A 72,089-nucleotide genomic window follows, 5' to 3' on the forward strand; every position below is an offset into this window, starting at 1 on the left:
TTGCCGATGATTCACACTAAAGTTAATAATAATAATAATCGTATGGCCTCAGCTGCCGTGTGCAGACATTTCAATTTGACGCCATCTGGCTGTCTGCTCGTCAATTTCGACGTTCCGTTTTACTCTAGGCCCCCACTAGGTGGCAGACCAAGTAAACCGAAACTCTCTTGGGCGTCTATGGCTGAGATTTAATGAATTTTGTCGGGTAAACACCAAATGTGTCACCAGAGATCTTTTACATGCCGACATCGTACGGCATGGAGTGTCGAATGGACTTTTTTCCGCCCTTCAAAAATCCGACTACCTCTGCCGGGTTCGAACCCGCTATCTTGGGATCCCGAGGCCGACACTCTACCGCTGATCCACAGAGGCAGCTAAGTTGATTTTAATTTTTTAAACGTAATTAATATATTTTGATAAAATATATCGGAATTGTTGAAACAATTGCATATTTTTTAATATTTACTTTCCACAACTTTCATCTTCATGAGAATAAAGTTTATTATTCCCAAAGTTACTAGAACGAACAACTTGTTTTCAGACTGTTGTACATTGATTTCATGAACAATAACAATAACAGGCTTTATATTCATTGAACGGGAGAAAAAGTAATTTACATAAAATTCCTTTTTGATTAAAGACAATTCTGAACGGAATTCTAAAACAATAGACCAAGAGTTTTTCGTTGTACTTCATTGTGTAGGTTATTCTCTGCGTGCCTCCTACTTGTTAACTCTTAAATGTACAGCACTCAAAGGAGAATGAACGCACGATACATCTTCTTCTGGTACCAGTATTTATTTATTTATTTATTTATTTATTTATTTATTTATTTATTTATTTATTTATTTATTCTGGCACCAATACATGTTTGAAAAAGAACACAGAATAGCTCACAAGTTCTTTGAAAAAATAATTGAATTGTTGGTTTCGTAAAAGAAATACGAATCTACTCAAGAATATGGGCTTTTTAATGCTGCTGGGAGGAAATTAAATATTATATTTTCCATACAAATGGTTCTGTATTATTGACACCGAGAATTTTATAATCGTAGTAACAATTTTGGCTTGAATTACTCTCCACTCTCTACGATTGCCACCTTTCGACAAAATTTCTGGGGATTGTTTCTTTATTACCCGAAAGCAATCTTCTTGCTCGTATGTTCCTGAAGCTCTCATTCTTATTTTTAACGACTGCACATTTTGTTGAACGTTTAAGGCTCAGGAATAAACTCACTTATAACGTTATTAACAGTGAGCGCTACATTTTTTAGGATTTTAACCATTGTATCTTGTAAAGTGAGCTCAATTATATATATATATTACAATTGAATCAGAGGTTCTCTTGTTCGGCGCATAAAATTTGAACATGAACAATCTGATATTTAGGTTAATTAGTATCACCATAATTTACAGGTAGTGATAAATATGACCATTAAGAGTTTGTTGCAATTGCTGCAGACCAACTTCTCAATGCAATGTCTTTATGTTAATATGAAATACTGCTATACGGACCGAGTTTACGTTGTATAATTAGTGAAGGAATGAAAAACTGACAGATTGCTGTTCATGATATCCAAGAATAGCAAATAATAATTATTATAAAAATAATAATCCTGAGAAGAAACCTGGGGTACAGTGTATTAAAACACAAATGCAATGACTAGATAACCAAAGATGAAAGTAGCTCCTACATCCGACTACATGCAACTCTACAGAAAAACTGACTTCGGCATTTCCATCGATTGGAAAGGTCCATTATTCCAAGGCAAATATTTCAATATCATTCATAGGTTTAATTTAGATAACCGGGAAAGAAAGCAAAAGACCGTAACGGGCCACTAGGGCTAATACTGGACATGATGGTGATGGCAATGATGATGATGATGATTATGATGGTGACAAATGTATGACATTAAGGACCGCGTGTAGGCAATTTCATTTGGTCATATCTTCTTCACACACAGTTATTATTCGTAGTTATAACTTATTAAATATTTCTCTTTTAATAAACCGCCATTTAAGTACTTATTATGTTGGATCCTTTGCAGTGTAAAGTTCTGAAATTAAAATGTGTGTGTCCCAAACTCAACCTTTGAAATTTATATGAAATAGCCTCGTATCAACACGATTCTAAAATGATTCAAATACCCAGAATGTAAAACCTCTAAGTGGTTTCTACCGGTATATCATATATTAATTTAAAATGTATCTAGCAACAAAATATACAGTTGGAAAATATCACTCCTATACGAATGTTACCTTCGAATCACTCATATGTCATGGGATAATAATAATAAACTCTTGTAAAGTCACATAAACTATTGAAATTAGCATTAATTTATAAAATGGTTCGTAAGTAACTTACTACTTTCCTGTGTGCAACACTGTGTTCCAAGAAACGCCAAAATAGAATAACTGCACCAAGAAACCTGGTGACTAAAGTTGAATATTTCCGTTATTAATTAAGGGAAAATGTTAAAATTACAATAAAATACTGTCACTATTAACATGATATAACTCCCACAGTATCCTCCTGCGTAATTTCTCATGATAGTTTATTTTATCATCTAGTCATTCAAAAGGAAAATCACGCATGTTTTAAGGCGTAGCGTTTCGTTAGTATAAGGTATGATTCACGTTTTATAAAATCACGTTATCGGTTTATACCCAGTAACTGTGAAGAAGTCATCGAGTAAGAAAGAATCAGCAGATAAATTTCACTCTAGGAGTGAGTTACCGGTATTATGAATGTCAATGACGACTTCACACACAGTTGTTATTAGTGGTACGAGGGCAGATCAGAAAATAAGTTGCACTTCCCAGTTATGGCCATTTATTTCACCACCTATACAACAGCAACACGACTATAACGACATACACTGTAACGTTACTTTTGCACATAGTTTCCAAGAGACTCCAAATATTTCTGCGAACGCACAACCAACTTGTCTATGCCGGATGCATAGAAATTTCCTCCAGCGTTCTGCAACCACTCGGAGACAGCGGCCTTCACCTCCTCATCGGTCTGGAAACGTCGACCACCGAGCTCCGTTTTGAGCTTAACAGATGAAAGTCACATGACGCTAGGTCGGGACTGTAGGGTGGATATTGCCAGACCTCCCACTTAAAACGCTGCAGCAGTTCTCTCGATTGGCGGGCCTTGTGAGGTGTTGCGTTATCGTGCAACAAAATCACACCGGCGCTCAATTTCCCCCGGCGCTTCTCTTTAATTGTTTTACGCAACCGGTGCAACGTTTGACAATACGACGCCGCGTTAATCGTCGTTCCTTTCGGCATGAATTCCACGTGCAGCAAACCCTCCATGTCAAAGAACACTGTCGCCATAACCTTACCGGCTGAAGGTTGAACCTTGGCCTTCTTTCGTTGCACCCTTAGTTTCGGGGGTGAAGTGGTGGACCCACGTTTCGTCGCCTGTGACGATTCGCAGCAAAAACGCGTTGTCGTCTGCGGCATAACGTTGCAAAAATGCCATGGAGAATTGGAAACGTTGCCCTTTGTGCTCATCGGCGATATGACGTGGGACCCATCTTTGACACAGCGTACGATATCCAAGGTCCTCGTGAACAACGGCGAACACACTGCCATACGACATGTTCAGCTGCGTCGCGATTTCTCTCAGTTTAATGCGTCGGTTCTGTCTAATGATCGCATTCACACTGTTGACCTTTGCACGGGTCCTGGATGTTGCGGGCCTGCCTTCGCGATGGTTGTCCGTGATATCCGTGCGTCCGGCTTCGAATTGCTGACACCACTTTACGATACCTTGCCGGGAAATGGCCCGCTCCCCATACACAGCACTAATTTCACGATGAATGTTCGTGCAATTCTTCCTTTTGGCCCATAGGAATCGGATTGTCGCATGCACCTCATATTGGGATTAAACGTCCAGTTGACGTGCCATAGCATTTGGCCGCTATTCACACAATACTAGACGAGACACCACAGCGACCTGCCTAACAGACGTGTGGGCAGTGTCTGTCCCTTTCTCCGCTGTGCTCACGTTTGATACACACAGCGCGCTGCTGCGGCGCGTTAGTGCAACTACCCTTTTGATCCAGCTACGTAATAATTAAAGGTTTATTTTAATAAATCGCCATTTAAATACCTATTATGCAGTATCATTTGAAGTGTAAACTTTTGACAATAATCTTTGTGTGTAATCTTTGTGTGGAAAAATGTCATGAAATTTCAACCTTCCAAATCTACAGTAAATAGTTTCGTATCAGTATGATACTAAAATATTTCAAATAAGCAGAATTAAATACATCAAACTGGTCTCCATATCACAGAACTGAACCTATTATTCATGAATTAAATCTTACCTGGCTCAAAAGGAAACACGCGGTGCAAGAAGTTCATTATCCATTGACATCTATCCTCTTCCTGTCATTAATTAGTAAGGAGGATAGTCTTTTGTTGGTAGGATAATATAACGATGAGCATAAGACTTCACACAACCTAAAAATATGTTTGACTCCCGCCAAAAATGGTCAGTACTACAGTGATGGAAGTTGTATTAACAAATGTCGTGTTATTCTGTAGGAACAAACGTTCTGCGAGGGCGCTTTAGATGCTCTTCGTGAAGCTCGTGTTAACAGTTTCTCTGAATAGCGCATGTGATATGACATGCACGATACTTGTCAAGCATGTGATCCATTCACGATAGGCATGACTAGGAAACGCACGAGACATCAGTATGAATCACCGAAGGAGTTCATGAGAAGCCGTATTATCGAGTGAGGACGGCGAAGCACGCCAATAGTGAATGATGGTGTGCTACTCTATCTTGCTGAACTGTGCACTCCTTTATCAGAATGCAATGAAGCATCTGAACTTCATCCCTGTCATTATCATATGCCAAATCGTGGTATTTTACCTGCCGACACTGCCTCATCAATAACTGGTGTTACACTTTCTTCAATACTAAATCCCTACTGACCCACCCCATGCCAGGTGTATAATGCAAGAATATTGAGGAGGGTGTACATTTTTACCGTGAAAAAGTGTTAAAATATACGTTTAATAAATAATCATATGGTTAATACACAAATATTTACAAATCAAACTACGAGATCAAAACGGTATAAGCAAGTAGAGAAAGACCTCACCGAATTAGGATCACCAAATCTTCAGGATAGGTATATAATCAGGAAAAATGCTCATAAAAGGGGATTTGAGAAAGACGAGAAGAAACCAACACCGTGTACTTGGTCGGAGGGACATAAATCACAGAAATCTATGAAAATTAAGAACTATTGGGCAAGGAGAAAAACTCAACAATGTTAATTCCGCGTGGTGCTAAGTGACCCTTTGGCGCATAATAATAATAATAATAATAATAATAATAATAATAATAATAATAATAATAATAATGGTTTTACGTCTAACTAACTACTTTTTCGGTTTTCTAAGCCGCCGAGATGCTGAACACTGTGCCACAGGAATTATTTTACTTGCCAGTAAATATACCGACACGGGGATGACGTATGTGAGCAACTCTTCAAATACCAACGGACTAAGCCAAGATCGAACCTGCCAACTTGGGCTTAGAAAGGCAGTGCCTTAACCGTCAGAGCCACTCACGCTGTTTACTGTTTTTTGTTTCTGTTAGTCAATTATTGATTCTTTTGACAGACACAAAATATAGAAATACTCTTGAATTACTGAAAAATACGGTTTTACTATAGCACGAGGTTGGCTAAAATAGCCAGAAAAAAATATAAATTAATTTCAGTTTCGTGGTCGCCACCACACACTAATAGAGTAGCACACATAAATTTTACACAAGTACTTAGATGGTTACTTTTGCCAATGAAGTGTTCCATCTTCATGATGTTTCTTTGGATTCCCTTGTAGTTGTCTTTCCTGATCGCTGATGCTTCTCGTGAATCTTCCGGTTTCGCTGAGGTGGTCAGTGACCAATGTATTAACACTTCTGCTTTTAAAATACTGTGTAATTCTTCAATACTACTTCTCACTCTCATTCGCACCTCAAGATATCGCATCATCATTGTCGTTACTGTATTCAAGTTGAATTCCCCTTCACTATCACACATCTTATTCAACTTTCTTCCGAACGTAGAACATACTTGCCTCGTATGATTTAATGCTACAGAATTTTACACCAGGAGCTAGTACATAACTTGATCAAATCTACTAGTACATAAGCCTGTTTCGACTGTCAAAAATTACTGAGTGAAAAGTTATTCATGAAGTGGCATACTTGAAATGTGGAAAGGGTTAAGAAATGCACTACATCAGTAATATCACTTTTTACAAAGTCATTATTAATGCAGGGCCTGTCTTATTTGATCACCAGTTCTATCAAAACTTTAGAATCTGTTCAATGAGGGCGTTTTCGTTTGTCGGGCACAATATTGCTACTTTTCAAAAATTACAATTATCACTTGACCGCAGATGAAAACAAAATAAATCTTGTACCATGAAATCTGGTTTAGTGGAATCCCTATAACGTCATTTTTGGTCTAGTTATACGTTGCCGGGTTTTAGAAAACATTCTCAAAAATTTCGTTTGGTTTAAACAGAATTTTGGATTCGGTTCAGAGGGTCCCGGGTTCTATTGCCGGTCATGTCGGGGATTTTAATTGCGCCTGATTAATTCTTCTGGCTCGGGGACTGAGTGCATGCGTTTGCCCCAACACTTTCCTCTTCATATTCAGACAACACACCACATCAACAACCATCACAGAAACATGAAATACTGATTACATTCCTCCATATAGGGTTGGAGTCGGGAACGGCACCCGGCCGTAAAACAGGGAAAAATCCATATGCGCTACTCAGTTCGAACTCGCGACCCCACAGGTGTGGAAGAATCGCTATAAAATGAAGAAAGAGGAGGAGAATAAGAATATTGTCGGAAGTCTCCACCAATGTGCCTTCATGTATATCCCGACGAATTTCTAAAGAAAATGGCAGATGTGGTAAAAGCAAAAGCGAAAACTCCATAATCGAACATGTTAAGCTGACGATCAACACGGCGATCAACAACAGGAACAGGATTCGGAAATATCCTAGATTTAAAATCCTGTTCTTCTAGTAGCAAATTGCTTCAGTACGGCCAATCTCATTCTGTTACACAAACCAGCTTTATAATTTTGATTGTAAAGAAAAATTACGACGCATGCGAATTTTTATTCTTATTCGTGAGGTGGTATGCCTGAAGGATAGATAGAAAGGGAGAGTTAGGAAATTGAACAGGTTAGTGTACTATACTGTGCTTAATCTATCGTAAACATTCATATTGAAACTATCATGATGTACCCATATCTGGTGAGTTACATCATCAATGTTTTTGACTCATTTCCAACCAATTATGTGTATAAGTGGAAGTATAGTCGGTTGAACACTGTCCAAAGCTGCACTGAAAAAAATACTTTTGCTGTCTAAAATTGGTTTTTATGGACTCAATATCATGAAACAAATTACGTGGTCTCCCGATTTATTATCACCAGATTCTAATTCGTTCATTAAATATGTCGCTCTATAGTACGAATAAATATAGATTGTTTCTACTACGCAGCCAGTTAAACGCATAGGACAAAGTATATATTGAGTATTTAATGAACGTTTTTGTTTTTGATATCGCTCCCTAAATGCAAAAAATTCAAATCAGGCAGTTTGACTCGGTTCAATCATATGACAGTAAATGATGTTTGCAACGTACAACATGCTCGTCAGACTTTGCTGAATCATAGGCAATTTATTGAGGAAGAACGAAGCATGCAAAATTCTTGCTCAACAGAATCATATACCGGGCGTCGAAACACATGCATCCACGATCCATACTCAACGGTAGGAGTTCCACCTCATGGTTATATATGGAGGTAATATAGTTGCAATTCGCTAGAATTGTGAAGATAATTCATTGTGTTCACAAAAACATGGAATGTTTCGCTAAACCGTTCAAATATTATGGTCATCTTTGCATTGTTCCTGTAACTTATATCGGGAGCCAGTTGCAGACTTCCAAACGTTCCTGTTTTCTCAATTTCTATGTGAAAGGTAATAAAACTCAGGATGCCGATAGTTCATGCTGATAGATGTAGTTGTGCATGTCGCCATAGCGAAAATGAGAAAATCACTTCCTTGAAAGAAACCTATTTTTCTTTAAAATGTAAAAAAGCCGGAGTCGTGAGAGGTCCATCGTATTCATCGTATTGTCTTGTAAAGGAGAGATGAAAACCAATGTCTGGTGTAACTTTCAATTGTTGAAACGTGAAATATCGCTGTGAAAGAAGGACGGAATGGGAACGGAGTGTACAATTTTGTACGCCGACATACTTGTATATCATATGTCAAATGCGGTGAGGTTTTTTCTTTTTTTGCTAGGGGCTTTACGTCGCACCGACACAGATAGGTTTTATGGCGACGATGGGATAGGAAAGGCCTAGGAGTTGGAAGGAAGCGGCCGTGGCCTTAATTAAGGTACAGCCCCAGCATTTGCCTGCTGTGAAAATGGGAAACCACGGAAAACCATTTTCAGGGCTGCCGATAGTGGGATTCGAACCTACTATCTCCCGGATGCAAGCTCACAGCTGCGCGCCTCTACGCGCACGGCCAACTCGCCCGGTACGCTGCGAGTTTTATTATATAGAGTATTTTCTTAATTTTCTCGTTTCCTATGCCAGTCGGGTGAACGGTGCAATGACCACACCAATATTAAAGTCTTTTGCGCACACAGTGATGAGTCAGTGTCCTCTGTAGTCAGAGAGAAATAATTATAGTAGTAGTAGTTGTACGTCACTTTGAAAACTCACCGTTTAGACTAGTTTCGGCTAAAATGGCTAGTTTTTGTAGCCCTGCAGACCTGCATATGGAGGTAATATGGAGTCACCTTCTCTGCACGTCAAATCGCCGCCACAAATCTTCCTGCCCTGATAGAGGCCGTTACACTTTAGCTTAAAAATAAATAAATTGGAAAGCTCAGAAATGTGTATGATCATATGTGAAACTTGTATTCAAAGATTCAAGTACTACGGTCATATATTATCATATATTGGATCCGTGCGGAATATTCCATCAACAACACAGCCTGAGTACGCTTTGCTCGCACTGTTCCTTCCACGACATTCATAAAACTTTCTCATTGGCCAAATACTTGTTGCCTGAACGGTTAGCGTACTGGCCTTCGGTTTAGAGGGTCGCGGGTTCGATTCCCGGCCGGGTCGGGGATTTTAACCTTAATTAGTTAATTCCAATGGCATGGGGGCTGTCTTCATCATAATTTCATCCTCATCACGACGCGCAGGTCGCCCACGGGAGTCAAATAGAAAGACCTGCACCTGGCGAGCCGAACCCATCCTGGGATATCCCGGCACTAAAAGCCATACGACATTTCTTTCTTTTTTTTTTTTTTTTCATTGGCCATATATTGTGTCCACAGAATTGGTTATTAATGTGTACCTATATATTCTTGATGTGTTCAAAATTTCCATTTGCAGTGATCGAAATTCTAGCCACAACCATTTTGGCGGGGTGCCTGTGATCATATCACTCGGCTATCATGCCACTGCTGTAACATACCTTGTTTGTAGTTTCTTTGACCCGTGAATGTTAAATAGACTACCTAGCAAAAACTCTTCCATTCAGCGACTGTGTTGCCCATTCATGATTCTTAATCGTCATCCTCTTACAATTAACTTCGAGCTCAGTGCTTTCTACATACCCTTCTGTTGTCTTCCACTCATCAGCTACAATTGTGTACGCATACCTTCATATCTAATATAAAATGCGGTAAATTTTACCTGATAACATACCCCTTTAATTTGGCCATTTCCTACACCAGTCGCATGAACAGTGCGATGCGCACACGGTGATGAGTCAGTTTCTCTAAAGTCAGAGAGAAATCAGATTCAAGTGAAGTGAATTTCATCCCTGAATACTATACAAGAGAAGAATAGTGAAGTGTGATTTCTCGAATGCGCTGTCGAACAAGGATAACAATGTGAATACGAATTGGAAACATAAAAATATAAGAACAGTGAGAATAAAATAGGTATGAGAATAAGAATTTCAACTATAGTAGTAAGGTAAGGGTAAGGGTTGTTCTGCCCGAAGGCAGGTCCGAACCTCCGCAGAGGTGTTCCTGAGCCGGAGTTTACGTGCGGTAGGGTGGCCAGTTCCTTTCCGCTCCTCCATTCCTTTAACCCCACCAACAGCGCGCGGCAACCCATCCAACTCCTGACCACGCCCAATGTTGCTTAACTTCGGAGATCTCACGGGATCTGGTGTTTTAACACGGCTACGGCCGTTGGCATAGTGGTAAGAAGAACAGAAATATAGTGGAAAAGATAATGGAAACGTCTTAAATCACCCATGACTGAGCAAGTGGCCGTGCGGTTAGGGTTGCGCAGCTGTGAGATTTGCATTCGGGAGACAGCGAATTCGAACAATTTTGGCAGCCCTGAAGTTTGGTTTTCCGTGGTTTCCTATTTTCACACCAGGCTTTACATTAATTAAGGCCATGCCCGCTTTCTTCCTATTACTATATCTCTCCTATCCCATCGTCACCCAAAGACCTATCTGTGTCGGTGCGACGTAAAGCAAATAATAATAATAATAATAATAATAATAATAATAATAATAATAATAATAATAATAATAATAATAATAATAATAATAATAATAATAATAATGTCCGTCTCTGTGGCGTAACGGTTCGTGTGATTAGCTGCCGTCCTCGGGGGCCCGGGTTCGATTCCCGGTACTGCCAGAAATTTAAGAATGGCAGGAGGGCTGGTATGCGATTGAAATGGTACATGCTGCTCACCACCAATGGGGGTGTGCCTGAAAAGAGCTGCACCACCTCGGGATGAGGACACGAGTTTACTTATAATAATAATAATAATAATAATAATAATAATAATAATAATAATAATAATAATAATAATAATAATAATAATACATCTTTCATGCATTACATAGTACTCTATTATAAGTAAATACGATGAACTCTTGAAGTAACTTAACAAACTTCACTGAATAAATTTAGAATATAATAACGTATAATGTTATGTGTGTTCATCTTCCAAATTTGACCACAAGAAGAGACAATGATAGGAGACATCTTAAGACATCCAAGACTTGCTCAGTTGGTTTTTGAGGGAAGTTTAGAGAGCAAGGAAATTAGAAGTAGATCAAGGTATGAAAATGACATGCAAATTAGAGCAGATGTATGATGCAGCAGTTACGTAGAAATGAAACGTTAGCACAGGATAGGGTGACATGTAGGGCTGCATCAAACCAGTCTATCGACTGATGACTCAACCATAACAATAATGACATATTCATCTTATCAATTATAGTTTATTATTATTTTTAACAATATTATTCTAATATACTATCCTCTTTGAGATAAAAATGAATAATTGCTATTATGATGCATCTTAAAATAGTGGAACTAACTTTAGTTAGAAGTAAAATGACTTTCTTGTTCTGTAGTAAGTGAGAAAGATCGCGTGATGTACTGTCTGGTCCAATTTATTGTAAGAGGGAAAGAAATGAGGTCCCGTTGCTCATTCAGCATGGAATGTGAATGTGATGGAAACTCTGTCTGTAAAGTTTGAGCGATTGTGTTGAACAAGAGCAGTTAAGATAAGGGAGGGCTGTACTACCAGCTGCCGCGAGACCTCAGTTTGCATGTCGGCGGTCATGAAAACAAAGGAGAGAGTGGGAGGGACATCAGCTTCAACAAGCATACTCAACTGATAATACAGCCTGCAGTCTCATTTTGTTACTTTAGTTCGATCGAACTGTGATGACTTATAACAGACACCGCTTGTGTTAAGATAAAGTCAGACAATGTTAATGTGGTCTTCGTAAACCAGAAAGTGCTAACAAGTCCATTATTACGCCGCAGCGTAAGGTTTTTGCTATTATAGCGGGTATTTCTTATTACGATTTAAATCAGATTTGTGTATCTCATTGCTCAATAAATAATAATCATTATAATAGTAATAATAATAATAATAATAATAATACCGAGCTCGATAACTGCACTCGCTTATGTGCGGCCAGTATCCAGTATTTGGGAGATTGTGTGTTCAAACCACGCTATCGGTAGTTTTCCGTGGTTTTCCATTTTCACATCAGGCAAATACAGGAGGCTGTACCGTAGTTAAGGCTACGGCTGCTTCCTTCTCACTCCTAGCCCTTTCCTGTCCCATCGTTGCCATAAGACCTATCTTTTTCCGCGTTACGTAAAGCAAATTGTGAATAATAATTAATGTGGAGATGGAGAATCGAGCAGGGATGAGTAGCTCAGACCAGTAGGGCGCTGGTCCTCTGAGCTAAAGTTTGAGGGTTCGAACCCGGATCATTCCGGTGATATTTGAAGGTTTTGAAACATGTCAGCCTCCTGACACGTAAAAGAACTCCCGAGGGAAAAAGTCCTGCGCCTCTGTATTTCTAAAAACTGTGTTTTTAGTAAATGGGAAGTGGAACCAGTAGGCCTACCATGATCCTTATTAAGCCGACACTCCGGCTGGTCATTTTGGTGAAATCTTTTAATGACTGAAATTGAAACGATTGAGTTTCTTTTTCCTTGTCACGAAGTTATTCCGCTGAATTCAAACAATTTATCACTGTTTATCACTTTGTTTACCGGTACCAATTTTAACTTTACAATTAAATCCCATTTTTGTTCCCATAATATTCTGCCAAATGTAACAAAATTTGTATGGTATATGTATCACAGCTACATTAAAAACCCTGCGTATGGAATTTTTGATTGCAGGATTTTATCAAGTAGTAGGGATTTTTAAATCCCAAATTTTAGAACGTAAAAATTACACAAACTTTAGTACGACACATCCCTTTATATAAATTATGTACAGAAAATTCGATACGCAATGCTATTAAAAGAAGTATTATCTACCTAATTAATAATATAAATGAACGTGTTAATTAAATTTCATGAAAATATTGAATTAAAAAATTCAATAGAAAAATGTATTTTGGAAAAATATTAATTGTATATGAAAGAAATGTTCGTGATATCTCTACTTTTATGTAGGTGATATTCCCACAAAGTTTCGTGAAAATCCATGCATTAGGTAAAAATATATTTCTATCTCCGGAGTATCGCCTGAACGATAATCGTATGACAGCTACCCCGTGCAGGAATTTTGATTTGATGCCATCTAGGCTGCCTGCCTTCGTGGCTATTTCGACGTTCTGTTTTACATGTTCTGTTGAAATGTTTAACCTTAATATACCGTACTATACGAATGTACGTTTGCAGAACATATTTAATAATAATAATAATAATAATAATAAGAATAAGAATAATGACAATGTTATTCGCTTTACGTACAACTAACTACTCTTTTATGTTTTTCGGAGACGCCGAGGTGCCGGAAGTTAGTCCCGCAGGAGTTCTTTTGTGTGCCAGTAAATCTATCGACACGAGGCTGACATATTTTTGCACCTTCAAATACCATCGGACCCAGGATCGAATCTGCCAAGTTGGGGTAAGAAGGCCAGCGCCTCAACCGTCTGAGCCACTCAGCCCCGCGCATGACATATATACCCACTCCTAGACTATAATGTATTTAAGGTTCATCTTCCTTTACTCATGCGCGCATAGGGAAATGAACACAACGAAAATTGTTCTGATGGACTGCATATCAGTATGTGGCGGAGGAGTGACCAGTCTTAAAGAAAATAATGGATAGTAGGAGTATTGTCACATTCGCGGTTTTGGGACAGTAGCGACGATTTCAACCTGATAACTCGATATGGTTAAACACAACATTTACAACTGTTTAATATTACATGTTAAATAACTAGCAGGTACACGCGGCTTCACGCGAATTTACTAATTCAACCATTAAAAGTTTTCAAACAGGGTATTTAAAAGCAAAATAATAAGATAGTATATTTATTAACACTCATCGTTTTTACATAAATTGCATGAAATAAAATATTTTATTTTCAATCATGTAGTTATTTTCAATGTTTAAGATACCGGAGTGATGGATAGAACAATTAATATTAGAACCATACAAAACAACCGTATTATATAAAATTTAACTAATTTTTTCTTATATAGCTTCAAGATAAACTGTATAAGGTGTGCTTCCATTTGGAGTTAAGATGTATGTGTTTTGACTTTCTAACACCTGAACAACCCAGTTGATCATGGGAAAAGCACAATTTCCGTAGATCGAGTCCTACAACTTGAATCGATTGTCCTTGTGCCTTGTTGATCTACATACCAGAAACGCAAGCAACCGGAGAACTGCAAACGGCTGGATTGAAACGGTATATCCGAAGGGATAATTTGAATCCGAGGAATGAATGTTACTAGACATGATGGTTTAATCAACAATGTTCGGCATCAGTTTCATGACTGAGAGTCGTGTTCCATTGCAGTGGCAAGCAGGATTCATATTTCTCAGAAGGATAATCGGTGCTACAATCGTCCGTTCCAAGATGTTCGAGGTAACTCCAAGGGACTCCAAGTTGTTCTAAAGCTCTTTCGTGTAGTTGACAGCCGCATCTATTTTACATGTCATGTCGATACCTTGTAAAATTGGAAAAACCGGGTAATTCTTGTAAAACTTGCTTGTTGACGTTGACAGCTGGTTCATTTCTTGTAGCGAGAATTGCTTCTTGATACAGCCATGCGTGATCCGTGAAATGCTGTGCCAACGTATGTTAAAAATATTCAGATCTGTGCGTGCCGTATAGATTTGTCTGGGTATCGCACACATGCACACAGACAAACTTTTAAAGGTATTGTGGACAGAATATGGCTCCTCATGTCGGGGAACGAAAATGGTATCCTACGCCAAGGACTTCAAAAGGCTCCTTGATTTGTATTACCTAGCGTAGGTACTTTGCATAGTGACAGTGAATCTATACATGTAATCCTGATAACAGCACGTTGGATTGCCATATCCCAATACACATTTTCCATCAGCTTTTCGTGCATAACTCGCCAATGAATGCAAAAATGAAAAATCCGGCTTCGAGGGGCACTTGGACCTCCTTCCGTCCACCTATGTTAAACATTTAAGATCTTTGCGTACCGGAGATTTAGTGCGCATGACACACACACACACGCACACGTTCACACGTTCTTCAAATTTTCTTCTCTCTCGTTTAGGGCCATTAGAGACGACATCAAGTAACTACACTCATATCTCGATTAACCGGAATAATACAGGGTTAAGGCTTCCCGGATAAATAAAATCGCGGTTAACCCGGAAATAGTTTAAAATAAAACAGGCGTACTGAAAGTACAGTTAAAATGATAATAAATAGTACTACTGCATAGTTTTTATTAACTTACCCAATACGTTGCAGTAAAAGTAGATCTTAGCACAATTAATAAGTGGAAAAATAAACAGCACACCAGCTACAAATAACTTCAAGTTCGCGCCACCCCTGGTACTATTACGACTCGCCAATATTATCCCGACTCTTTGTAATTCTGTATTATTGTTACTCCTAACACTCATGCATTTTTTTAGTGTTTTTGATATCGCGGTTAAGGCACAACGCGGTTGATCCGATTACGGTAAATCGAGAGTTGAAATTATAAGGCATTTCTGGAAGCCTTTCTTTCAGCCCAAAAGCGTTGCTCTGGCCGCCTGTCTTCTCTCCTCTGTCTAGCCGCTCTTCTGCTTTTGCTCATCGTGGAAGCCCTTAAAACTGTTGATCACTGATCTGTATTCTTATCGGTTAGAGATGTCCTCCTGATTCAGTCCCATGCTCTTGAGGTCTTTCCATACTTCCTTGAACCATTTATCCGAGACGTTAGGTCTGTTGTCCAATACATTAAAAATTTGCTTCGTTTGTCGTGCGAGTTGGCCGTGCGGTCAGGGACGCGCGGCTGTGAGCTTGCATCCGGGAGATAGCGGGTTCGAACCCCGCCGTCGGCAGCCCTGAAAATAGTTTTCCGTGGTTTCCCATTTTCACACTAGGAAAATGCTGGAGTTGTACCTTAATGAAGGCCACGGCCGCTTCCCTCCCACTCCTAGACCTCTCCTATCCCTTCGTCGCCATAAGACCTATCTGTGTCGGTGCGACGTAAAACAAATAGCATTTGTCGGGTTTCATCCATCTTGAACACATCTTATTATTAGAGTTTAATTTACAGCAGACTGGTATTGTACATACTATAAAGGCAAACTAAACATTCTAATGCAAAACACCATATAACTTTCGTTTTAAATGCCTTTAGAATTTATAAATAAGCATTACCCATTAATATTGCCCAGAAAACCAAAATGATACATGCGGAAAATTCTAAGGGATTTTTTTTGGAAGTACGTCCATCATATAGCTCTTCGATAAAATCCAGTGCTTATATCTGCAGAAATATAGCCTAAAATCTCCGACGTTTTACTAATTATATTAAAGGTTTGCTTATTTAGTTATTCGTCCAGAGATTCGTTGAAACCTAAAGAAGGCAACCGAAAAATAAATATAAAGACTAGTAATGGAAGTTTGCAACTAAGGAACATCCAACTCATCATTACTGCTTGCTGGGCACTTTTAAGTAGAAAGTGCGGCACTAGCAGGTCACCTGGTATGCAGGGTCTCTCATAAAAACTAAAACCGTCGAAGCGGCGATTTTACTCTCCGATATGTAAGCTTCAGTATGAGAGCCGCTCGCATAGCTCTTGCCCTTGCAATCAGCCTACACATGCTCAACCTGGTAAGTATCAGTCACCAGTCTGAATCTCAGCTGTGAACATGGTGATACAGTTATCATTACAACACTGTATTTTTGTATGCAAAATTTCTGGTTTCGTCTTAATGGTCGTTAGAACAGCAATAACTCTCGCTATTGGTGTGCAGAAAATGCTAATGGTGTTTATGAAGTCCCTCATTATGATAGGAAGTTTGGTGTTTGGTGTACTGTTAGTGCAAGACAAATAATTGGGCTTATTTTTTCCGAGACGACAGTAAATGCAGAGATGGCATTTTGACGCCATTCTTCCATCAGTTCATGTAAGAAGAAAAATCAACTGTGTGGTTTCAACGCGATCCAGACCCTGCTCATACAGCAGAAAATTCCCTTCTTACAATATCGAAATTGTTTGCAGACCGAGTAAACAGTGCTGGTCTATTTTCCCCTCGTCCTGCAGATCTAAGAGTGTGTGATGTTTTTTTTTTTTTTGCTATGGGCTTTACGTCGCACCGACACAGATAGGTCTTATGGCGACGATGGGATAGGAAAGGCCTAGGAGTTGGAAGGAAGAGGCCGTGGCCTTAATTAAGGTACAGCCCCAGCATTTGCCTGGTGTGAAAATGGGAAACCACGGAAAATCATTTTCAGGGCTGCCGATAGTGGAATTCGAACCTACTATCTCCCGGATGCAAACTCACAGCCGTGCCCCTCTACGCACACGGCCAACTCGCCCGGTTGTGTGATTTTTAATTGTGAGTTAAACTGAAAGAAAAGTTGTAACGAACAAATCCTCACACATTGCAGGAACTGAGACAAAATATTACGGATGAAATCAGAAATGTTATAATGTCAGAACTCACTCGCGTCAGTGAGAATGTGGGTACCACATACAACGCCTGAATATCCCAGGAAAGACGACACTTCCAGCATCTTATGTAAGGTAACCTTAATATACCGTACTGTAGGAATGCAAGTTTGCATATTTATCCACTCCTAGAGTGTGATGTATTTAAGATCCATTTTCCTTTACACACGCGCATAAAAAAATTAACTCAACGAAATTTTTTCTGATGGACTGCATATCAATATGTGGCTGGGAGGTGTGACACGTCTTTCGGGAAATAGTGGATAGCAAGAGCATTGTCACATTCGCGGCTTTGGCATAGCAGCGACGATATCACTTCTTCAACACAGCCATATGGTTCATATTGAAACTGAACTTACTATAATAATTTGTGTTCATCTCGCAGTCAAATTACGCTCTAAGACACGTGTACACAAGACTAGTACACGAAGATATTATCATTTACCAACCGAGGGATGTAAGTGTGAGCTCTTAGTACAGCTCTCCGGAAAAATATCACATAATGGACTGTTCGGTTAGAGCAGACTCATTGTCACGTTGTCGTAGTGGTGATAAAATTACAAAAAAAATATGTCTGCAATATTCTAATATACATTGTGTTCGATAAAATAATATCATTTGTTACCTTTAATTTGTGATTTGAAATGTAACAAGCATTTACTGAATAAACATATCCTGGAAAAAAGGCAAAATAATTTGTATAAACACCATACTATATTATCTTGATTATTATGTTCCATTATGTTTTTCATCCATTAAAACAGCAATTTTCACCACTGTGAGTTATAGGGGTAAAATATTCCTCCCCGGTTTGGTAATTAAACTTCGTAATATGATGCAAATAAGCATGTTGTAAATATGCGTAATATAACTTGGAAGCTAACACATGCAGGCCTACATACTGTACGTTTTTAATATAAACATGTTCTGTTCCATTTTCACCCAATTTAGTGGAACTAGCACTTTTCTCACACATAAGAAAATGCATTTGTTTGTCACTTCAAAAGCCAAATCAACACACACCCCTCATGCAGGATATTGAACGTAAATAATGCATTAACATAGGCCCCCATATTTACAAGCCCTTAAAAGTTAGATTAAATAAGTAACAGACATATAAATATTTATCGTTTAGAGTGGCATAGTAACGTTTTATTATTTAATTCACACGCACCCTAATGATCAAATAGACCGAATTGAACTAAATTTTCTTTCTCTCTAAATCTCTTTACCCTCCAGGATTGGTTTATCCCTCGGACTTAGCGAGGGATCCCACCTCCATCGCCTCAAGGGCAGTGTCCTGGAGCGTGAGACGTTGGGTCGGCAAATACAACTGGGGAGAAAGACCAGTAACTCTCCCAGGTGGCCTCACCTGCTTTGCTGAACCGGCGCCTTGTGGTGGGGGCGTGGGAAGAGTGGAATGGATAGACAAGGAACAGGAAAGGAAGCGGCCGTGGCCTTAGGTTAGATACCATCCTAGCATTTGCCTGGAGGAGAAGTGGAAAACCACGAAAAGCCACTTTCAGGATGGATGAGGTGGAAATCGAACCCACCTCTACTTATTTCACCTCCCGAGGTTGAGTGGACCTCATTCCAGACCTCGTACCACATTTTAATTTCGTGGCAGAGCCGGGAATTGAACCCGGGCTTCCGGGGGTGGCAGTTAATCACACTAACCACTACACCACAGAGGTGGACAACTGAATATTAACTCTAGAGTAAATACCATAGTATTCATATTAATGTAAATCTAATCTTCAGCTTTACCTTGGCGGTGAAATTGATACCTAACCTATATTAAAACTATGAAACTAAAATTTGTTTTAAGACAAAGATTCATTTTAAAAGATCGAATTAATTACAAAACCCAATAACTTACGTATAAATAGATCAAGGATATGCGCTTTTTAATTTTCCGTCATGTCTGTCTGTCTGTCTGTCTGTCTGTCTGTCTGTCTGTCTGTCTGTCTGTCTGTCTGTCTGTCTGTCTGTCTGTCTGTCTGTCTGTCTGTCTGTCTGTCTGTCTTTACGCACGTCATGAGAAAATGGCTGAAGAAAATTTATTGAATAGGTATTTAAAGTCGGAAAGTGAGGCACTACAATGTAGGCTATAAATAATTTTTATTCGTGCTGAGTGAAATGGTAGTTTAAGTGAAGGCCTAAAATTTATTTCTCAAATATCTGTGTCATTTGTGGTCCTTTCAATACATCCTACATACTACATACTCCCAATCATTTATAGTTTAACGTATGCCTAATAAATAAATAAAATAATAAATAAAATCGTAACGACCTTGTGTCTGTACATTGACTATTTTGGCGGAATTTCCCTACAATTATCCGTTTCAGGTGTAATGATGACCATCTGCATATTTTCTAGCTTTGGTGCTTGTTTGTCGGTTTTCTCTTTGTCTGTTAGTTTGTCCTAAGTTCTTATAACTTGAAAGCTACCGGATATATTTGTACCAAATTGATATTTAGAATCAACCTCTCCTTGGGTAGGTTTCAGGGCCAACATTACTTCTGAATACCTAAATATACCGGAGGTTTATTCGAATTCGAAACCATGATTTTGCATTCCCGCAAAATATGCACATACAAAATTAATGGAAATCTACCATCCTTAATGGAAATCTATCTCTAAAATGTTTTTATCGTGTGCATCTTTTCGATAGGAGGATTAATAAGGGAGGTATCATGAACGGTCGGTTTTTCAAGCTAAGTCCAGCGGACAGTCCAAACATGTTGTTCGTGGAGCAGATTCCTTATCTGTTTATATAAATAAAATCTTAACGATCGTGTGTCTGTACATTGACTATTTTGGCAAAATTTTCGTACAGCTATCCGTTCAAAGGGTAATAGTGACCATCTGCATACTTTTTGGTTTAGTTTACTTACAGTACTAATTGTTACCGCCCTACCCTAAAATCAAGAATGCGGCACAATCTGAAATTTGGTGCATTATACCTTTTAACCTGTAACCGACGGAAAACTTCCAACATATTTAAATTTTTAACTTTTCATCCCCAAATAATATCGAAATATCGAGGCAATTCTAGTGACAGTGCAGACCTTCGTTTTGAGGTACTTCCTAGCTAAACGGTATGTCCTGTCACAAAACGGATGGCAGAATCTCGGTTCAATTTGGAGTGAACTACAACTTTGGTCTTGTGACTTTTTGTCGTGTCTCTCTCTCCCTTATACGTAATATTTGGCTGTATTTCTCTATTGTAAGTAAATTTTGAAACCTTTACACGCATAATTCATACTTTGAATCACTTATAGGAAGGATAGAATTATCAAATTCTAACGATCATTGGCCACAGTAGGCATATGTAAGCCAAATGTTTGTAGCTGTCACATAATTATCCGAAAAGTAATGCACTGTGAGACACTCTCACCCAAATTTCACCCCCATATTGACCGTTTCTAACTCAGTCTGACCCATTATAATATGATATCATAGGACCAGCCATTTAGACCGCCAAATATAGTGCGTTATGGTACAATCCGTTTGTCGATATGACGTACGGTTTAGTAGCAGCTAATCTGTAATTGAAGGTCTGCAATACTTTAAACATGCATATTCTTTTGTATGTCGATATGTATGTAATATTGATGTCGATTTGTAGCGACGAAGAAAGGGTGTTTCTGCTATTGTAATCAGTACTCAGCACATCGACTTTGACTGGTAGTAGGCTTGGAGTCCTTTTTCAACTCCTGTGTAAGTGCTATTAGTAAGGAGGGCCCACCACTGTAAAGAATAATTCCCTTCTCGATCTCACTTCCAGAGGGCAAGGGGGAGTGCAATTTTGTTCAAAACTCCCCAACCCTATTGTATTTTGGCTATGGGCAAGGGTGCCCGCCATTATGAACAAATGCACCCATCTAAAATGTTACCGGCATTAGGTATAGTGGGCTGCTATTTTAATGGAAAATCACCAACTCAATGTGACTGGCAGTAAGTTGGCTGGCATTAGCAAAGTGGGCCTGTCATTATAATGATAACATCACAACTCAATTTTGACTGGCAGTAGGCAAGTTACTCGCCATTATAATAAAAACTCCTCAACAGAAATCTGTCTCGAAGTACGAAAGAGGGACTGCGATTGTAACGAAAACTTTCCATATCGATTGTGACCCCGCATTAGGCAATGTGGCCTGCCATTATAATGTGAACTTCCCAACTCCGTTATGAATGGCAGTAGGCAATTGAGCCTGCCATTATCACAACTCCGCAATTCACACTTTACATCGGAAACAACGTATGTGGGCCTCCCCATGTTGTTTCTCGGTTAACGCTAAGAGGCATTCAATTTAAGTCCGCCTGTGTGGTGTAGTGGTTAGCGTGATTAGCTGTCACCCCCAGAGGACCGGGTTCGATTCCCGGCTCTGCCACGAAATTTGAAAAGTGGTATCAGGGCTGGAACGGGGTTCACTCAGCCTCGGAAGGTCAACTGAGTAGAGGTGGGTTCGATTCCCACCTCAGCCATTCTCGAAGTGGTTTTCCGGGGTTTCCCACTTCTCCTCCAGCCAAATGCCGGGATGGTACCTAACTTAAGGCCACGGCCCCTTCCTTCCTTCTCCCTTGTCTATCCCTTCCAATCTTCTCATCCCCCACAGCATAGCAGGTGAGGCCGCCTGGGCGAAGTACTGGTCCTCCTCCCCAGTTTAATCCCCAACCCTATGTCTGACGCTCCAGGACACTGCCCTTGAGGCAGTAGAGGTGGGATTCCTCGCTGAGTCCGAGGGAAAAACCAGCCCTGGAGGGTAAACAGATTAAGGAGAAGAAGAAGACATACAATTTAAAAAATCTTATTTTCTGCATGTACAGTAATTTACTTCGATGTTCGTATACAATGTAGAATGCCGTAGCGAAACACGGGTACATTTGCTGGTATATACTTAATGCTTAATTCTCTCTGTCATTCACAGCGTTATTGAGAAAACGAGAAAGTTTCAACACATGAAATTGGTACGAGTTGTAGATTTCTATGTTTTCTTTACAAGAAACGTAAAATAAACCTCTCACGACCACGAATTTTGTACTTTTTAAAGGAAAAATTGGTTTCTGTCAGCGAAGTTATTGTCTCATCGCCATGATGAGGTAAGTACTCAGCTATATCTATCAGCATGAGTTGGAAGTACGTACATCCTGACATCTGTTGCCTTCCATCTGGTACCAGAGATGGGGTATAAGAATAAAGCAATGTTGATCATCATACTGTTTAGTGAAAAATGCTATCTTTCAATAAAATAAATGAGTCATTCTTTTCCTTCTGGGGTATGAAACTCATTATCTCCATCGATAAGCATGCATGGAAATGGTCGGTCTGTGTTCGTGGTGGTTAAGGCGTTGAATGTAAGGCCTGAAACCGCGGTTATCTGGTTCGAATCCCATTGTTTATACAAATTGCTACCATCAGAATATTACTCAGGAAAGTAAGGATGGTGGTGGTATATAGTTTCTAATCACTAGATTGCTTGGCAAAAGCCTGGATTAAAGTCCAGACTTCTCCGCAGTTCTCATATGGAGTGAGGGCTTCTCTCTTATCTATCTATATAACATGCCTAATTTTGTCATTCATAGGGATATTGACTGACGAAACGGGAAGGTTTCAAAACCTGAGACTGATACCAGTTGTTGACTGTTGCGTCTACTTTACAAGAAAAGTATAATGTACCTCTCCCGACCACAACTTAGTACTTTTTGGAAGAAAAATATGTTTCCATCAGCGAAGTTACTGTCTCATCGCCAAGATGATGTTGGTCATCATCATCGTCTGTTTACCCTCCAGGTTCGGTTTTTCCCTCGGACTTCGCGAGGGATCCCACCTCTACCGCCTCAAGGGCAGTGTCCTGGAGCTTCAGACTCTTGGTCGGGGGATACAACTGGGGAGTAGTATGACCAGTACCTCGCCCAGGCGGCCTCACCTGCTATGCTGAACAGGGGCCTTGTGGAGGGATGGGAAGATTGGAAGGGATAGGCAAGGAAGAGGGAAGGAAGCGGCCGTGGCCTTAAGTTAGGTACCATCCCGGCATTCGCCTGGAGGAGAAGTGGGAAACCACGGAAAACCACTTCCAGGATGGCTGAGATGGGAATCGAACCCACCTCTACTCAGTTGACCTCCCGAGGCTGAGTGGACCCCGTTCCAGCCCTCGTACCACTTTCCAAATTTCGTGACAGAGCCGGGAATCGAACCCGGACCTCCGGGGGTGGCAGCTAATCACGCTAACCACTACACCACAGAGGCGGCGATGATGTTGGTACACAGGTATATCTATCGGCATGATGTCGAACTGCGTCAGGCTTCTGTTGCTTTCCACAGATATATTGAGAAAACGATAAGGTTTGGCAGACTGAAACTGGCACAAGGTATGGATTACAAGAACAACGCAAGAGTGACTATCATACCTGAACTGTTTAGTGAAAAATACTCTCTTCCTGTTAATTGAAGAGACAATTTTCTTCCATTGTGAAGTGTGAAAACACAGTATCTATAAGCAGACAGTAAAGCAGATTGTCTGCTGGCCGTAGTCGTTAAAGCGCGAAGTTGTTGTCTCCGACAGTGCTCCGACAGTTCGAGTCCCATTCGTCGAGAATTTTCTTACCATCAGAATGTTGGCTGGCACGGTAGGAGAGCTGGTGGTGTACAATTTCTAATCACTGGAAATTCGTGACAAAAGCCTGGATTAAATTCCAAACCTGTACGCAGTGTTTATATGCAGTGAGGGCATATGACGCTGTTGATGGTGTTTCTTCCATCGGATGGAGACGTAACTCCTTCAGGAGACTCCATGGTGCTATTCAACAAGAGAAGGCTCTGTACCAGCACCGAGCTTCAACCTCTCCCTTCCAGTATTATATATTACGTCATTCACTTCAATTCTCGATCATCAAATGCTGTATGAATTTCGTGTGTTAAATGAACTGTTTCTAATGCAACGCACTAAAACTCGACGAGGAAGACAAAAGAGTAAACAAAGGCGAAAGTGGCAAAGATAAAGTATACAGTTACAGAGACAAACAATAAAAGATAAAACTATGCGTTTAAGGAAAGATAAAGTTAAGTCACCGGAAAGAGAGAGAAATTACTCTAAATTCGCGGGGCTCTACATGTAACACAAGAATGTCTGAAGAGCGGAATAAATGAGACAGGTTGTGTTAATTATATGGGATGAATCAGCATGGCTCCCCTTCACGCTCTTTCAATATTGAGCCAGCTGCTTACAATGAACAACAAATCGCTTTTCACTAGAAATGTGATCTTCAAGGCGCAGGCCTCAGGCAGTGCCTGGCAGCAACTCCTCATTGTTACAGAACAAGTGTTATACAGTCAAGTTTTAAATATTCTACTTGATTGCCCAAATTGAAGAATTAACTTCACCGAATGGCTTCTAAAACTCGAAAACTGAGAACTCGGCCAAATGGCGCCATTGCGATTCTTCCAAATTGTACTTCAAAAAGTATTGTACGAGACCCACTTGGTTATTTTCTTCGTCCAAGTTAGAGTAGAATCTTTTCCAAAGTAGCCATTTATTTCGCCAAAGAAACGAACAAGTTAACATCATCAACCGATACGTTCTGAATAGTTTGATAGGTGCCCAAAAAACGTGCATTATCATTGACTCCATAACGTTAATGAAGTTAATAAAAGTGGTTTGTGCAAGGGAACGAGATTGAATTTACAGAAGCTAGACAAAAATATCGTTCTTGCAGAAATTCAGACGGACTCAATTTCAGGGAGGAAGTGTTTCACACCAATAATAGATTTAGAACCTGTGAATTCGGGTATACCATTCGTTCTTAAACGGAGGCAATTTCCTCTAAATTTATCCATGTCTGTCACAATGAATAAGTCACCAACATGAACATTAAAGTTGCGATAAATCTCCCCACTCCAGTGTTTTGGACAGTTGTGTGTAGCTTTCCCAAGAGTACGCAGATTCATAGATGTTAAAGTACAACTCCGAACTACAACTGCACTCAATTTGGTTTTCAAGAAAATGCTATAATTCCTGTTTTGATTCCATTAGAATGTGACATAAAACCCGAAAAGTGTAACTTTTATTCATAAAATGTATTAATAGTCCATTTAGAATTTCCAATTACTTTATAGATAGTAATTTCGACTGTCGAAGACAGGGTCATGTACTAGTATTATACCGGGTGGTACAACTGCCCCTATTTTTCCAAACATATGCAACCAGCTACGAATTATATGTCTCTTAATCCTATCTTGCGCAACACGTTACAGCAATTTTATGAGAAATTAGTTCGATAAAGACTTCCACGCACATTGCAAAAATGGCACAAGAGGCAGTAACTGAGGCCCGTCTCAAAAACACTGTACAATTTTATGTAGAAAGAATTAGTGGTTTATCAATAAGCACTCGCAAATCTTGATGCTCACAGTCTAAAGCAAACAACACTATCCACATAACGTAAAAAATGATCTCCGAACTCCAAATTCTAACCGAATTCCGGAATAATCCGATCTTTCGAGGACCAAACACGGATTATGGGGCAGCCCTATCGAAGATTCTCGAGGAAAACTCTTTTACGATTCTTGTAGCGCCAATAACCTAACTATCATCAATAACGGTGACAAACCAACGTACTTCCGAAGTAATTCCTAGAGATGTATGTAATCCTTCACTTTTTTCTTTCGCTTTAGATTGGACAGTAAGTGATCTTACAACATTTTCAGACCATGCTCTAATCACTGTGACTATATAATCTATACCAAGCAGGCCTACTATTAATGATTCTAATTATCTGACAAGATTATATAGAACAAAAAACACCTTCTTTTGGCAGACAGAAGAAATCTTGGGAAAATGGCAAATAAGATAGAGGCCTGAAAATCCGCGAACGAGTTGGATGAAATAGTGAACTGCCTAAATGATACCATAATAAAGCTTTCAGAGGTTAACTTACCTAAGATCTCTCAAAAGCCATGTAAACAATTTTGGTGGAATGTAGAACTTTATATACTTCGAAAACGAGTACTGGCTTGTCACAGACGACATAAGAGAAGTTGCGGCCCTCTTTTACGTCAAAGGTATGAACAATTACATGTGAAAAATAAGGAAGACTACAGAAAATTAATACTAAAACGTAAATCAGTATTTTGGAAGGAATTTTGCTTTGCTCCAACGAAAAACAACCCTTGGGGGTATATTTATAGATTATCTAGGAAACCAGAACATTTAAATACCAACCTCACCTCAATCGAAACTGAAAACAGCTACACAAAAAATTTCGTTGATACCGCCAACGTTCTGATAAATACGTTCTTCTCAGATGAAAACGATGACTCAGAACAACAAGCATCAATTAAAAAGTTTTCAGAAATTCCTCCTGATTCTGAATGCAACATCTTCTAAACAGGAAGTTGACGTATTATCCTTTTGCAGAATGACAAGAAAGCTCCCGGCTAGGACGGATTGTCTGCTAATATAATAAAAAACATTCACTAATGCTTTCCTTCCTTATTTTTCATTCTGTTCAAGAAATGTCTGGCTCTGAACCATCTTCCAAGTTCTTGGAAAATGGCAATTGTTAAAATATTCCCGAAGGGAAGTTCTCTAGTTAATTTTACTCCCAAATCATTTAGACCAATTTGTCTTCTACCTGTGCTTCGAAAGATCTTAGAGAAATTATTCATTGATCGAGTTATGTATCACATGTATATCTATAGTTTTTTAAGTTGCAATCAGTATGGCTTTACCCGTCAGAAATCAATCGAAGATGTTGATTCTTGACGTGGTAAAATGGATCCAAGTCTAATTTTTAATGAAGAAAGTTGCTGTATTACTTTCTCTGGTAGTAATTGGCGCTTTTGACAATGCTTGGTGGTCCAAAATTGTGTCCCATTAAAGGAGAAACGATGCCTGAAAAACCTCTGCAAACTAATTAAACAAATTAAAGCCAGTAAATTTTTACAGGGACTCACTGTTGCATGCAGACAGTCGTAGGGACTGAATTCAAAAGTACTTGAAATAATTTATTATACGATATTTGTGCCACTGATTCTATACTGTGTCTTTTCTTTCCGAAACACACTGGGAAAGAAATGGGCACGGAATAAATTACTGCGAATTCAAAGAGGCTTTGCGCTCGGGATCTCCCGAGCTTACCGGACAACTTATACCGATGCAGCACTTATTATTTTTGGAATTGAGATACTCTTTTTAACCGCAATTGGACTAGCCGAACTGACATTACTTAAAAAAAAGCCATCACCTCAGCCTATCATCAATACTGTTATAGAACAACAATGCCACTTTTTAGTCTGGTCATCCATGATTGTTCAAGAAGATTCTTCGCAACATATGCATAGACGCTCATGACTGCATCATTTATACGGATGGCTCTCGAACATCAAGCAACGGCGGTAAGGACCTTGTTGGGTGTGCTTTTGTAGTATATGAAAACGAAAGTGAAGTTTTTACAGCGCAGTATAAACTATCCTCCTCTTCAGGCAGAACTACAAGCCATTAAAGGTTCAATACAGTGGTGTCATGACAACAACAAAAGTGTCCAAATACTCAGTGACTCGCAAGCTGAGTTGAAGGCTATGAATAGCAAAATATATAATATGAACCAGTTAGCAGTAGCTATAAGAACTATAGCTCACTAAAACCGTCATATCTGCATTTCCTGGATTCGCGGACATACTGGGTCCATCGGAAATGAGGGAGCTGATCAACTAGCAAAAGCTGCTGTTCAATCAAATCTGGAAGTCATGTATGACAGTTCTCCCTTATGCTATGCATGAAGTCAAATCAAAGAACATATCTTGAATCAATGGATCCTCTTTTGGACCTCTGCTTCAAATGGATCCGTTACTAGAAGAATATATTTTCCCACAGTGTACATCCGACTTCAGTGCAAACATTGCTGCCAAATTTTGAGTTAACCCAAATTTATGTCAGGCCATGGAAATTTCAAATCATATTTCGAACGTTTTAAAATTATTTTGGCAGGTGACTCTTCTTGCTTTTGTGGGTCTACTCAAACAGTTGATAATTCAATATTTGATTGTCTTGTGTTTACAAGAGCAAGATTTGATTTGGACTCTCATTTCAACTGCTGTAATATTCAGCTGTCACAACCACTATACCATATTTTCGTACAGAAATGCTGTTACAAACATTCACCATCATTAAGTTTAATTTACATTTGTATGTTTCAACTATAACCCCCAAAATACTTTGTAAAATAGAGTTCATTTGTACTGTATAATAATAATAATAATAATAATAATAATAATAATAATAATAATAATAATAATAATAATAATAATAATAATAATAATAAATGTAGTGCGGAGTCCAATACTCCAGTCATTTTTACGAAATGTTACTGTACAGTACAAACCATAGCCACTCCTTTAGCTGTTGGTAGAGAATTGCGCACCTGATTGGTTCAAGAGGCCTTTTCTTTTGACAGTAAAGAGTGTTCGCGGTATCATAGAAAACGCGATAGGTTAGGACCAATTACAGACATGTCAATTTACCGTCATTTTGTATAGTCTCATCACATCGAAATTCATAGAAAAGATTTTTTCACAGTATTTTATAATCTATGGCAGGCAAATGCTGTACAGCAGATGTGATAGCTTACGCCATGCAATTACTACCTTCAGAGCGTTTAATAAAGTCATAAAAATGGGCCATAAGGCTGTAACACAACAGTAACATTACCAAGCAAGAGCTTTCGCTTTACCCGTGAATACACAGTTGTAAGAACTTGGCGTTCAAGCTGAAAGTAGCTGCGCGATATTAGTCATGTTAGATTTAATTGGATAAGCTACATGTAGCAGTGAGGGTTCGAAACCGTATTGGGTCATGCATTTTTAAATTTTCTTTTCGTACTCTTCTAGGTGTCCTTTACAAAGATTTGACTTTTCTGAAGTCTCAGGTATTCTTCTAAGGAAGTTATAATAAACAGACATAATTATTATTATTATTATTATTATTATTATTATTATTATTATTATTATTATTACTACTGGTTTTCCCTCGGATTCAGCGAGGGATCCCACCTCTACCGCCTCAAGGGCATGTTCTGGAGCGTGAGAATTTTGTTCGGGGGATAAAATTGGGAAGAAGGACCAGTACATCGCCCAGGCGGCCTCACGTGCTATGCTGAACAGGTACCTTGTGAGGGGGTGGAAAGAGGGAAGGAAGCGGCCGTGGCCTTAAGTTAGGTACCATCCCGGCGTTTGCCCGGAGGAGAAGTGGGAAACCACAGAAAACCACTTCCAGGATGGCTGAAGTGGGAATCGAACCCACTTCTACTCAGTTGACCTTCCGAGGCTGAGTGGACCCCGTACCAGCCCTCGTACCACTTTTCAAATTTCGTGGCAGAGTCTGGAATCGAACCCGAGCCTCCGGGATTGGCAACTAATCACACTAACCACTACACCACAGAGGCGGACAAGGTTTAACTTATTAAGGTTTAACTTCCTTCAGTCTCAAACGTGATTTTTCACCTTTAGAAGGAAAGCATAACAAAACGGCTAAAACGAATGAAGCGAACTGCACTTATTTTCAATATTACGACACACCCAATCAACCAAGCAACTTCGCACGTTCCAGTCGAAGAACAGTAAAGTGCAGGCAGGTTCCAGCACAAACGCTGCAGCAAGATAGAACGACACACCTCGACCGCACTCAGATATGTGTTAACGAAGGAAGTGGTCATTTTGAACGTTTCCTTCATTAATCGAATGGCCATGCACAAGCCCATTGCACCTCTGTCGGTAATAGCTTTTTTTTAAACTGCAAATAGCTCTTTCAAGAGCTATTTAGAAATGAACATAACAGAGTACTTGCAAGACGAGAACTGATCATGATTTAGATTTGTCTTCGACAACGCTACTCGCACGAAGTTTAACAACGAAATAAAAATAAAAGTGTGCTCTATCGGGCTCGAACTTCTGACTAACGAGCACCGCCTTCCTTCCCTAACTTCAATCACGCTCGCGTGTCACAAGCTGTCGTTTGCCAGCGTTATATCAACACTACTTCTAGTCATTCAGCCATCATGTTCTCTTTCCGTGAAGTTTCTGTGATACAGAATGTTCACGATTCTTTAAAATCATTCGGTATTTTATCGTTAATGCTGATTTCGGTGACACGAATAAACGAATTATAGAAAGCGTAGTAAGACCAGATATCGCTGTCAGTAGCCAAGGTTAATGTTTTTAGGTTAGACTATAATCTGAGGGTTGTCTAAAACTTAGTGAATAGGGGCAGCTGTATTACTCGGTATGTTCGCGCTGAAACAAGTTTGGCACGAAATACCTTCAATTAAACGGGAACTGGTGAATTTCATAAGCATGCGCTTGCGCTCACGAAAACTAACCATTTATGGAAACTTCCATGAAACTCGAAATTTGACTAATGTGTTCAAGTAACTTAACTTTTTTACCGTATTGAGTTGAATTACCACTTCACAAACATAAAGTTCCGAAGCCAACTATAGAATCATCTGACACACACGTAGCAAGAAGTGTAACATAGGGATTTTGCCTTCTTGTAAGAACTTGAATTAACGTATTTTGTGTCCGACTCGTTGGCTGAATGGTCAGCGTACTGGCCTTCAGTTCGGAGGGTCCCGGGTTCGATTCTCGGCCGGCTCGGGGATTTTAACCTTAATTGGTTAATTCCTACGGCACGGGGGCTGGGTGTATGTGTTGTCTTCATCATCATTTCATCCTCATCACGACGCGCAGGTCGCCTACGGGTTTCAAATAGAAAGACCTGCACCTGGCGAGCCGAACCCGTCCTCGGATATCCCGGCACTAAAAGCCATACGACATTTCACATTTCAATGTATTTTGTAAACATTTGTATAATCATCGATTATAACATTAGAGATTTGGGTACATAGAGGGTGGTCGCACCTACGTTTGCGTCATTTGAAGGATAAATTCCTTGATAAATTCTATATTTTTAACACAGTACACTTCAGTACAACTCCCAAGAGCTAACCAGACAGACAAGCCTAAGTATGGGAACTTCAGACGACGAATTATGTGACAAAAAGTATTAGGATATAGCTAATAACCATACAACATATGACTGACCTTCATTAAGAAATTACAGCGGTCCTCTTAAGTATTGTTGTGGCAAGTTTTTAAGAACTTATGAAGCTGTTATTATTTGTAATTCTTAAAATGCGGTTATTTTAGACCGTTGGCAATTTTCTAGTTACAGGATTGATGTGTGTGTGCGAATTACTGCCCCATTATAACCTTTTATCTCATAGAAATCGTGGTCATTATCCCAATATTAAGATTGTCTGCCACGTAAATCATAAGAACATGTTATAATTGATCTGGTTTTTACGTCCCACTAAATGCACGTAGTGATAATTCAAATTTGTGCTAAGGTGTACTGAGTAAAATAGGTATAGAATTCAACATGAAATATGCCGTTAAAATGTGTAGTTTAAAGCTCATCAGTAACAAACTAGATTTAAAAATCATGATCTATATACGAAGGCTCCCATTGCTATTGTTATAGAGGCTTACCTTAAAAGGGGATGTCTTCACCATTTATAATTTCTAAACGGAATGGTATATATTATATATCATGTGAGATAATTGTTTCGTATCACAAACGAAGTTATTGTCCTGGATTAGTCGGTGGTATAAAAGAATTCACTACATGGTTTAGTAGAACTGACTGAGTAAATTCAGATGCCTCCGAGAATTACTTCCACCTAACAACTGGCTGAGCGTTTTCGGTCACGTAGTTATCAGCATGCAATCGGGAGATTGTGTGTTCGAACCCCATTTCGCCGGGCTGAGTGGCTCAGACGGTTAAGGCGCTGGCCTTCTGACCCCAACTTGGCAGGTTCGATCCTGGCTCCGTCCGGTGGTATTTGAAGGTTCTCAAATACGTCAGCCTCGTGTCGGTAGATTTATTGACATGTAAAAGAACTCCTGCGGGACTGGATTCCGGCACCTCGGCGTCTCCGAAAACCGTAAAAGAGTAGTTAGTGGGACGTAAAACAAAAAACATTATTAAAAACATTATTGAACCCCATTTCCGACAGCACCGAGGATGTTTCTGCGTGGTTTCCCATTTTCACACCAGGCAAATGCTTGGGCTGTACTTTAATTAAGGCCTCGTTCACTTTATTCTCAGTCCTTGCCCTTTCCTATCACATTGTCGCCATAAGGTCTATCCGTGTTGATGCGACGTAAAGCAAAATGTGAATTAAAAAAATTTCTTCACCCCCCGCTGTAAATATTGCAATCGAACATCGACCAAAACATAAAAGAACACACACACACAGAAAATATATTTTGTAGAAACACTAAAAATCAACACCATCCATTCAACCCAGAGACATATGGTATACCAACCTTCCTCCAACCCCATGACGCTCAGAACTCAGTTTGTTTAATTCACAGAATCAGACGACGTTCACAGGTTGTATGTGCAGGCACTATCTGCAGAGAACAAATTATGTGGCTATGGGGAACAAAACCGCGAGCATTGTTGCACACATAAATCTTAGCGAGAGGAGAGCATCGAATAATTAGCTCGGGGTGTCTTCGCGTGCCACGGCGCGCGGTAATAAAGCTGGTAATTAGTTTATTGTAATGTCTGTCTTATCAGCCATGTGCGCGTGAGAACCGTGTTACGTGGTACCGTCCGTACCTATGTAACTGATTCTCTCCACTGATTACTTGAGTTCATCCTTAAATATTAGTGTGATTATAAAAACGCTCTCGTACAGGTTAAGGAATGCTGAAAATAAAAGTATTCTCCAACATACTGAGTAACAACAATGATAAGGTTATTTCAGAAAAAAATAATATCGAATTATGAATGGTATATGCCTTTGCTGGCGAGACCTAGTATTTACAGTGCACTATGTTTTCTGGTATGATCTAGAGCAATTTTGTTACTTTCATTGATCTTACCCAGTTTCATCCTTGGCTTTGGCGATGCTAGTAAGGCCATTCCTTATGAAGCCAGTAAATGCTATGAATGGTGTGAAAAAGTTTGTCATAGGCTTGGTTGGTGCATACATTTCAGTAGGCTTGACAGACTGATATGAATTAGCAACTTCTGGCTCAGAGAGGAAAGCAATGGGAAGCTACCACGCTCCTCATTTCCCTAGTGCGCCTCCTCACTGATGCCTAGTCCATATATATCGGCTAATAGTGGAGCTTGAGAATTCAACTATCATTCGGGCTGAGAACTGTACATACATACAAACACCAATGGTATTCCTTAATTTCTTCCTGGTCTGTCCGTTATGTTTCCTGCCCGGAGGTTGGTTGTATCCACAAATAACACCACAAACGTTTATGTTGTTCTGGAGAAGCCACAAAAGTCGATAATGGCGCCACGATGAAACGTACAGAGCAACATGGGAAGTCAGGAAGTTTGCCATTGTTTTCCTCATTGGGCCAGAAAATGCTACAGCAATATGACCGGAACTGTGAGCAGCACCTTTCATAAGATCGAGACGCACTAGTCGAGCTCCAAATGTCATTACGCATACTTCACCAGCTCCATATTGGCACAGCTATAAATAAGTTTGAGACATCGGTGGGCGCTGCACTTTACTCTGCCCTGTGCCAAGAGACAGATGTAAAATTACTGCATCCATTAAGAAATAGCGACAGATAGCAGCTTACTGAAAAACAATGCGTTGAATTTGAAGTATTTCACGAATATCTGTCGGGCGTTGCTCTATTATGGTAACATTGTCATGGAATCGCATGGGTGGTTTCAACATCCCCTTACCATTGTGTTGGCCTGTAAAGTAAGTTACAAGAATAAACAACTATATTTTCACTAATTTTTATTAATTTCAAAATTTAAATTCCGTTTCTGAACGTTTACATTTTTAGTTACATTATTTTTGATTTCTTGGAGTAGAGAATTAAAATTCTGAAGGAGTTGTCAGATGCGTATAATGAGTCTATTAAACTAAAACGAGTACTTAATGTTATGTATAACACAATTTATTTAGGATAAAGTACAAAAATAATTAAAATATTATCCATGTAGTTAAAAATTAGTATTTCCTAAACCGTTGACTGCTAAGAATATATTCCAAAATGTCCAGTCAAAGTTCATATCCGTTTCTGTAGTGGTTTCTGAAATAATGCGAAGCGAATTAACAAAAATTAACATTGCCGATGTAGGGCTTTCCAACTCATCCGATTTCAGTCATTTCACCAAAACGTTGCAGCTTCTGTGGATCAGTGGTAGTATGTCGGCCTCCGGACCAAAAGATAGCGGGTTCATATCCGGCAGTGATAGTCGGATTTTTGAAGGGCGGACCAAAGGCCATTTGACGTCACATGTCGTACGATGTCGGCATGTAAAAGATCTCTGGTGACACATTAGGTGTTTACCAGAAAAAAATCATTAAATATCAGCCATGGACGCACAAGAGAGTTTCGGTTTACTCGGTCTGTCATCTAGTGGGAATAGAGTAAAACAAAACGTCGAAATTGACGAGCAGACAGCCGGATGACGTCAAATTGAAATGTATGCACACGGTAGCAGAGGCCATACTATTATTATTATTATTATTATTATTATTATTATTATTATTATTATTATTATTATTATTATTATTATTATTATTATTATTATTACTATTACTATCATTATTATCAAAACATTTTACAGCTTTTCCAACCTGTCTTCACCTATTAAAAATACTATAATCACTCTGTTCCGTCACCAACGTGCGTTGTACTTTGACGGGTACACTACAATAATTTCATATCAGTCACTGTTTTCTGTTCCTTTAGGTGCATATAGTTCTACTGTCGAATTTGTGGCATTTGCGTTAAAGGCTTTGGGGTTCCTAGATCTATGAAAAGATTTCTTGCTTGATGACTTTTGTCTGCCCTTGAATTCAGGTGGATTGTACCCCTTCACTGTTGTAAACTTTTTTCTTTTACAAGTGCCTTACGTCACACCGACACAAATAGGTCTCATAGTGACGATGGGGCAGGAAAGGGCTAAGAGTTGGAAGGAAGCGGCCGTGGCCTGAGTTAAGGTACAGCCCCAGCATTTGCCTGGTGTGAAAATGGGAAACCACAGAAAACTATTTTCAGGGCTGCCGAGAGTGGGGTTCGAACCCACTATCTCCCGAATACTGAATACTGGCCGCAATTAAGCGACTGCATTTATCGAGCTCGGTGTTGTAAACCTTAAGTGCCACGATGTTTTTTTCTGAGATTACACTGTGAAAATGATGAAGACATATATCTCGTATAAACATTGTTTGTAATATATTTGGTATTAGTAGATGTGGAACAGGATAAAATAATAATAATAATAATAATAATAATAATAATAATAATAATAATAATAATAATAATAATAATCGTATGCTCTCGGTTTCCGAATCACGGACAATCTGAAGTGGTGCTACCCTGGCGGTCTACCTACTAGTTTTAACATTCCGATTGTGCTGCTATCGAACAACGAAAGGGGAATACTATTGAGCGATTTTAATGGGAGATTTGATCTAATTTTATCGGTTGACAGCGTCATCAGAGAATTTTAACGTGCCAACGACAACGGCACGGAGTGCCAAGATATTTTATCGCCCTTCAAGGACCAAATACTATGGCCGAGGCGGAACCCGCGGAATTTAGATCATAAGTCGAACACATTACCACTAAACCAGTCTCCAATCACCAACATCTAGGATGATAAAAGAACATGTTTGGCGTAAAACATACCCGACTGAAAATGATATAAGGATGTCAAAATCAGAAGGAATGTGTAAATGAGCTATAAATTAGGTGGTCTGGGACTGATGAGCATTTTATCTAGACTTACCTCTGATTTTATCGGTTTCAGTGCATAAATCACACAGTTCGTTTGTATCATGCTTAGAGGTTGTCTGAACCGATCATAGTATGATTGCCATTTGCTTTCAGAATCCGCTTGATGGTGGATGTACCGAGCGATTTGGCCGTACGGATAAGGGCGCGCAGATGTGAGGTTGCATCCGGGAGATAGTTGGTTAGAGTTCCACTATCGACAGCCCTCAAGATGGTTTTCCGTGGTTTACCATTTTCACACCAGGCAAATGCTGGGGCTGTAAATTAATTAAGGTCATGACCAACCGACTCTTTGGCCTTTCCTATCGCATCGTCGGCATAAGAACTGTGTCGGTGCGACGTTAACCCAATTGTAAAAGAAGGTGTTGTGGATTTGGTAACCCCTACTTGTCGTAAGAGGCTTGGAGCGTGGGTTGACGACCATTCTAGTTGAGTGTAGCATTACCTCCACTTACTTGAGCCAGGTTCCTCGCTTTCGTCTTGCCTACCTTACCTCCCTTGGTCATCTCTTGTTCTCTTCCAACCCGGACGGTAATATGTTCGCGAGGCCTAGACAGTCTTCCATAGGACCTTCCCTCTTTTGCTGATACCTTCATTCGTTGAAGTGTCGGACCTCCTCGATTTTCCCTCTGATTAGTGTTAATAGAGGATGGTTGCCTCATTGTACTACTTCTTAAAACAATAATCACTATCACCAATTTCCTTCACAATGATCCTCGATATATCAGCATATCTTAATTCACATTACTGCCTGCCAAGGTATACCAGCTTATTCCCGATATGTAACTTCGCGATAATTAATCCATTAAAACCACAATAATTCGACTAATTTGAAGCCGACCACAATCAATTATCTCAGGTCTAGCTGGTGTTAGGAATTTGCTAGGACTACATTTCTTGCAATTCAATAGGCCATCAATTGATTGATGAAACATTCACTATTTGATGTTATATATAAGTCATGATAATCTGCTCGATTCAGATAACATGGATATTAATGTACTGAATCGGTAAATTTTAGTAAATATACCCTTGCTTCGCTACGGTTTACTACAATGTATACGGATATCGAAGTAAATTAGTCTACACGCAGTGAGTAAGTTCTTTTAATTGCATGTCTCTTAGCGTCATCTAAGAAACAGCATGGGGAGGTCCCTATACATTGTTTTCAATATTAAGTGCAAGTTGCGGAATTGTGACGATAACGGAATGCTCTTATGTATACTGCCATTCACAATCAAGTTGGGAAGTTTTCATCATAGCAGAAGGCTCCCTTGTCTACTGTGCGGTCACAATTGATTTGGGGAGTTTTCGTTACAATGGTAGGTCCCCTTTCCTACTTCCAGACACAATCGCGTAGGGGAGTTTTGAAGAAAATTGCATGCTCCCTTGCCCTCTGCCAGTCAAATCGAGAAGGCATTCAATACAATAGTAGCCCCTCCGTATTAATGCCAATTACACGGGAGTTGGAGAAGGACACCAATCCTACTGCCAGTCTAAAGTCGATGTGGGGAGTATTGATTACGATAGCAAACGCCCTCCTGCTGACAGTCACCATCGATTTGTAAATTATTAATCCTAACGGCAGACGAATCCCTTCTAGATTGTCACAAACTGACATTTTAATGAATATATATAGATCAACATAGGAAAGGATATGCATGTTTACAATATTGTAGACCATCATTTACATATTAACTGCTGCTAAACGGTACATCATGTCGACAAACGGATTGCACCATAAGACGACCACTTTAGCGGCCTAAATAGCTGGTACTATGACATTTTCCCGTATCTCCTCTATTTATATGTTATATTGAGTTAGAAACGTTGAATAGGGAGAAATTTGGGTAAGATTTTCACTCACTACATTACTTTTCGGATACTTATGTGACAGGTAGAAACATAGAATTTAGCTAACTGGGAGGGCAGGGGATCGTGCCAAATTTGGTGATTCTCTATTTTCTATAAGTGAATTATATTGTACGTTTAAAATCTTTAAAATATACGTACAATCCAGAAATACGCCCAAATCCAACGCATAAGGGATAGAGATACGTAAAAAAGTCATACGACCGAAGATTGGATCACTCCAAATTTGAACTGAGATTGTGCAAATCCGTTTTGTGATACGACTTAACGTTTAGCCATGAAATACTTCGAAACGAAGGACAGCACCATGTTTAAAATTGCCTCCATATTTCGATATTTTCCGGGGTTAAAATGTGAAAAATTTAAACATCTTGGAATTTTTCCCTCGGTTACATGCTAAAACCTATTTTTTTTTTCAAATTTCATTTTTCTAGCTCTCTGGCAGATTTTGCCGCCATCTTGATTTGGGAGATAAGGGGTAAAAGTGAGGACTTGCAAGAAAATAAAGCTAAAATATTAGCAGGTGGTCATAATTACACTTGAAACGGATAACTGTACGAAAATTTCGCCAAAATAGTCAATGTACAGACACACGGTCATTAATATTTTATTTATATAGATAAGTATCGTAAAAATATATATATACCCCTACTTCACAAATTTCAAGCCTCCTAAGTGGATTTACCGTTAAAAAAGATACGGTTTCTTTAATTCAAGAATAAAAATAATGAAATTCAACCCGTTTTTCATTACTTAACCTCCTTAAGGGTTTTCTTCGGAAACAAAAAATACGTTTATTTATTTCTAAAAGAGATTAATAATAACACTGTTTACGTGTGTAACATTTTCAGTTTATGAGACACAGTCTTGATATACTCATTTTCAAAATTCCCCCATTTTTCACTGTCATTTTGGAGTGCGAGTAGTGCAACACATGCTGAAGCCGCAAAATCTGATCCAAGTTGCCCCGAAGTTCGGCCCAATCACGAAACAAATCCTGACGAAATTCTTTCGAGATGTCTACTTTCCGTATGCAGGGAAGGAGTCTCTTTTTCTGACTGATCTGCTCGGGAGAAATCGTAACTGACTGTAAACAACGTCCACCCAAAACTACTCGGCATAAGGATATGCAGTTTTGGGGATACATTGATACACATACCTTAATATTACTAAGGGAGGATTTTTAATATCCCGTGGCTAAGAGGTTGAAAAGTGGGGGGGGGGGGGGTGAATTGCTATATCTCCGCCTTTGCTGGCAGGAAAATGTTGCTCATAGGGTCGGTTGGTGTATGCATTTTAGCAACAGGAAACTACCTAGCTCCTAATTTCCCTAGTACGCCTCTTCAGTGATGCTTATGCCAACTATGACAGCTGATGGCAGAGCTGTTGAGGATCCCACCAGCGGCATCGCTGATGGACTGAACATACATACATATCTATATCTCAAAAACTTAACAGTATACGGATATAAAAATTGGTATTTGTAATTTCCTTTAAAAATGAAGAAATACGCATTTTTTATTTTCAGAAAATGCCCTTAAGTGGGGGGGGGGGTTGAATACCTTTTAGGAAAATTTTTTTATATCTCTAACAGTGAAGACGTTACAGACATGAAAATGGGTATTTGAAATCTCCTCTAAAAATAAACACGTATATATTTTTTTTTCGGAAAATCCAATTAACGGGAAGTGAACAGGAGTGAAAATTGATTTCGACGTTGGAATGAACTGGCAGTTGTTAAGGATATTCAGTCCGCTTCAGCACCGCATGAACTGTCGGAAGAATAGTACTTCAAGTGGCTGAACGTAAGGTGTAAACCGAGGAAGGATGGTCTTGACTGTATACACCATGTTCTGATATCAGACAGCATCGATATGAGTTCAGCATTCTTTTACATCCCATTTCCAAATCTTCTGTTCTCTCTGAGCTAGTTACCGTCTACTTTTCACTTCGAAACTATGCAACGTTCGACTTGAAAGTCTTCGAAAACATCTTTCTAATTCCTACATCAATATTCAAAGTAAGCAAATTTATTTTCTTGAAAAAGGCTTCCTTGCTTGTGCTGGCCTGCATTTTATGTCTTCTTTACTTCTGCCATCATTGATTATTTTATTACCGAAGTAAGAGTATTCATCTGCATCTTTTAAGACATCATTTCCTTATCTAATATTCCCTGCATCACCTGACTTTGTTCGACTTCACTTCATTACTTCTTTTGGTTGTATTTATTTTCATCTTGTATTCCTTTTCCAAGACTGTACCCATATCATTCAGCAATATATCCAGATCTCCTTCAAACACAGATGAAATCATAATATCATCAGTAAATCTCAGAAGTTTGATTTCCACTCCTTGGATTGTGATTCCTTTTTTTTGCAAATTCCTCTTTCGTTTCCTTTATTTTCTGTTCTTTGTAAACAGTGAAAAGGAAAGGGGTCAAACTACAGTCATGACTCACTCCTTTCTGGATTGCTTCTTCTTATTCATCGCCTTCGATTCTCATGAATGCAGAGTGATTTTTGTACAGATTGTAGATAAACCTTCTTTCTCGGTACCTGATCCCGATCACCTCCAAATTCTCTAATAGATGGTTCCATCAAATGTATTTAATGCCTTTTCTTGATCTATGAATGCCATGTGCGTAGTCTTGTCTTTCTTATTTCTTTACTCTAAGATCAGACGAGTCCGGCTCCGCGGTGTAGGGGGCAACGCGTCCGCTTGTCACCCGGCGGCCCCGGTTTCGATTCCCGACCGGGTCAGGTGTTTTTAATTGTAAATGATTAATATCCCTGGCCTGAAGACTGAGTGTTTGTGTCTTCCTTATTGCTCCTTTACTCACATTCAACACTTTACACTTCCACAATTTCCAAATACACTCAGGTTCATAACATATTATGCAAAGTAAGAACAAAAGATCTATCTAGGTAGACGCCCCGAATAAATAGCATAAAAGAAGGAAGATCAAACGAGAAGTCAAGATTGCTTCACGTATTCCTACTTTTCTTTTGCAGCCAAATTGATCTTCTGTCAACTCAGCTTCAAATTTATTCTCCATTCGTCTGTAAATAAAACGTGTTAAAATTTTGCAAACGTGAAATACTAAACTAATGGTGCGGTAGTTTTCACACTTGTCGGCACCAGATTTCTTAAAAATAGGTATAACGTCATCCTGTCTAAAATCGGATTGCTCTTCTCCTGTATCATGCATCTTGGACATTAAATGGAATAACCTCCTCTCGCTGTTTTCTCCTAAGACGGTCAGTAATTCAGAGGGAATATCATCAATTCAGGGTGCCTTGTTCCTATTTAGGTCTCTCAAACATTGGGTCTCCCGTTTCATAAACATCAGCAGCATATTCTTGTTCCAGAATGTTATCATATAATTATTTCGCTTGATACAACTGTTGGATATGTTCCTGCCATTTTTCTGCCCTGTCTTCTTTCCATCGACTTAGTTTTTGTATCTGATCTCGTAATATAAATACACCTAGTTTTCATTTCTCCAAAGGTTTCCTTGATTTTCCTGTATGCAGCATTTCCTTTCCTACGTATCATAGAGTGTTACTTATTAGATACTTCATCTTGCATTCATTACTGTAGTTTGTTTATATCAGGCTGATTGCATTCCTTACGTAGGTCTCTCCCGCGGAGTCCATTGTGTTATCCGTCTTTCATAAACACAAGTCTTGAAAAATATACGTATGTATATACGTCGCCGGAAAAGGCAACAGGAACTTTATTGCCCTCTCTGCCACCTCAGGATTTAATCCAAAAGTGAGTAAAATTATATTTAAACTATAGTTCAGTCCACGTTAAGAAAACAGTATTGCTCTTATGGACCTACAAGGAGTGAACACACTCCCTTCGAGATACCCGTAATTCCTCATGATTAAGGGATATTATCCTGTACTTTGTAATGTATTATGAAAGACGGATGAGGCATTTTTGCACGTGAGTTATTAAAATAACTATATAATATTTCCTTTTTCAAAAATATATATCTTAGGGAGGAAGCACAGTGGCAGGAACAGCCATCACTTCGTTGCCTTCCTTCATTTTCCTTCTTCTGTGTTGCTCTGGTACAAGCATCGTGTAGTCCCTCACTCTGTGAACCGCCGGTAGCTCACTCCTGTAGTGAAGTTATGTACAGTATTTATTTGTTGCATGCGTGTTTTTAGGCTTTAAATCGGTGCGTAGTTTTTTTGTGTTGAGTGAGAGTTGACTGTATATTGTGTAGTATTTGTGTGTATTCTATTATTTTCGTATTGTATAGAAGTTGTTACTGAAGAGTTTGGTGTTGTGGTGTGCAGCGATACATCATGGCACAACTTGTGCTTGGTTTTGTTATTTAGCTGATCTTCCTTAAGCGCATTTTAATTTTACCCCTATTGTTTTACAAGCGCATTTAATTTTTACTATTGTTTTTTGTGAGCGATACGACAGCACAGTAGTACCCCACGTTGCTTGGTGAAATTTATTAAATGCAGTTAAATATATCTCTGAACCCTCGATTCCATACAAAATACTATTTTTATATTTTCTCCACAATTTTCCTTACACTTCAATGCTGAGTTCTTTTTATCTGCCGCAATTTATCTTTGATTCTGTACAAACCAAAAATAGCCCCTGTAAACTCCCCGTCCCGTTTAGTTCATAAGAATAAGTTTCATATTAGTTTCTTCTGCTTTTTATCTGGAACTTAAATACCGAATTTCACAAATTTATGTGCCGCCGTTTTCCTGTGATGGTGTTGAGCGGAGCCGTTCGATATGACAACCCTGTTGTCATAAGAGCAATACTGTTTTTTTAACATGGAATGAGCTGTAGCAAATGTACTCGTTCTTCGCTACGGTATTCTACATTGTATACGGGTATCGAAATAAATTACTGTACATACAATGCATAAGATTTGCATGTCTCTTAGCGTTATGCGGAAACAGCAGGGAAGGTTCCCATACGTTGTTTGCAATGTAAAGTGCGATTTGCGGAGTTGTGATGATAACGGCTGGCTCACTTGTCTACTGTCTGAGTAGGTAAGTTTTCATTATAATTCGAGGCCCCATTACCTACTGCGCGATCACAATCGATTTGGGGAGTTTTCATGAAAATTGCAAGCGCCCTTTCCTACTTCCAGGCAGATTACTGTTGAAAAGGTTTTATTATAATAGCAGGCACCTTCCCTACTGCCAGTTAAATTTGAGTTGTGCTTTTATCATTATAATGACAGGCCCATTTTCTTACTGACAGTCACACCGATTTCGTGAATATCCACTATAATAGGCCTAGCAAGGCCACTATGCCAAATGACAGTCACATTTTAGATGGATAAATATGTTTACAAGCGCGGGCACAATTGCCTACTCCCAAACCCAATCGGTTAGGGGAGTTTTGAAAAGTATTGAATATTTCCTTGATTTCTACCAGTCAAATCGAGAAGGTAATTATTAATTACAATGGTAGTCCCTCCTTACTAGTGCTAGTTACAAAAGGAGTTGGAGACGGATCCCATTCCTACTGCCATTCAAAGTCGATGTGGTGAGTAATGACTACAGTAGCAGACGCCCTCATAAGACGCCACATTTATCGGTCTAAATGGCTGGTCGTAAGATATTTTCTCCTGCATAATATTTGGTGGGTAAAATGGAGTTAGGAACGTTGAATAGGGTGAAATTTTGGTAAGGTATTCTCACAGAGCATTACTTTTGGTTACTAATATGACAAGGTACAAAGTTATAATTTGGCTCACATATGGATACTGATTGGGTGAATTTTCGTGTATAAATATATGATTCTACCTTTCCTATAAGTGATTCGAACTACGAATTATACATGTAAAAAGAGAAAAATGTAGGTATAATCGAGAAATGGAGACAAATCTAATAAGCAATAGAGATATGACGAAACGTCATAGGAGCAAGTTGTAGATTGCTCCAAATTTAACTGAGACTGAGCCATCCGTTTTGTGATACGACTTACCGTTTAGTCGCGAAATACCTCGAAATAAAGGTCTGCGCCGTCATTAATAATGTCTCAATATTTCAATATTTTTCGAGGGTAAAATATGAAATATTTAAAGATCTTGGAAGCTTTCCGTCGATTACAGGATAAGGCATATAATTTTGGCAAATTTCCATTTTCTAGCCCCTCTGGCATATTGTGCCTCAATCTTGCTTTAAGGGAGGGGTTAAAAATGAGGACATTTAGGAAACTAAAGCCAAAAACTATGCAGATGGTTATTATTACACTTGAAACGGATAACTGTACGAAGAATTCGCCAAAATAGTCAATGTACAGACACACGGGCGTTACGATTTTATTTATGTACGTAAGGAATCTGCTCTACGTACAACACCCTTTGGGATATGGTCGCTGGACTTAGCCTGCAAACAGACCGTGCTTGGTATCTCCCTTATTAATCCTCCTATCGAAAATATGCACATGAGGAAAAAGTTTGACAAATGGATTTCCATCAAGGTTGATCGAATTCCAGTCAGGTTGGTCTTATGTATATTGTGGGAGAGTAAAATCACTATTTAGGTTCCCTATGAACCCCCAGTCCATTCCGAAAATTTGAAATTATATGGACGTAAATATCTACCTTTGTACAGCTGGATGCTAAATATGAAGTTTTGTTGACATATCTCGAGTACCTATTTTTCAAGTTATAACAAATACGCTTTACGCGCAGCCGCTTTTGATTTAAATCCGGTGGGACTTGTACTGAAAAACCGTCCGTTAATGATATCTACATTATTAATCCACGTATCGAAATTATGCACATTATAGAAAAGATTTAGAAATTGATTTCCATTAAGGCAGGTAGATTTCCATTAAGTTTGGTTGTGTACATTTTGTGGGAGTGCAAACTCAAGGTTTCGGTTTCGTATAAACCCCCAGTCAGTTCGGGAATTTAGGAATAATATTGGTCCTAAAACCTATCCAAATATAGGTGGATTCTAAATATGAAGTTAGGTAGAAATATATCCAGTATTTTTCAAGTTATAGACAAACAGACAAGCAAACAGACACCAAAGCTGAAAACATATGCAAATGGTCATTATTACACCTGAAACGGATAACTGTACGGAAATTTCGCCAAAATAGTCAATGTACAGACACACGGTCGTTACGATTATATTTGTGTAGAACATCTCTCAGTGTCTTTTTACATGAAATTCCTGTGATATATTTATATTCTTGATCTTTTAACACTCCTGGTAAAGAATCTTGATCAGAAATTGGATCCATGATCCAGCCTTGAGAGTCAATATTTTCAGACACGACGTAGCTAAGTCTTTAAGCAGGTGGCCGGCAATGGTTACTTATGTCTGTATCATTTATAGATCTGATGTTTTAATATTTTATTCACCCTCCTCGTTACGTACAGGACAATCGGATAATACTTCAAGTTGCGCCGGGTGGTGCGCGAACCACCAGTTGGAAAACGTTTGTTTATGATGATTTTCTTTTCTTGTTACTACTATTTATTCACATAGTTTCGATCATATCCACCTACATTCTGTACATGGAATTTATTATAGATAATAGTAGCAACAATAGGAGGCCTACTTACCAGGTTGTGGAAATAAATTTTCAGATCACCTCGTCATGGAAAATTAAAATTGTGTATAGTGACGGTGAGTCTTTGTTAGGTAGATCTTTGTCACCGTTGCAGAGTTTCTGTATTTCTTAGTCTCAAATTTCTTGCACGTTAATTTGTACCCAGCCTTACATTACTACATGATAAGCTAGTACAGATGTTATCACTGTAATTACACTTACGTTCGTAAATAACCCAGCTGTCCACAATGTGCTTTTTGTCTCCACTATATATCTCTACGAACCTTAATTAAAGTTTCTTTTCATTGACGCGTTATCGTGTATGTTGTGCTCTTTCTTTCCCTTGCTTGCGTTGTAATTTACCTTCACCACTTGCTGTTCTCTTGTTTACATCAAGAAGGAAAATCAACGGAGGTTACCAGTACATATATAAATGTTCACCAGCCCCAAGGTAATGTACTGAGACAGCGTGAACCTCTTGTTGGCTTACCGGCCAATCCAAGGATTTTAATTCTGGACTGATGGTAAGACTAGAGTTTTTCATTGTCGTGAGACCAAATTTGTCTTATTTGGGAGGCAGTGCATCCGGTGAAGGAAATCAATGAATACGGTTGTGCATCTATTCACGCTTCCCATGCAACACTCCAATATCTTTGGGCCATCTGATTGGGCAGCATTAACCTTGGAATGCCCAAGAATTATCATCATAAGTTGCGTAAAACTTATTCCCTGGTCTTTTCGCAAATTACCTAAGGTCGGCAAAACATGCGGAGCAAACTCAATATTACAGCCGGATACCTTTCCTGACGTACTCCCTACACAGAGAGATTTATTCAATATTAAGTATTTCTATCATGTTTGATAGTGTGGTGTGTTGTGCGTAAATGAAGAGATGTTTCTTAAGACGATCACAAATACCCAATCCCAGAGCCAGATCAATCAATAAAATGTGGCTTAATCTCAGTTAATGCCGGAATCTGGGACCCTCTATATCTTTTATATGGACAATTCATAAGATATTATTATTATTATTATTATTATTATTATTATTATTATTATTATTATTATTATTATTATTATTATTATTATTATTATTATTAACGTCAGGCTAACTAAGAAGATTTTTACCGGCCGAGTTGGCCGTGCGGTTAGGGACGCGCAGCTGTGAGCTTGCATCCAGGAGATAGTGGGTTCGAATCCCGCTGACGGCAGCCCTGATGATGGTTTTCCGTGGTTTCCCATTTTCACACCAGGTAAATGCTAGGGCTGTACCCAAATCAAGGCCACCGCCACTTCCTTCCAACTCCTAGTCCTTTCCTATCCGATCGTCGCCATAAGACCTATCTGTGTCCGTGCGACGTAAAGCCACTAGCAAAAATTAAGAAGGTTTTTGATTACATCTGCAAATTAAAACACACCATCGGTTGGCTTGTAGGGATACGATGGGATCTACAAAGACTGTGCATCAATCAAAACCAACGAGGTGGACTTCTGGTGACAGATCACTTCTGCGGATTTTTCGCTTTCGCAAATTCTACGTAGCCCTCTGACTGTGTTGACGGAACAGAGGCAGATTATCAGACGACTTATGAAGAAGTTCTGGGAAGAAAAGAAAAATATATATACTGTACCATAGTCTTAGGTTGTAAGCGGTCGAAAACTGGTCGAATATTGTAATAAAAATTATTATTAGAGAGGCATGGTGTAATATGGAATAGTCGGGCACTAAGGAATACCATATCATCTTGCCTGTAAGGCACTTCTCTCAGGTGGAAACTCGTCGAATCACTGTATATACTCCCATGATACTTTGTATTCAGTTTCGACATGCTCATGAGTGAGGTTAGCGCGTGGCGCAGGAATATTTGTGTTTCATCATTGAAAAGTTCTTGCAGGTAACTGCCTGTATTAATTACCAAAAATAAGTATAGTCCTCTGAAATACAATGTTACCTATTGCACAACGGTTGCTTATATTGCTATACTAGTGTACCTTTCTTGTTGTGCAAATTTTATGGCATGACGAATCCTTTAATTCAAATATGGCGTGTCGGGATATATGGAATACTAGGTATTCCATATTATCCGACGAATAAGTAATGTATTCCATATTTCCCCACATAATTTTAGATTCGTAAGTCAAATTAAAATTAGAATTTATAATAGTTTTTTGATATAAATTAGAAATTGGTAAGCATTTTTTATTTAAGTGGCAGATGTTACGTGAACGGTGATTTTGTTTCAGTGGGAAATATTGTTTTAGTTTCAAAGTAAAGTGAAATTAAAAATTAACTAAAATTTAAAATTAATTGCATTAAGCCTAGTGTATAACATTTAATTATAGATGTCAGTTTTTGCATCTGTGACTATAGTCCCTTAGTGAAAAAGTGACTGTAAAAAGATAACTCATGTGAATAATTAGTGTATATAGATTATAATTTAAGTTAAATACAAGTTTTATTCTTTCGATTTTTTTAAAACTTTCTCTACATCCACGTGTAAGAATGTTCCTTAAATGTAACTGAAAGAAGTTCTTGAAGTTGAACTTTATTTTACATATAATTTATCATACTGTTCCATATTACCCGACTATTCCGTATTACCCGGCAACTGCAATTTTTTGAGATAAATAATTTGGACGTGATGACATTAAGAATTTATAATTTAAAAATATAGGGAATCTTGGCTATGTATTTCAAGTTTCAAACCATAATTATTTATATTGCAAAACCGATTTCGGTAAGAAGTTATACTGCCAAAAGTAAATGATATTCCGTATTATGCGACTCTCCTGTATTATTATTATTATTATTATTATTATTATTATTATTATTATTATTATTATTTTGGGTATTCAGCCCGAAGTCTGGTTTGATACTCCGCAGCTCCGCCAACAGCTGTCATAAACAGCCTAGGCGTCACTGAAGACGTGTACTAGGGAAATGAGAAGTGAGGTAGTTTCCCGTTGCTTTCCTCACCGAGCCAGCCGTTGCTGTTACATATCAGTCTGCCAAGCCCACTGAAATGCATGCACCAACCGACCCTATGAGCAATATTTTTACACCATTCATAACAGGGACTGGCTGCATAAGCAATGGTATTACTAGCATCACTCATACCTCAGTCACTCTCATATTGTCAAAGCCAAGGATGAGACTGAGACAGGTCAATGAAAGTAACAAATTTGATATAGCCCATACCAGAAGACACAGTGCACTGTAAACACTACATCTCGCCAGCAAAGGCATATTATATATATATATAAAACGCTGGGGCCATCAAGGACCACGTTAAGTCTTGTGGCATTTGACACTGAACTTGGCCTTTTTTAGAGCCCAAATTTCCCCCACTCCTTGTGAGTTGGCCGGCTTACGCTCCTCTGTCCAAGGGGCCTTCTCTTCGGTTGCTCGTCTCGGTTTAGCCCGTTCGTCAATATTTTCTTGCGGAAGAGATCTCTGTTAAGGGCGTCTTCAGCTGAGGTATGTAGCATTTGCAGGTCTTCTTTGGTATTTCTAAACCAGGGAATTGTGGTTTAGGGGTTTGAGTCAAAAAAGTGAAAGATTTCTTTAGTTAACTTTCTTCCGTCCATTCTTTTTAGATGACCGTAAAATCGTGCCCGTCTTTTTCTGATTGTGTCGGTAATTTTCTCTATTTTGCTGTAGACTTTCCTGTTGGATCTCTTTTGATGGATTCCATTTCTGTACTTTGATCCCAAGATTCCTCTCACAATGTTACGTTCTCTTTTCTCCAGTTCTTCAAGGAGTCCTTTGTTGGCATTTAGAGACAGGCTTTCGGGCTGCATATAGAACTACTGGCTTCAGATCTGTTTCATAGTGACGTATCTTGGTGTTTTGGGAAAGGCATTTTTTGTTGTAGATTGTGCGGGATGTTTGATAGGCTATTTCCAGTTTGCCTACTCGCTCCTGAAGTGCTTCTTTGTCCAGTCCATTTTTCATGATGATCTCACCCAGGTATTTGAATTTGTCTACTCGCGTGATGTCCCCGTATTTTGTATGGAGTTTAGGTGGATCCTCTTTGATGTTAGTCATTACTTCTGTTCTCTCAAACGATATCTGCAAACTAGTTTGTTCGGCAATTTCCTTTAAAATTTCAACTTGAGCTCTAGCGGTTTCTATGTCGTTTGAGAGGACAGCAATATCATCGGCAAATGCTCAGCAGTCTGTTGCGATCCCCTTGGATTTGGTTCCTATTCTCAATGGACTGTAGTTGGTTTCCTGTAATCTCACCCGCCAGGTTCTGATGATCTTTTCAAGAACACAGTTGAAGAGTATCGGGAATAGCCCATCACCTTGTCGGACTCCTGTTTTGATAAAGTAGAACAATAAAAGTTTGTTTCCACCTATTCAATACTTTACAAGCAATTGCAAAATTAGGATCTCATCCTTATTTTATTGCTAAATTATTAAAAACATAGGACATGTTTCGTTCAATTGTTGAACAAAAAAATGTATGTAGCTGAAGATGTTCAATAACTGAACGAAACATGTCTTATGTTTTTAATAATTTAGCAATAATATAAGGATGAGAGCCTAATTTTGTAATTGCTTGTAAAGTATTGAATAGGTGGAAACAAACTTTTATCGTTCTACTTTAACTGAATTTCAATACGGAAAAATGAGGATAATATCATGCAATCCTGTTTTGATGTCAAAGAAATGCGAGAGACATCCGTGGAACTTCACCTTAGATTTTGTATCCGTCAGGGTGGCTCTAATTAATGCCAGCAGTTTCAAATCAACTCCAAATTCATTTAAGATGTTTAGCAGGACTTCCCGGTCAATGGAGTCGTACGCTTTCTTAAAGTCCACAAAGACAGACACATACTGCTTGGACCTTACTGTACAATATCTGATGATCGTTTTCAGATTTTGGATCTGTTCAGCTGTTGAGCGACCTTTTCTGAACCCTCCTTGGTATTCACCTATTTGATGTTCGACTTGTGCTTCCAAACGCTCCAGGATGGCAAGTGATAGAATTTTGTAAGTCACGGGTAGCAAAGATATTCCTCTGTACTTGTTGATGTTCTTCATGCTGCCTTTTTTGTGTAATGGATAGATCTTCGGGTAGGGTCTCCTTGTTCCAAATTTCTTCTATTTGCTTTTGCAAGATATCAAGTGATTCCTCTGGGGCATATTTCCATAGTTCTGCTACTATTGAGTCTTCCCCCGGAGCTTTGTTATTTTTGAGACGGGAATGTGGCACTTGATTTCATCTTTGTCGGGTGGTCTAGAATCTGGGTACCTGAGTAAGGGTTCCTTGGTCTCAATGGCGCTTTGCGGTTTAGAGCAATTACGTAAATTCTTGAAGTAATCTGCCAGAATGCTGCAATTTTCTTCATTTGACGTCGCCAGTGTGCCGTCCTTTCGTTCAAAGCATAGAGATGGTGGTTTATAGCCAGTGAGTTTGCGTTTGAAGGCTCTGTAGTACTCTCTGCTTTCATTCTTCCTAAAGTTTTGTTCTATCTTTTCAATGAACGATTATTCGTATTTACGTTTCTCAGTTCTGAACACCCTAGCTGCTTGGGCACGTTGGGTTTTGTAGGTTTCCCAATCATTTTATTATTTAGTAGAGTAGTACTGTTTCCACGCATTCCACCAGGCATGCTTTTTGCTTCTCTTGATTTCTGCAACGTCTTTGGCGGCCTCAACAAGGGGACTTTTGGCGTTGTTAAAGTCACAGTCATTTGGTCTAGCCTTCTCCTGGAACTCCTCGATCCTTTGCCGAAGTTTATCATTGTCGAAGCGTGTGATCTGTTTGGTTGTCTTCCTTGTGTTTGCGGGAATTGGTTTGAATTTGATAAGAGACATATAATGATCTGAGGCCACATTGATGCCTTTCTTTACCTTGACATTCATAATCTCAGCGCTGTTTCTCCTGGAGATTGCAACATGATCAATTTGGAACTCTCCGAGAGCTGGGACGGGAGAACGCCAAGTCATTTGCTTTAGCTTTCTGGGTAGATGGCGAAAGTGGGTCGACATGACCTGCAGGTTGTGATTTTCGCAAACGGACACCAGTCTTTTGCCGTTGGGATTGATTCTTTCGTGAGCAGGGTAATTTCCTATAACTTTCTTGTACTTCTGTTCACGACCTAGTTGGGCATTGAAGTCATCCAAAAGAAGCTTAACATGGTGATTGGGGATTTTGTTTAATTTTTCATCCAGTAGGTCCCAGAAATTATCAACGTCTGGATCAGACTTGTTCTTATCGTTTGTAGGAGCATGTGCGTTAACTAGGGCGTAGGTTTTGTTCGCGCATTTAATTGTGAGTATAGACAATCTGTTATTCACAGGTTCGAAATTTGCAACCGATTTAAGGATCTTGGTTCTAACAGCAAACGCGGTTCCAAGCATCACAGCTCCATTGAGGATTCCTCTTTGCACTTTGCTCTTGAAAAATCGGTAGCCTTCGGATTTAAAAATCTCTTCATCTGGGTACCTTGTTTCCTGTAGGGCCATTATGAATATCTGATTTTCGTGAAGAGCTTTGGTGAGGGTTTTCAGCTTGCCAGTTTGTGTAAGTGAATTTATGTTGAAAGTTGCTAGAAAGGTTTTAGATTTTGGCCTGAGCTTTTGACTCTTCGGGGTACACCGAGACGCTCCGACTCGTCTCTTGCATGATGTCGAGTCTCCCCCAGAATCCGAACGAGACTCGTGCGCCGTGGCGTTCACGACGAGGAATTTATCCGAAGATTAACCCCCTGGGGTATGTTTCTTGAAATGTTGTGCCGTCATGCTTTTTGACTTGACTTTGCTTTGGACGGGACCCATCCTTTTACAACTAGGGTTGTTAGCCCTAGAGGTTGCCTCAAGAGTTTTTCTGGCTTCTGGTCATTTATCAGTCTTCGCCGTAACCCTGCCAAGGGACGAGTGTTTTTTTCACGGTGGTATTTTATTTCCCTACTACCCTCTGACTCTACAGGCGGCAGAGCCAGCGATCTTCCCCAGTTCTAATGGGACGCGCCCGATGGAGGTAACCGGTTAATCCCCACACGGGTATTATTATTATTATTATTATTATTATTATTATTATTATTATTATTATTATTATTATATTCAGAACTATTTCCTAAATAAACGTCATAATTCGTCTGAATGGAAAAATATGTCCTATTTCTCAGAATATATTCTAGTGAAAATGGAAACCTACAACCTGTTTTCCAGTCAATGACCGGGTCAGGGATATAATGAATGAAGCAGATATAGGCTATTAGTACGATGGGGTCGCCACTCCCAAAGTGATTTTTAATGAGTGATAAATGTCATGAAATGAGATTGGAGAGTGTTTCTGGAATGAAGGATGACAGGGAAAACCGGAGTACCCGGAGAAAAACCTGTCCCGCCTCCGCTTTGTCCAGCACAAAACTGACATGGAGTGACCGGGATTTGAACCACGGTATCCAGCGGTGAGAGGCCGACGCGCTGCCGTCAGAGCCACGAAGGCTCCTATATATTCTAGTACTGAAGTTAATTTATAGTTTTAAGAGAATGCACTACTAGATAATCATCCCCACTAAGTTGTAATTATAAGATGAATAGGAAAACGTTTGATCACTCGAGGCATGAAAGTATCGACGAAGGAAAGGTATTGGTCACGAAGAACGTCCTAATGAAATACGTTTTTGAAATGGGTTAGAAGGGAACATGTGTTTACCAAGGGAAGTCAGACAAGAAAGGTAAAAGTAAGGAGCCTTGTATAAGTGAAAAAATGTCTCAGTTTATGACCCTATGGTCACTAACCCCAATTGTGAACCTCAGGATCAGTAATTCCTTCTATTCGGCTCTTACGACAGGCAGAGGATACCACGGACAAACTGTATGCCTCCTCTCACAGGGATGTTCATATGTCAAATGCCGCATAGTATGTTATCAGGCGTGGAAATAAATTACCACTACATCAGTAGAACGAAGACATGCTATTCCGTTCTTTAGGCATGATTCACTTCTGATGAAGCCAAGCAACGTCATCGCAAAACATTAAGTTATCCAGCAATTGATCTCCCTTTATGTGGCTTATATAGTGAGATGATTTTTATACCTTTTATTTCAGGCCACACAAAACGTAAATCAGAACTGTTCTACTATAGTTCATCTCGAAACTCCACTACAGTTCTAAACGAGTACTTGAACTGTGTCATACATACTCTATAGACTACAGACTGCTCGCATTCCATCTCCATCTTCCTCTCTACATTGCACTACTATTACACAGTTTACCGGTCTTCACGTTGATTTTTCTTCTTATCCTTCTCTTGCTTTGTTTGATCCAGACGTTGGCTATCAACGTGACAATTTGACTTTCATGTGGAAAAATTCAGTCGAGCAGACCTTCTCAATTTGATGACCCAAAAGGTTTTGATCTACCCAGTTGTACTTTCAATTTCCTTAGTAAACAACCTGTAGAAGAGGGTACTACCGCTATGCCCTCAAAGTGCTGCTTTAAGTATTCTAAATACTGCATATTCCCTCCGTGGGCGAGGGAATTAAAATCCACAATATCCCTTATCCATCGTAAGAGGAAACTAATAGGATTAACTCCAGGGGATTTCTACCTGGAAGCGTGAGTTGGTGACCATACGGCCAGTAGCTGATATTAAGATTGATTTTTCTACTTATGCCGGGATCTTCGCTTTTCATCTTTCCTATCTTGTCTCCTGTGGTGAACTCTTCAATTTTCGATCGCGTCGGTATGAGGTTTGTGAGTCTATGGTGTCCTTCAATATCACACCATTCGTGGCTCTTCGTTTTATTATGTCAATACATTAATACAGAGAATAGTTAAATATATTTCAATTTTACCTTTGTTCAGTGTTGGGAGATGGTGGCCCATTTGTACTTTCTCTTAAAGCAATAATCAGCATAACCCCTATTAGAGTTATCTTTTCTTTCACACGAACAAGGTACACTTCAGTAGTGATCACGAACTCTAAATAACAATGTTGCCATGTACTATTACTATGTCGGTAATAGTAATAATAATAATAATAATAATGTTGAGGATGGACAGTAACAGACTAACGAATAGAATCTTTGAATTCTTAATTCTTCAGGAAGAACAAGACAGAGCTGAAACTGTTTCCAGAAGTGAGGTTGGACTTGACGAAGAAGGGATTACGTCATGGACAGAAATCAATTTAGACGATTTGTCCAAACGTTCCGTGGTTTCTATGAGACTGGGGAAACACTAGTGAGAAAGGAAGATCCTATATAGAAGACCATAAGAAGGAAAGAGTGAGAAAAGATATCGCCAGAGAGAGAAGGCGGAGAAGGCTAAAAATAAAGCAAAGAATGTCAAACGTGTTATATAGACGGCCGAAACGAAGGAGCAAAAAATCTATGGTACCAACAACCGAACATTGACATTTTAATCTGACATCGTTTAGCGTGTCAGTTTCAATGTTACACTGTACTCTACTATATGTCAGTGAGATAATATCTCTGTTGAGCGACGTGTGGCTTCAAAATGGTTGGATTTTCTAATAAGTGAATCGCCGAAAACGGAAATAAACGCCTTATCGAGTTGCTTTCGGCCGAAATGTACAAGGATACGGAAGAATCCCTTGGTCAGAGATACGCTGATCCAGTAATAGTCTTAATTAATTCGGTTGGGCAAACACCAAGTGTGCCACCAGAAATCTCCTATATGGAGTGCCGAGTGGACTTTGTTCCTTAATTCAAAAATTCGACTAACACTGCCGGGTTGCTAACCAAAATTTTGGGATCTGGGGGCCGGCAATCCACCACTGATCCATGGAGGGAAGTCTGTTCATGCTGTGTCCGGCTCCATGTTGAGGATGGACAGGGTCGAGAAATATTATCATAATTGGTTAATTCCGGTGGCAAGGGGATTGGGTGTATGCGTCGTCCTCATAATCATTTCAGTCTCGTCACCATGCGCAGGTCACCTATGGGGGCCAACTCGAAAGTCCTGCACCTGGCAAGCCGAACTTGTCGTCGGGTACTCCCGGCAATAAAAATCCTATGCCATTTCATTTCAGTTCATGCTGTAAATACAATAATGATGGGTGCAGTAAGGTGCTGCTCAATCGAACAGTCGTGTATAAATTGGTGTTCTCAGCTTTAATCATTGATTGGAAACGTTGGCGGATAAAACAGAAGTACAGTAATTTTTGACAAAGCGATCTGTCTTTATATCCGTACAATTCCGTGATTACAATTTAATCCAATTACAGCTTAATCCTAAAAAATGGCCACGCTATTGGTGATGATGTTCAGGAGCGGAGGGTGACGGGAAGCAATAAATCTCTGCTGCTCTCTCTTACTGATTCTGACTTGAAAAGTAAAGGTGAACCAATGCGTCCACCTCACGCACATGCCATCTTCTGTCTCTTTAACTCTCTCAAACACTCCGTACGATTTTAACAGGCAATTATTGTTTTACCGCAAGTGTTCCAATTTGTCCGTTCTATGGCTGAGTTGCACTGCGCACACCGGAAACACTGTGTGTTATAACGGTATCCTCCTCTTTAAAAATATGGAAATTAAAGTGATAAATCAAAGTGAAATACACGGGTGAGAGCTCCGACAGTTGAAAATCCTAGATAATATTAGTTACGTGGCAATAACAGTGGATTGTTGCATACGAGGGTAGGGGTGGGAGGCGGACATGTGGCCCTTTCGTGCATACAATTCCTCGACATGCTACTCTGCACTCACATCTGCCTCGTTCAAAAAAGTAGTTATAATATGCCTATGTACGCTCAGCATTCTTTATTTATTTATTTATTTATTTATTTATTTATTTATTTATTTATTTATTTATTTATTTATTTATTTATTTATTTATTTGTGTATTTATTTATTTATTTTTTATCTTTTTATTTTATTTTTTATTTGTTTATTTATTAAGATACAGCACACAAATATGTATACAAATGTTCTTTTCTCTTTGCTATAGTCCACAGTTTTGGGCAACCTATGAAAAGGTGTCACTCACAGTAAGTTTACCACACTCAGTTTAAATCAGGCTCATGGAAGCTGGTTTTCGTGCACACTTTATGATGAAATCCATGAAACAGTAGCCGTACTCCATATGTTGGTTTTGGGTTCGGACCAGTTTCGGTTTATCATTGGATCAGGAATAATTACTCCACGATTGTTGCTAACGTTCTGGAAGGAAGATAAAGAAGATGAAAAAGAATAAGTAATTGCACATGTTCCCAGTCTTCACACGCACTTCTTATTTCCTTCTCATTCCTCATCCGTTCACTACACTGGGTACCAACATGGTTATGTGACGTTCATTTATAGCTACTGCCCGCGAAATTTTAATGATACTTCGGCTCCGTAGTGCTGAATCGGTAGACCTTGGTTATCTTCGAGATTCGTATTGGCAACCTCTGACAGAAAAAAAAAAATGAATCGATTATGCGTCGTTGTGAGACACCTGGTGATATAATTGCAACACTTTAAATACTGGTGTTATTTACACAGCAAAGTCAAAATACAGGTTGAGCTTGAGCAAGAGTGAAGAAAATCAAAGTACATCCCAGGAACAACCTACAACTTCTAAATGGAAACAATGGTTTCGAAAATTCATATCGATCAATCACACTATCGATTCAATTCAGATTTCATTTCCATTCAGTTGGCAGTATTACCGGAACCGTTGTTGCTCCTACCTTACTCCTCACTCCCGTAAAAAGAAGTGACATTAAAGGTTTTGCGGATAGAACTGTATGTGGAAGAGTGCAGTAGAACTAAGATGGCATAACTTTCCCAGATTAGTGAGTCAAAAGATTCTTCTCTTGACCGGTCCATTTTTCCCACGTACTTTCAATTATACGATGATCTGAAAAAGTTAGTACACCCACTCATTCTTCATTACCTTCCGTAAGTATTCTAATGTTCGAATTACGGAAGACGCAAATAAGAACTGGTGGAGATATTTTATGCTGTATAATGTACGATCTCTAATAATTTTCAATACAATTTCTTCCAGTAATATCAAGAATGCATTAAGGAAAAGATTCGTCTGCTTATAAAGTATCGGAAAGTACTAGCATAAATACAGTCATTACATTAAAATTACCAACAATATTTTTTATTATATCCTTTGTTGGCCCCTCTTGCTGTTAACTACCCCGCCAGTCATTTGAGGAACATTAGATTGGACGGCACATTACAGCAAACTTCCTTTCCTCCAACGTCAACGCTCCTTGGATTAAACTTTTATTCCCCCGAGTTCCGTAACCTGATGCTAATAAACTGTATCTTAGGCAACTTGAACATAACCTACCCGTTGCTTTAATGATCTTTTATAGCTGTAGTAAGGGAACGTTAAATAAGTGAATAGTTCCCGGCATACACAAACTCAGAATGCCTCCTACTACATTATTCTGGTATCATAAAAAGTAGAAATTTAATCGTGGTAATAACCAGTTGTTTAATATAACTACATGCTGGCTTCCTGTCAAGTTATTAAATTCTCGCGCCAGTGTTCCATAAACATTTCTTACTTAACCTCTGATTACATTAGACCCTCGTAGTGCGCCTTTTTCTTGTCTTAGGTAAAATATATTTTTGATAAATTTATTTTATGTACACACCTGATATAGTATTGTTTTGTATTATGGAACTTTACATCCCTGAACGTCGAGCATATTAAACACTGGGTTTAATATTATTTCACCTTAGAAACTAATCAGCTATTAGATTAGACTGAAGGGGGAGAATTAAAACATTTGTAAAGAAAGCAAATAATTCCAAATACACAGGCTATGGCGCTAAGTAATCTGAATTGTTAAGCAGGGAAGTATGCAGTATAGTGTTAATCATAGGGAGATCGATAGCTGCAGTCACTTAAGTGCGGCCAGTATCCAGTATTCGGTAGAAAGTAGGTTCGAACCCTACTGCCGGCAGCCCTGTAAATGGTTTCCGTGGTTTCCCATTTTCACACCAGGCAAGTGCTGGGGCTGTACCTTAATTAAGGCCACTGCCACTTCCTTCCCACTCCTACCCTTTTCTGTCCCATCGTTGCTATATGACCTGTCTGTGTCGGTGCGACGCAAAGCAACTTGTAAAAAAAAAAAAAAAATTGTAATCATTTATACAGAAATTGGTATGTACTGCACGGACGCCCGCTATTGCCCCAACGCGTGTGTTCCGGGTTTGAATCCAATCCCGTAAAGGTCGAGTTACATCATATTTGCACTTTCATATTTGTCATTTTTAGCCAAGGAGATTGTGAGAATTGTCCGGCTGCTAATGGTGACTTTGTTCAGTATTAAAAATCGAATCCAAACATCTATGCAGGGGCACCATGTACAGGAGTCACCTAACGAGAAGGACGTGGACTAGGCTGAAGAGACTTCGGACTGGCCATAGTGTTTGTGCTCATTCACTACTCTAATGAAGAAAGTTAGCATCTCCCGCGTGTTATACTGTATTGTGTTTTCGCTCATATTATGCATGAGTGTTTTTCGAGAGCTTACAACGGCGAACTCAGGGATTTTTTGCACGTAGCACCTGACTCGGTAGAGTATCAAACGAACTTGTACTTTAATTTGTGAAGTGGGTAAATATGTAATTAGGTGCCCTTTTTGTTCTTGTGTATTTGAATGCTTTTTTATTGTATGTTATACTATTAATTATATATCTTCACTAAGACCAGCATTTGGCAGCAGGAGGGACATCTGGCCTTAAACTCTCAGTCTTCTTAATCGAACCTGAATCCTCAACCGACGTCACATAAGCATGGGTACAGATGTAGCCTAGACCAAATATCAGACTCGTTCATATTTTCACGGATTAGCTATCATCCATCCACACTTGTGGAGTCATAAGACAGGTCAGTTGTCACGAATGATCTTCAGAATTTCCAGATTTTATTGACTCCTTCACGTGAATGTGTAGGGGTTAATGAGCTGAATATGAATATCGATAAACAGAACTAGTACGGATACATTGATTATTGGTATAATATCTGCGTATTTTTTTCTCTTACAAAATTTTATTGAAATTGTCAAGGAAACACTAAGGCTCATATAGATAAATAGAGATAACGAAAAAGTTCTTCCGTAAATGTGAACCCAGAGAGTTGGCCACGTAGTTCAGGTGGTGTAGCTGTTCGCTTCCATTCGTAAGTGGTGGTTTTGAATCCCATTGTCGAAAGCCCTGAAAGTGGTTCTCCATGGTTTCTCATTTTCACCTCAGCCTGTACCTTAATTAAGATCGCGGTTGATTCCTTTTCATTCCTAGCCCTCTCCCATCTCATCGTTACCATACGAATTATCGCAATCTGTTTTTTTTTTTTTTTTGCTAGCGGCTTTACGTCGCACCGACACAGATAGCTCTTATGGCGACGATGGGATAGGAAAGGCCTAGGAGTTGGAAGGAAGCGGTCATGGCCTTAATTAAGGTACAGCCCCAGCATTTGCCTGGTGTGAAAATGGGAAACCACAGAAAACCACCTTCAGGACTGCCGATAGTGGGATTCGCAACCACTATCATCCGGATGCAAGCTCATAGCTGCACGCTAACTCGCCCGGTATTTTCGCTGTCAGTACAAATAAAATAACTTTTCAAATCTGATCGGGGTGATATCGCATTCGTGTTGAGAAGCCTCGGGAGTCTAATTGTCGAACAAAACAAAAACAAAAAAGAAATAGTGCAGTAAACTGCATCTGTACATGAGCTCAACTGCCTCCTCACAACTACGCGTTGGTTGCATATAACATCATTTTCAAACCTCGACGCTGGATGTAATGGTGACAGATATTAGGACACCGGTGATTACTGGAGCTATAACTGCTCATCAGTACGCGTTTGCTAAATGGGACTTCGCGGTGTTTTATTAACCACACTGTTTCAGATTACTGTGTAGATGTCAACGCTTTGCATTTCAATAGACGCACGCAGGATGAGAAAGGGTACCTTCGTGAGCAGATTAACACTGTTGCTAATATACTTGATTACTTATAAATATGAACAAATAATTAATTATATGCAATAATATTGTAGTTCAAATCCTTGGACTATTAAATATCCAATCCATCAAATTCTCTGTGATTGCATGTGAAATTTCTGTTGTACAAACCACAAACTCCTTTACACTAATTTCAGAAATATTTTATTGTGATATTCACTTTGTGCTAACAATTGACTGTTCTTATACCCCAGTGAAAGATAGATGGATTGATACATAACCACCTTAACCTGACTAAATGGGGAACAAATTTATATATTACTGTTAACCAGATCCAAATAAAATACACGTTAAGTAGTTATATTAGTAAATGCCATTCACCTCGCTGGTAGCTATCATATCAGACGGGCCAAGGTTTACTTTCTGGCGGAATCATTTGTCTGGCTCGGGAAAAGTGTGTTCGTTCGTCGATAATACGCACATTTTCATTTACACAGAGCACAACACACTGAATATCAATACAGAAACACGCGAAGATTAAACACGTTATCTGTCAATCCATCTGTCTTTCACGGGTGTATAAGAACAAGTCAACTGTCAGCGCATTGTGATGACAATAATACCCTACACATAGGATTGTGATCAGGAAGTGCGTCCAGCCGTAAACACGTCTTACTCTACACGTAGTGACAAACTCAAGAATAATGTTAAAACGCCAAATATATAGGGAAAAATACAGTTTATTTAGCAAATATAATAATAATAATAATAATAATAATAATAATAATAATAATAATAATAATAATAATAATAATAATAATAATAATAATAATGTAACCTACTGTTGTTAATAATGCAAGTAAATGGCCCATAAGTAACATACGAAGGTAACGATAAGATCAATACTGCTCTGAAAAATACAAATAATATGATTGTTGTAAGCATATCTGAAAGAATATTGCCTGCAATATACAATGAAAGAACGAGGAAGAAGTCAAGAAAACAAAGCGAAACGTAGAACAAGACGAAAGATGAACATGAAAGTGAAGATGAAGTAGAATTTGATGTTAGAGCTTTCGGTTCACAGCAGGTTCATAATTGAGCGCGCTAGCATTTGTTTCACTCTTTTGATTCAGCCGTTGACTACAGTCAGTTTAAAAAGATTCATGTGTACTTAGTTACAATGCGAACCAACCAGGATACCGTAAACAGTCTAGAGACTCTAAACTCGACTGACAGGAGACTGTGATCAACACTGTCGTTCATTTCAATCAATTGAAAGTATTTTTTAATAAACATAAACACTGCCCTATATTCCCCATTCACGTTACAATTCACACAGTGTAAAAATTAATTTGAATTTGCCATATGGCTTTTCCAATTGATTGGATGTATTTAAAATATTTAAATTCAAGCTTTCGTTGTATGCATTTGCTCAAGGTGTAAGTGAGAAATATATTCTGTCACTTCAGACAGTACAAACTCTTCGATGATGGTTAATAATAATAATAATAATAATAATAATAATAATAATAATAATAATATAATTAATAACAGTAATTTCAATGACTTTTATTAGTCTGATGTAGCCCTTGTAAGTAGATTATCCGACGAGTTCTAACATGTATTTGAAACTGCATGTTAATGTGGAAGGGAACAATATCTGGTGGTGGTTACAGGAACATTTTGGACAGTTGCCGGAGCAAGAAAATTAATCAAACATCGTTGAAGTACCACGTATCTCCCGGTGAACAAACCAAGGATTCTGCATCGTGAAGTCCAAGACGTTCATAAGCCAGCCTCGACGCTGGATGTCATTGGATGATGCTATGAGTATTTAGTCTACCAGTTCCACATTTTACAACCCATACAGCGTTATTCAAAAGCTATTGCATTATAATCCATCAACTTGGATGGAGTCATCCTCCTCATCATCCCCACAGCTGTCGGTATAGTATAATGAAGATCTTAGAAACTGACCGCAAGAGACACGGTAGATGCTACGTCAAGAAATTTCCAGATTATCCAGGAGTTAATGTTTTTGTCGCTAGTAGGTGTGTTTGGAACTTAATGAACTTTACGGGTCTTATCGGAGAACCTAGAAAGAACAGCACAATGCCGAATTTATGCTGTCCTCTTTCCTCGTCTGCCAACCATTCGATTTAATTCAGGGGGCTTTCAGACAGCTTGTATAGGACAAACCGAAATATCCATATGTTTGTAATATTAATATTGTTTAGCCTTGTCGAAATATAGATCATATTCGATGACAACACCTGGGCTCGATTCATCCGGAAAGACGTGGGTTTGGTTTTCTGTCAAGAAGACGTAGCACATAGAAACGAGATTACTTCTGGAAAGGAACTTGGCTCTGATATTTATTCGCTTGCACCAAAAATAAGTAAATCTCAGGTTATTTCCTGGGGGAGAAGGCGGACAGGCATACAGCTAACCTTCTCAGTTTCACTTACACTACAAAGTAGAGCACAATACCAGGTTATTTCTTGGTGGCAATGGCGAACCGGGCGTTGGGATAAATACTTTGATGTTCACTTATCTTACAAAAAGTCAGTACAGCACCAGAGTAATTCCTGGGGGCAACTGAGACCGGGCGTACTTTAACCAATCTCGGGACCACAAAGCCTACACCAAAAATGTGTAATAGCTTAATTCGTGGAGGCAACAGAGCTAACCTCTCTATACCACTCAGCGCTAAGGTTATAAATAATGGAAGACTTTATCTTCCATATCTCAAAATGTTTTGGCCTATAAGAGTATTACGTTATCTTTCATCTTGTTTTGGGTAATACAAATTCAGAATAGTTTCTGATTTTGTAATTAATATGCCACTCTTTCAGTATTATTAAATATTTTCAGGTGCATGCGTATTTTTGCTGGTTTTTGTGGTAAATGAAACACGTAATTTTCAAGGAAATTCATTTTCTTGTTTATTCAAAATATTCGCCATCGGCTTCTACACAGGTAAGTTATGAATACCATTCCATAAAAACCGCTTGTCTTTTGCGGTAAAATATTCGTCGAGCCATTTTCTAATTTCCTCGAAATTGCTGAAGTGCTGCTCTGCGAGTGCGTACCCCATTGATGGCGCCAGGTCGGGGCAGTACTGCGGGTGCGGAAGAATGACCCATTCAAGCGATTTCAAGATGTATTTCACTGGTTTTGCTGTGTGAGACGGTGCACTGTCGTGTAACAAAGTCACTTTTCCATGTCTTCTGGCCCATTCCAGTCGTCTTTCGATCAATGCGTGATTTAAATTTATAATTTGTTGCGATAGCGTTGTGCATTAACGGTTTCGCTGGGCTTCAAGAGTTCATAATACACAATACCGCTCTGGCCTTTCACATTGAAATCACCACGTTTACATTTTCTCACACATTCTAATCGATGGAGCGTGCTCACCATATGTTTCTACCAGCAAACGATGACTTTTCATAGCCTTTTACTTTTGGTTAAATAAGACAAGCAATACGCGCCGAAAATGTTCTTTTCCAGGCACAAATGTCGGCATGATCACTGAACGATACAACACAGAAGCTAGTGTTTGGCGGACTCAACTTGTGTGAGCTGGTAGGTTAATGTCAGATGAACAAACTTACGAATGTGTCAAATTCATACGCTGCGTAGTGTTCGCTGGCACCATCTCTTAGCGAAACCGGAAAGACTTATGCATACACCTGGTAATAAATATTGTTTCTTAATTAGGTGATAACCAAATAGGTTGGCTGCGCAATGCGGACCATATATTTGTGACCTTGCATTCAGAAAATGGTAGGTTCAGTCCCTGCTGTCAGCAGCCATTTTCACATAAGGCACATATTGGGACTGTACCTTAATTAAGGTCACCTATACTTCCTTCCAAGTCCTACCTATATTCCATCCAATCGCTGCCGTAAGACCTGTCTGAGTTTGTGTGACGTAGAACCAATAAATATATAAAGGATGAGTTTGAGTGAAAAACCAAAACTGGACGGTTAACGTACTGCGAAAGAAAGAAGGTAAAAGGCTGATTCTCAGACAATGCCTGTTGTTCTTATTGTGCCCGCGGATGCGAATTTGAACATTGCGTCACTTCTTTGCTGGTGTAGTTAATTATGAAAAAAACAATAATACCGGGCGAGTTGGCCGTGCGGTTAGCGGTGCGCAGCTGTGATCTTGCATCCAGAATATAGTGGGTTCGAACCCCACTGTCGGCAGTCCTGAAAATGGTTTTCCGTGGTTTCCCACTTTCACACCATGCAAATGCTGGGGCTATACCTTAATTAAGGCCATGGCCACTTCCTTCCCACTGCAAGGCCTTTCCTGTCACATCGTCGCCATAAGACCTATCTGTGTCGGTGCGATGTAATGCACTAGCAAAAAAAAAAAAAAAAAAAAAAGCAAGAATAAAAGGCACACTTAATGTGATATCGTTCTTTCGCCAGTGGATATGTCTCCTATCAGCTTTGTGCGACCGAGCTCGATAGCTGCAGTCGCTTACGTGCGACCAGTATCCAGTATTCGGGAGATAGTGGGTTCAAACCCCACTGTCGGCAGCCCTGAAGATGGTTTTGCGTGGTTTCCCTTTTTCACACCAGGTAAATGCTGGGCCTGTATCATAATTAAGGCCACTGACGTTTACTTCCCACTCCTAGCCCTCACCTCATCCATCATCGCTCTAAGACCTATCTGTGTCGGTGCGAACTTTAGCAACTTAAGAAAAAGAAGCAGCTTTGTGCCTGTTAATTTCTTTGTCCGCCTTCATATCATCACTATTAGCTTCCGTCCTCGGAGGTCCGGGTTCGATTCCCGGTACTGCCAGAGATTTAAGAATGGCACGATGACTGGCATGTAGCTAAATTTGTACATGAAGATCACTGCAGTGGGGGTGTGCCTGAAGAGAGTTGTATCACCTCGGGACGAGGACACGAGTTTACTTACTTCAGTTATCACATCAAAGGGTGGTTATATCCTCTGATGTACCGTATATATGTCTAGTCCACCACCCCTTTTTCCTCACACGGGGTCGAGGATGAAATGACATAAAATGATATGGCATGTTCGTACGGCAGGATGCCCTTCCTGGCACCAACCTTAGTTGAGAAGTTAGTGAAGATGAAGTTAATGAATGGTGGTGAGTGAATGTGGGTAAGGAGATGAAAGGAATTGGCTGTGGCCTATGAAGAGAAACAGTACCGGCATTTACCTGGAGGTGAAAATGGGAAACCGAAGGAAACACTTGTCAAGACAACCAAGGGTGGATCTCAAACCCACTCGTCTCCCGAATGCATATCTTGGCTCTATAGCCATAGCGCGTTGACACGCGTGGTAACTTCGCTTGGTGATTGGAACCTCTGAGAGTACCAATAAATGATATACGGTTGTAGAGAAACCACAAAGATCGATGGCGACTCTAGAATGGGACGTAGTTGGCACGATGAGGAGTAATGTACAGTAGTTTTCCACTTCTTTCTTCACTGAGCCAGGAAGTCCTATTACAACACCTTGCACAGAATCCAGACCATACATGGTAGCGTGTCGTTATTCAGCACCTGCCATACCTCAGCAGCAACTAGAGCCATACATGACCGAGTACGAAGATCGTAGGTATGAAATAGTCTGACGCCCGGGTGTATAGGCACCCCAGCAAACGTTTCAGTGTAGCAGTATTGTATACTACAATAGAGTACGAAGGACCCGGCTGAGTTTATGCCCGGTCCTTTCTGTCTATATCAGATCTGCCTGACCAGATAATTCCGTTGTTTACCGTACAACCGTAAAACCGCCACCATCACCGTCACCACCACCACCACCACCACCAACAACAACAACAAAACTATATAGGCATTCGGTATGGTTCTTTGTTTCTGTTTTAATTCCTATAATGTGATGAAGGAACTTTCTTTCAATTATTATACGTCAGTTATTAACAAATATAATTATTTCAAAATGTTTAAGCATTTCCAGTCGTGAATTTACCAGTGTTTCGCCCCAGTACAGCTGTAGGATCGTCAGTTGCCTTGCCACACTTTTCCGAGACGCTGACGGCTAGTGCACCGTTGAAACACCACTGCAAGGACAATGCAATGACAATGCACTAGGGGAATTATATACGAGTACCTTCAGTTGTATAAACGCCTGACTTTCACTTGAACTTAATTCGATGGCAAATGTTTAAAACATTCACCTAAGCATTTTCAGTCGTGAAATTACAAGCGTTTTTCCCCGGTGTGGCAGTGGGACGAATCACTTGTATAGTTATATCACGATTAATTATGGTTTCCTTCTGGGAACTTAATTTTTGAAATAAAAAGTTATTTCTGTTAATAGAGTGAGAAAGCAAAACGTGCTTTGTTTGAATAACATATGTACGAGTAGAACAAAGATCTTCTGGTTATAACATTAATCAGAGTAACGAGTTATGAATGGTAAATTTCTATGGACACAACTTTTATTTTCGCTTATGTACGAGTATCACGTAAAGATGAAGTTGTAATATTTTACACCAGAAGGAAAGAAACACATAAAACTGCAAAAAGTATCCAGAAGTCTTACGAATTGATCTCTTATAAACGAGCTCAATAACTTTTAAGTAAGGGTGGTCGAAAGCAACGTGAACCGGGTGCATGGGCGTTAGAGGGTTGGTCATTAAGATAAATAATTGGAAAAAAAATAGATATCTCGCGCGTTGTCATTTCATCAGCTGCCAAAGTTAGCCAATCAGGTCACTTTGTGTGTTACTTCAGATGTACTTTGCGAGCCGGTGTTGCTAAATCTGCATGTGGCTTATGACCGCTTTGAGACCGCCTTGAGAGCGCGAATTGAAGAAATAAACTTCTCCAGGGGAGGGACTTAAACAAGGACCTCTCTGCTGATCGGCTTGCCCCATAGAAAGCAAGCTACGATCGCATTAGCTGAAACCCAAGGTGTGTTAGTGTTTGATGCTCATTTCTCAGCATGGATCTCAAACCCGACCGACCCACGTGCAGATTTAGCAACACCGCCTCGTAAAGCCGAGTTGAATTCGCCCGCGAAGCGACCTGATTGGCTATCAGCAGCTGACGAAATGACAACGCGCGAGATATCGGTGTATTTTTTTTCAAATTACTCATCAGTATGACCAACGCTCTTAACACTCCTATACACGGTGCACATTGTTTTCGACCACCCTGATGTATTTGCCCTTATTAGTTATGTGATATACCAGACGAGTTGGCCGTGCGATTAGAGGCGCGCGGCTATGAACTTGCATCCGGGAGATAGTGGGTTTGAAACCCACTGTCGGCAGCCCTGAATATGGTTTTCCGTGGTTTCACATTTTCACACCACCGAGCTCGATAGCTGCAGTCGCTTAAGTGCGGCCAGTATCCAGTAATCGCGAGATAGTGGGTTTGAAACCCAGTGTCGGCAGCCCTGAAGATGGTTTTCCGTGGTTTACCAATTTTACACCAGGAAAATGCTGGGGCTGTACCTTAATTAAGGCCACGGCCGCCTCCTTCCAACTCCTAGGCCTTTCCTATTCCATCGTCGCCATAAGACACATCTGTGTCGACGCGATGTAAAGCCACTAGCAAAAAAAAAATAAAGAAGCATTTTCACACCAGGCAAATGCTGGGGATGTACCTTAATTAAAGCCACGGGTACTTCCTTCCAACTCCTAGGCCTTTCCTATCCCACCGTCGCCATAAGACCTACCTGTGTCGATGCGGCGTAAAGCCACTAGCCACACACAGTTATGCAATATTGAACCACCGCATTCGACTGTATTTTGTCAACTACGCGGTGTAGTTTTAGCGATGGTGTACTCAGAGGCAAGACCGGCTCACTATGATACGTTTGCTTGACTACAACCGTTGCATTAAGTTCGCTTTGCGGTCAAAATCAAACCTAGCCCAAACTAGTTCATGCCGACCTCTAGCAGCTGCCATCCCACCACAACCATAAACGAGACTGAGGCTTCAGGGCAACTAACATTTGGCTCTGACTGCAACCATCAAGAAGAGGCAGCAGGGGTCTATCAGCTTTAACAGATGTGAAATAATTCAGACTACTGTACCTCCTACCCATAAATCTTCGAAGGTATTATTAGTACTGATAATAAAATCATTAATTTTTACACGTGTAATTGGATGCCCGTGTTCGGCTGTTAATTCGGTTGTAGCTGTAAATACAAATGACACACAGTGCAATATTTAACACATGTACAAAACAATAAAGGTCTAGCCAATTACGATTTGATTCAATCAGGAGCACTGATCAACATATTGAACTACGGAGCATATTAAAATAATATCCACACTCATTTTCAGCACGCTCACGCACAAAGCAATGTGGAAGCTGTTGGAAGGACAATATTTAATATTTATTTTCTATTAAATAATTTTGTTCATCATAATTCCAGGCAATATTCTGTATAAATAATTAATTCTCTAAATGCACCCTTTAACAGTAATCGAGGGGAGGTTTCTATGACGCTAAATTACGAATTAATAATTCAGCGAGCACTAGCGGTTAGTAATCAGATACAGGTTTGATTTTAAAATAATGATGTAATTCTATTCAGCAATTAGTACCACGTTTTCTATTATTACACAGTATTTCACGCTTTAGAAAAATGTGAAGTGTAAAAAAGATATTGACTTTCAAAATAATGCGTTTTATGATCAAAGAAAGGAATGCGCAATTGAACGCGTTTGAAGTCCGAATATCTTAATTGAAAACACTAGTCAATATGGTGTACAGAAAAAATATTACCGTACTTTATTATTCATTCATTCATATAATTTTTGCCCTTATGGGTAGTGTTTAAATAATGTTATTTGCGTTACGTCCCACTAACTACTTTTACGGTTTTCGGGGACACCGAGGTGCCGGAATTTATTCCCGCAGGAGTTCTTTTATGTGCCAGTATATCTACCGACACGAGGCTGACGTATTTGAGCACCTTCAAATACCACCGGACTGGCCAGGATCGATCCTGCCAAATTGGAGTCAGAAGGCCAGCGCCTCAACCGTCTGAGACACTCAGCCCGGCATTGATAGTGTTTGAACTCGAACATGTCATAATGACACAATTTTCACTTCCTTCCCTCCTTCCACTTCTCTTAACAAAATCTCTTCATCCTTTGGCTGTGCTCCTGTTTCCTTTGCTCTCTCCACAATGTTTCTGTCTTCTTCTTCTTATTTACTATAAATTTTGTATTCCTAATTTTGTTTCTGAATTCTTTTCTGTCTCCTATCATTTGCCTGGTGATCCCCACCTGCGTTAAGTCTTCCTCTATTTCATGATATCAATTTGTTTTCTTGTTTGAACTGTTTCCTACATCAAAGTCTGTTGTTGTCCATTCTCTGTATGTGCCCATAGAACGTTAGTCTGCGTTTCCTGGTCATGTCTGTGAGTCTGTCAGTGTGCTGGTAGAGCTCTTCGGTAGGTCGTTTCATCCATATGCAATCTCTGTGTACTGGTCCAAATATTTTTCTGAGAATTTTACGTTCTATTTTTTCTGTCTCTATGATGCCTGATGCACATACAATGCTTGACGCATGCAATGCTTCTGGTAATACGACTGTTTTGTAGAGCCTATGTTTGGCCTGTCTTGATATGCTTTTCTTATTATAATGTGACCATGTGAGTTTGTATGCTTTCTGGAGATTTTCCGTTCGTTCTATATTAGACGCCTTGGTTAATCCTCCTATTTGTATGTATTCCCCCAAATATTTAATGTTTACGAATCTTTTTACGGATCCATATACAGTATGCATGGTGTGCACATTGTTGTTCTGTCGATCCATGTATTGGGTCTTCTCGTAAGATATCTGGAGACCTGCTTTGGCAGCTATTTCATGCAAACGTTCCAGTGTTTCCTTTGCCTCCTGTATATTAATGCTGAGTATGGCTACGTATTCTTCCCAGCTGTATTCCTTTAACTTGTTCCTCCCACTGCTTGGTAATTTTGTCTAACACCATGCTGAACAAGATTTGTGAGAGCCCATCTCCTTGTCGGACACCTGTGTGTATCTGGAAGGGTTCCTAAATTTCTCCCATGAACTTGATCTTGGAGGTGGTGTCTGTAAACTTCTGTTGTATAAGTGCTCTGGTTTTTCTGCCAATGCCATATCCTTACTCGAATTCTCAATATGTAAAACATAAAATTTAGGTACTAGAAGAGGAAGCTTTCTGCTAATGGCATCACATGGTTTTCTTGCAATCAGATATCCTATCTGGGATAATAAAACCGCCTCAGCCATTTCCCTATCCGTAGAACAAGAGGATGAGTAGGAGGTTGGTTTCTAGACTTCATACACTAGTGCAGAGGCTCTCACTGTGCATGCACTGTTACATTGCGCGATGCAAGGTGCAAAAGACGAATTCGCCAATTTACCAGATTCCTGGCCCCCGCTCCTAGATTTTGAGCAATAACGCTGTCTCTTTCCCTACGCCTGTCTCGCTCACTCTGACTTCTTCCCCTTCCTGAATTGCTCTGCAGCGCTCACCATCCGAGCAGAGTTGAGCCTAGCTTAGCCAAGTCGCCTCAAGACAAAACACTCGTCCGAACCGAGCCGAGTCGGACCGATTTACCGTGCACAAAACCTCTGCGCCTCGGTTTACACGCGTGAGATTTTGGGCGTTTGAGAGGCTCTGCACTAGTGTGTTCCTCTTCTGAAATTTAAATGTAAGGATTTGTGGTTTCCTACAGCCGAACATTTCGCAGTCTGTGCTGTAGGATTAGAGTGTTCGTACTATTTTGTGTTTACGACAGACAGCGCTGGCAGAGGGCGTATTCTTATTGTAGCTTTATATCATTAATAGATTTTGAGGTCAGTTACTTTTAGTATCGGGATATTGACTTAAGCGTAGGCCCTATGCGTATTATTGGTTGTAAGGGACAAACCCTCACCGTGCTCCCTTGTGTGTGTGCGTGCGTGCGTGCGTGCGTGTTCATAGAAAGAGAAAGAATTGGGAGGGGGACCCATTTCCCACGCCAGATATTTCTTCACTATATCCAGTTGGTACCCTCTCACAGTACCAGTGTTGTAGCGATATAGGGTAATTTTGTCGACCCCTAATTTTAAGTAGGTGGGAGCTCTCTCATTACACTCATGTAGTGATGCGGTCACTCTTCCACAATGATGGCTGCCAATAATGCTTAACTGTTGTAAGTCCGATGCTTTGTCGTTGAAATGAAATGGCGTATGGCTTTTAGTGCGGGGAGTGTCCGAGGACAAGTTCGGCTCGCCAGGTGCAGATGTTTTGATTTGACACCCGTAGGTGACCTGCGCGTCACGATGAGGATGAAATGATGATGAAGACAACACATACACCCAGCCCCCGTGCCAGCGAAATT

The sequence above is a fragment of the Anabrus simplex genome, chromosome 1 (genome assembly GCF_040414725.1).
Source record: "Anabrus simplex isolate iqAnaSimp1 chromosome 1, ASM4041472v1, whole genome shotgun sequence".
NCBI lineage: Eukaryota > Metazoa > Arthropoda > Insecta > Orthoptera > Tettigoniidae > Anabrus > Anabrus simplex.